Source organism: Lolium perenne, chromosome 5 (assembly GCF_019359855.2).
Source record: "Lolium perenne isolate Kyuss_39 chromosome 5, Kyuss_2.0, whole genome shotgun sequence".
Lineage (NCBI taxonomy): Eukaryota > Viridiplantae > Streptophyta > Magnoliopsida > Poales > Poaceae > Lolium > Lolium perenne.
Genome location: NC_067248.2, coordinates 87,242,402 through 87,314,490, shown reverse-complemented (window position 1 = coordinate 87,314,490; position 72,089 = coordinate 87,242,402). Strand labels below are relative to the sequence as shown.

Genomic DNA, 72,089 nt, shown 5'->3' with positions numbered 1-72,089 from the left:
GGTCGTTTTCTACCTCAGCAGAAGGATGTTGGACGCGGAGACGAGGTACCCTGAGGTCGAGAAACTGTGCCTCTGTCTGGTCTTCACCTGCACCAAGCTGCACCATATCCTTTTGACGGCAGAGATCTTCGTCATATGCAAGTCCGACGTTGTCAAGCACATGTTGTCGGCCCCCGTGTTGAAAGGACGATTGGGTAAATGGATGCTCGCGTTGTCAGAGTTCGACCTTCGGTATCAGCCTGCGAAAGCAGTTAAAGGACAAGCATTAGCCGATCTCATAGTTGAGCGAATCAGTACCAATATAGCAGCACTATCCATACGTGCATGGGCTATGTTCTTCGATGGATCGGCTTGCGACGGTGGTTGCGGCATCGGCATTCTGCTCGTATCGCCTAGGGGGACGGAGTACTCCTTCTCCATCAGGTTGTCGACCCCCTGCACCAACAACGTAGCGGAGTATGAAGCGATACGAAAGGGGATGGAGTTGCTACTAGAGGCTGGAGCGGAAGCAGTAGAACTTTTTGGAGACTCCAAGTTGGTGATCAACCAGCTCACGGATGAATATAAGTGCGAGAGTGAATCGCTTTTCCCATATTGGATGGAATGCCGTGAGCTAATGTCACAGTTTCGATACATCAACTTCAATTGGGTTCCAAGATCCCAGAATACCGAGGCCAACAATCTCGCGCAAATGGCGTCAGGCTACATAGATACACCTGAAGGGTCAGAAGTTCAGGTCCAATTCCAGGAACAAGATGATTGGAGAGCCGAAATCTTCAAATACTTAAAAGATTCGGCTCGGGGGGCACCTAAGCGGATAAGATACAAAGCCATGAAGTATGTCCTCATAGGAGACGACATGTTCTACAGGACGTTGGAAGGGTTACTACTCAAGTGCCTGGGTCCAACTGAGTCTAATCGGCTCTTACATGAAGTGCATGAAGGCGCATGTGGAACTCATCAGTCGGCTCACAAGATGAAGTGGCTAATTAGGCGCTCAGGGTTCTATTGGCCCACCATGCTTGAAGATTGCTTCAATTACTACAAGGGGTGCCAGGCATGCCAGATGTTTGGGAAGATTCAGATGGTACCAGCATCAGCGATGAACCCGATCGTCAAACCCTGGCCATTCCGAGGGTGGGGCATGGACATGATCGGAAAAATCCATCCGGCTTCGAGTAAGAAACACGAATGGATTTTGGCCATCACAGATTACTTCACCAAGTGGGTGGAGGCCGTCCCTATGAAAAAGGTAAAATCAGAAGACGTGGTCAAGTTCGTGAAAGAACACGTGATTCATAGGTTCGGGATTCCCCAAACCATCACGACCGATGGAGGTTCGGTCTTTGTATCTAAAGAGTTCAGGGGATTCTGCGATGACATGGGGATTAAGCTAATCCGATCATCTCCGTACTATGCTCAGGCGAACGGGCAAGCTGAGGCGTCCAATCAGAGTTTAATCAAGCTGATTAAGAGGAAGATTGAAGAAAACCCAAGGGATTGGCATGAGAAGTTATCAGAGGCATTATGGGCCTACCGCATGTCATGCCATGGAGCTATAAAAACTTCGCCGTACCAGCTTGTTTATGGGCAAGAAGCCGTATTACCTTGGGAGATTACGGCTGGATCAAGGCGTGTCACGTTTCAGGACGACCTGACGGCAGACGAATATGCAACTTTGATGAGTGACACCATTGAGGACGCAACAGAGCTTAGGCTTTGGTCGTTGGAAAAGATCAAGGAAAACAAGGCCCGGGTAGCTCGGGCCTACAATAAGAAGGTTAGGCCAAAGGAGTTTCAGGTTGGTGACCTGGTATGGGAAGCTGTGTTACCGTTAGGAACCAGGGACAAGGCATATGGCAAGTGGTCTCCTAATTGGCACGGTCCGTACAAAGTCGTTCAGGCCTTGAAAGGTAATGCATACATGTTGGAAGAGTTGGACGGGCAGAAGTTCCCAGTGGCCGTAAATGGTCAGCACCTCAAGAAGTATTTCCCAAGCATGTGGGATGATGGGCACTAAGGTAGGGAGGCCGATGAGAATCGGCCAGCAAAAGGGGATGGTGCAATCATCATGGGTACCAAAGGATGGGGGCCGATGCAATCGGCCGTAAAAAAAAAAAGCCGATGTCGCCGCCATCGACTCTAGAACAATTATACGAGACCCACGAAGCTCAGATGTGCGCCAAGATGGCTTCATGAGTTCCTTGGAGCACGTCCTTGCTGATGTCCTCGCCTTGACTAAGGCTCGGGGGGCAGCTAATCTAGTGGATGCCCTATATTCTCAGGAGCCGATTGGAGTTGCTGCAAGGAAGGGAAGGAGACTGGTTGCTCAGATTAGCCGATGGACAATCATCGGCTGTGGAATTGCAAAATACCATGGTTAAGGAAAAATAATAGTCCGATTCGTTTGCTATCGGTCTTGGTGTGGCGAGCGGGAAGATGGAGATTGAATTAATGGAAGAAAGATCGAACGAACAATTCTTATTAATTCAAAGAAACGGCTTTACAAGAAGAGCCGAGGGCTCCCAAAAGAGGGATCTGGTGCCTAGTGCACTGCTAATCCTACTCCACTAGTCGTCGCCGTCTTCATCGTCGCCGTCGATGTCGGCGCTGCTCCCAGGAAGCTCCTCGCCATCGCTGTCCCAGCTGTCGGCTGGAGCTTCCTCCTCCTCCTCGTCATCATCATCATCCTCGCTATCCGCCCAGGTGCGGAGGCGCTTCGTTGGAGGATATCCCGCGGAGGAGGAATCATCTTCCTCCTCCTCATCCTCCTCTTCCTCGTCATCATCGTCGTCTTCGCTGTCCGCCCACATGCGGGAGCGCTTCTTCGGCGGGAACTTGGTGGAGGGGGAGGCCTCAGTCCTTTCCACTCTTTTTTCTTTCTTCTCCTTGTCGGAGGAGATGGGATTCGCCCCAGAGCAGGGATCGTCTTCTTCCTTGTTCTTCGGCGCCGATTGGAGGGAGAAGCTGGAAGCGGAGGAGGAAGAGGAAGACATTGCTACAGAAGGAGAGGGTTTTTTGGTGTCGACCGCTAGAGCAGAGGAAGGGGATGAAGAGGACTGGTCAGTTGGCATGGTTAAATAATGAGGAGCCTAGTGGAGATTCAATGCCATTGCAGTTTCCGAGGAAGTGATGCTAAAGCTGTCAAACTTCACGAAGAAGTGGGGAAGACAAGGTGTCATGATGACGGATCGATGCCGCAACGCTTCTCTCTGCCACGACGTGACCCGACGAAAGGAAGCATAATGATTTTGGAAATGTCATTTCCAAAACCAGGGGGGCATGTGTTATCACCAGAATCTGACCAAGCTAGAGGTGGGCCGTGATCGAGGTGGATGTGAAAGATTATACATGGAGGAAATACGTGAATCGGCCTTTTTTACCGAGTTGGGCTAAACTGCCCGTGTATCTTAACATATTAGATCGCATCTCAGTTTAGAAGTTAGAATCTATCTCGTGCACGATTTAGTGCACGCCCACATTAGAAAGTCCCCTGGACTATAAATATGTACCTAGGGTTTATGGAATAAACAACAACCAACGTTCAACACAAACCAATCTCGGCGCATCGCCAACTCCTTCGTCTCAAGGGTTCCTCCGGTAAGCACCATGCTGCCTAGATCGCATCTCGCGATCTAGGCAGCACGAGCCTGCCTAGTTGTTCATGCGTTGCTCGTGCTGAAGCCTTTTTGATGGCGAGCAACGTAGTTATCATAGATGTGTTAGGGTTAGCATTGTTCCTAGTATCATATGCTTTCGTAGTGCAACCCTTGCGCATCTAGCCGTCCCTGTACCTCATCATGGGTGCAGGGGCGGCACCCCGCTTGATCGTTATTTAGTAGATCTGATCCGTTACGATCGCTCCTTGATTCATCAAGGATTAGTTTAATATCTGCAATAGTTAGGCCTTACAAAGGGTTGGAGGATCCAGCGGCATGTAGGGTGTAGTTTGCTGCCCCTAGACAGGACGTTCCGAGGATCAACCTAGTGTTGGTTTTTAGGCCTTGTCTAGGGCTGGCTTACGATCACCGTGCGTGAGCGCGAGGCCCAATCGTGAGTAGGATGATCCGATTATGCGGTGAAAACCCCAGATCGTCGTGGATCTCATATGCTTTATCTTGATCAAGCAGGACCACCATATATTCGGCCACCTTGGACGAATCATGGGTGGATCGGCTCCATGAGCCGATTCACAGGACAACCTGAGAGCCGATCGAGGCTCGTATTTAACGTGTACGTGTGTGCCCTGCAGGAAACTAAGCGAGGCATCATCCACACCTTCCTGACCAGGTATAGGTCAGGTGGCACGCCCTTGCAATTTGCATCGGCGCGCGACCAGGAGGCTTTGCGGGCCGTCGCTCTGAGGGACTGGGGCCAGCCGCAGCCCTAGTTGTTCCCGGCTCTACGGTGTTGACCAGTCACTGCCCGCCGGTGGGTTTCTGACGTCAACACCTATATAAAGCCCCTGCATCGAAAACCCTTACGGAGGAAGCCACGGTACGCGAAACCTTCCAGAGCCGCCGCCATCGCGAAGCCAAGATCTGGGGGACAGGAGTCTCTGTTCCGGCACCCTGCCGGGGCGGGGAAGTGCCCCCGGAAGGCTTCTCCATCGACACCGCTGCCATCTCCACCGCCATCTTCATCACCGCTGCTGCTCCCATGAGGAGGGAGTAGTTCTCCATCGAGGCTCGGGGCTGTACCGGTAGCTATGTGGTTCATCTCTCTCCTATGTAGTTCAATACAATAATCTCATGAGCTGCCTTACATGATTGAGATTCATATGATGATGCTTGTAATCTAGATGTCATTATGCTAGTCAAGTGGGTTTTACTTATGTGATCTCCGGAGACTCCTTGTCCCACGTGTGTAAAGGTGACAGTGTGTGCACCGTGTGGGTCTCTTAGGCTATATTTCACGAAGTACTTATTCACTGTTGAAGAGCGTAGTGAAGTGCTTATTTATATCTCTTTATGATTGCAATGTGCATCGTATCACAATTTATCTATGTGCTACTCTAGCAAAGTTATTAAAGTAGTTTTATTCCTCCTGCATGTGTGCAAAGGTGACAGTGTGTGCACCGTGTTAGTACTTGGTTTATGCTATGATCATGATCTCTTGTAGATTGCGAAGTTAACTATTGCTATGATAATATTGATGTGATCTATTCCTCCTACATATGCATGAAGGTGACAATGTGCATGCTATGCTAGTACTTGGTTTAGTCTTTTGATCTATCTTACACTAAAGGTTACTAAAATATGAGCATTATTGTGGAGCTTGTTAACTCCGGCATTGAGGGTTCGTGTAATCCTACGCAATGTGTTCATCATCCAACAAAAGTGTAGAGTATGCATTTATCTATTCTGTTATGTGATCAATGTTGAGAGTGTCCACTAGTGAAAGTGTAATCCCTAGGCCTTGTTCCTAAATACTGCTGAGTTACTACTGCTTGTTTACTGTTTTACTGTGTTACTACTGCTGCAATACTACCACCATCAACTACACGCCAAAGAAGCTATTTTACGGCACCGTTGCTACTTGCTCATATATATTCATACCACCTGTATTTCACTATCTCTTCGCCGAACTAGTGCACCTATTAGGTGTGTTGGGGACACAAGAGACTTCTTGCTTTGTGGTTGCAGGGTTGCATGAGAGGGATATCTTTGACCTCTTCCTCCCTGAGTTCGATAAACCTTGGGTGATCCACTTAAGGGAAAACTTGCTGCTGTTCTACAAACCTCTGCACTTGGAGGCCCAACACTGTCTACAGGAAAGGAGGGGGAACGTAGACATCATAGTGCTACTCGCCATCAACAACGCTTCAGCACGAGCAACACAAGGTAACGAATAAACGTGTACTGCCTAGATCGCAAGATGCGATCTTGCGATCTAGGCAGCATGATGCTTACCTGGAAGAAACCCTCGAAAGAAGGGGTGGCGATGCGCCTGATTTGTGTTTGTTGTGAACGTGATTGTCCTCCTTTCTCGATAACCCTAGATACATATTTATAGTCCAAGGGACTTTCTAATTCGGGCGTGCACCCAATCGTGCACGGGTTAAACTCTATCTTTTAATTCTAAACTAAGATGCAATCTACTATAATTACAGATACACGGGCAATCTAGCCCAAACTCCTCGCGCAAGGCCGCTTCAGAGATGCTCCACGCGTATAACCTTCAAGCCCATCTCAACTACGGCCCATCTCCTGATTTGTCCAAAATCTGGTGATAACACATGCCCCCCTGGTTTTGGCAATGATAATTTCAAAACCACTCTGTTTTTCCTTCGAAGGGTCATGTCGTGGCAGAGCAGAACCGTCGCAGTATTCTTCATCATGACGCCTTGCCTTCTCAACTTCTCTGCACGATTTGACAGTTTTGGCACCACATCCTTGGAAACTGCTCGCGCATTAAATCTCCACTATATCTCCTTTTATTTAACCGCATCGAACAGTTCACCTCTTCATCCCCCTGCTCCGAACTAGCCGTCGGCCAAAAAACCCTCTCCCTCTGTAGCCATGTCTTCCTCTTCCTCCTCCGCTTCATCGGCTCTCTCCTCCCAATCCTCTTCCTCGAGTGAACTGGAGCCGGAGGTCAATCTGATGGCCATCTATGAGGCTCTCGCGCCCGAGCATTGGGACGCGAGGGAATGGGATTTCGCCATCGAGTCGGAGGACGACGAGCCCCGCACCATCGGGGAAGAAGACCTCCGGTTCCTTGTTGACGGGGAACTGGAATCGGCGAGCGAGGACGACCTCCTCTCATGGGAGGCGGATCTCTCCTCCGACGAGGAGGAAGAAGAGGCGGAGGAGTCGGAGGAGGAAAACTCCTCCTCCTCCGGGTACCCGCCGGCCAAGCGCCTCCGAGGCTGGGCCTGGTCAGACGACGACGACGACGACGATGACGAGGAGGATGAAGACGCTACTGGCGGCTTCATCAGCGGCGATGAAGAGCCCGCCGATAGCAGCGCCGACGGCAGCCACGACGGCGATGACGAGGGCAGTGACGGCCCTTAGATTAGGGGGTAGTATAGGGCTAGTAGCAGTGCATTAGGCACTTAGATGGCCCCCTTTTGAGAGCAATTAGCTCTTCATTGTAAAATCCCCCTTTGAATCAATAAAAATGTCCTTCCGATTTAACTTTTAATCATCCGATTTCATATCTTCTCCATCTTCCGATTGTCAAAGGTGGTCAACGCCCCAAGAGCCGATAGCATCGTATCGGCTTTTTAGTATCAGACGCCCCTAAAGTCAATCTGATAACCAAATAGACAGGTTCAAGCAGACAATCCTCAGATTCAGACAATAACTTGATACCTGACCCTGATGTTTTGTACCTCTAAAGTCGATGACTGCGCATCGGGCTGTTTTTATTCTAAAGTCGACGTCTGTGCATCGGCTGTTTCCCAAAAAATTTGAAATTTTTACTGGCCGATTTCGTGTATCGGCCTCCATATCTTACTGCTCATCATCCCACATGCTTGGGAAGTACTTCTTGAGATGCTGGCCATTGACGGCAACTGGGAACTTCACAGCATCCAACTGCTCGAGCATGTATGCATTACCCTTTAAAACTTGGTCGACTTTGTACGGGCCATGCCAATTTGGAGACCATTTGCCATACATTTTATCCTTAGTCCCCAACGGCAATACAGCTTCCCATACCAGATCACCAACCTGGAACTCCTTTGGCTTCACTTTCTTATTATATGCGCGAGCCACCTTGGCCTTATTCTCCTTAATTTTCTCAAGTGACCAAAGTCTAAGTTCCGTTGCATCCTCAATACTGTCACTCATCAGGGCTGCATACTCTTCAGTAGTTAGATCATTCCGAAATGTAACCCTTCTCGACCCAGCCTTGATTTCTCAGGGTAACACAGCTTCTTGTCCATAGACCAGATGGTATGGCGAGGTTTTTATTGCTCCATGACACGACATGCGATAAGCCCACAAAGCTTCTGACAATACCTCGTGCCAACGTCTAGGATGCTCGTCGATCTTCCTCTTAATCAGCTTGATCAGACTTTTGTTGGACGCTTCAGCCTGTCCATTTGCTTGAGCATAGTATGGGGACGATCGGATCAGCTTGATTCCCATATCCTCGCAGAATTTTCTAAACTCCTTAGAAATGAAGACCGAACCTCCATCGGTCATGATAGTCTGGGGAATTCCGAATCTGTGGATAACATGCTCCCTCACGAAATCAACAACATCTGACGCTGCCACTGCCTTCATAGGGACGGCCTCTACCCATTTAGTAAAATAATCTGTGATGGCCAGAACCCATACATGACCTTTGCTCGAAGGAGGATGTATCTTGCCGATCATATCCATGCCCCACCCTCAGAACGGCCACGGCTTGATGATGGGATTCATTGCTGATGCAGGCACCATCTGAATGCTCCCAAACTTCTGACATGCTTGACACCCTTTATAGTACTGGAAACAATCTTCAAGCATGGTGGGCCAATAAAATCCCGATCGTCTGATCAACCACTTCATCTTATGAGCCGATTGGTGAGTTCCACAGGCACCCTCATGTACCTCATGCAAGAGCCGATTGGACTCGGATGGTCCCAAACACTTGAGACGTAACCCTTCCAAAGTCCTGTAGAACATATCATCACCAATCAGGACGTACTTCATGGCCCTGTATCTTATCCGTTTAGGTGCCCCCCGAGCCGGATCTTTCAAGTAATTGAAGATATCGGCTCTCCAATCATCGGGTTCCATGAGCTGCACCTGAAAATCAGCTCCCTCGTCCACGTCTTTGTATCCTGACGCCGTCTGAGCGAGGTCGTTCACCTCGGTATTTTGCGACCTTGGGATCCAATGGAAGTTTATAAACCTGAACTGGGCCATCAGCTCACGGCATTGCATCCATAATGGGAAGAGCGACTCGCTCTCACACTTGTATTCCTCCGTGAGTTGAGAAATCACCAATTTGGAATCCCCAAAGATCTCCACTGCCTCTGCCCCAGCGTCCAATAGCAGCTCCATTCCCTTGCATATCGCTTCATACTCAGCCACATTGTTAGTGCAAGGCGTAGATAGCCGGATGGAGAAGGAGTATGTTGCCCCCCGAGGCGATACGTGTAGCATGCCGATGCCACAACCATCTTCACAGACCGATCCATCGAAGAACATGGTCCATGCACGCACATATAGTGCTGCTACATCCGTGTTTATTCGTTCAGCAATAAGATCGGCCAATGCTTGTCCCTTGACTGTTTTCGCAGGCTGATACCGGATATCAAATTCCGACAGAGCAAACATCTATTTGCCGAGTCGGCCTTTCAATACAGGAGCCGACAGCATGTGCTTGATGACATCCGATTTGCATATGACGATGACTTCTGCTGACAGCAAGATGTGCTGGATCTTGGTGCAGGTGAAAAACAGACAGAGGCACAACTTCTCGATCTCAGGGTACCTCGTTTCTGCATCCAGCATCCTTCTGCTGAGGTAGAAAACCACTTTTTCCAAGCCATCATAGACCTGTACCACCACTGACACGATGGAGGTGTCAACTACTGACAGGTAAATGTAGAATGGCCTGTCTTGCTGCGGTGGAACCAACACAGGTGGCTTCGTCAAGTACTCCTTAATATCGTCAAATGCTTGCTGTTGCTCTGCCCCCCAGCGAAACTCCTCATCAGACTTGATTTTAACCAGTCCCATGAACGGCTCAATTCGTCCTGACAAGTTGGAGATGAACCTTCTGACGAAATTAATTTTGCCGATGAGACACTGGAGCTCCTTCTTCGTGGTGGGTGGCTTCATCGTTCGCACTGCCTCTTGACTTTCCAGGCCGATTTCGATTCCGCGTTCATGAACCAAGAATCCCAGGAACTGACCGGCCGTCACACCAAAGGCACACTTCTTTGGATTCATTCTTAGTCCGAACTTCCTAGTTCGGTCCAGGACGTGTCGCAAATCTTCCAAGTGTCCGTCCACCGAAACAGACTTGACCACCACATCATCGATGTAATCTCCACCAATTTGCCGATTAAATCGTGAAAGATGTAATTCATGGCTCTTTGGTATGTTGCGCCAGCATTCTTCAGCCCAAATGTCATGACTACATATTCAAACAAGCCCACTGAGCCTGGTACTCTGAACGCAGTCTTGTTTACATCTTCTGGAGCCATAAAGATTTGGTTGTAGCCGACATTGCCATCCATGAAGCTTAAAACTTTATGACCAGCAGCTGCATTGATCAGAGTCTCTGCTACTGGCATTGGATATTCATCCTTTGGAGTGGCACTGTTGAGATTCCGAAAATCTATGGCGACACGCCATCGGCCATCCTTTTTCTCCACAGGTACGACATTGGAAATCCATTCAGCGTACCTGCATGGCCTGATGAACCCGGCGTCGAACATCTTCTGGATCTCTTTCTTGACTTCCACCAAGATTTCGGCCTTCATCTGTCGTGCTCGCTGCTGGAACGGCCGAAATCCTTTCTTCAGAGGGAGCCGATGCTCAATAATGCTCCTGTCTAACCCAGGCATCTCTATATAATCCCATGCGAAACAATCTGGGTACTCTTTCAACAGGGCTATCAACTGGCTCCTCAGCTGTGGATCCAACTTTTTGCTGATAAATGTTGGTCGTGGCTTATCCCCAGGACCAATGTCAATCTCTTCTAGTTCATCAGCTGATGTAAACCCATACCTCAGCTTCCCATCGCCTGCTAAATCAATGCTGAACACAGGCAGAAGGCATGTTGAGGCTAATTCTGGCCGGTTGCTAGAATCGGCCTCCTTTTTCATTGCAATGCTTACTGAGGGTTCACAACTTCTTGGTTCTCTGCTATAGCTACGTGACATGTTTGATGTGAGATTCTTGCTTTTTATTTTTTGGGGCCGATCGCGTGTGGATCGGCCTCCTCTTCATCTTTGCCACGGGAGTGACTGCTCTCTGGCTTGTCCTTGCCATGGCGATCTACAAGTCCTGCCATGTTGACATCAAACGAGAAACCTGGCTCGCGTCTTATGCAATGACTGAAATCCACCATGTTGACGTCAGGAAACGGATGCGTGTCAACTCTCATGGCAAACTGACCGAAGAGTAATCGGCCTTGTTCTATCGCCATTTGAATCTGTCCGCGCAAGACTTTGCAGTCATTGGTGGCATGAGTGAACGTGTGATGCCATTTGCAGTATGGCCTGCCGTTCATCTCTTGTAACGTGGGGATTTTGTGGCCTTCGGGTAACTTCAGCTGTTTTTCCTTCAGCAGCAAATCAAAAATCTGCTCCGTTTTGTTTAAATCAAAGTCAAACCCTTTTGCAGGCCCTGGTTGTTTCACCCATTTGCAGGACACGGGTTTTGACCCCCCGAGTCCATTCAGCTACAGTGACTTCCTGATCTTCTGCAGAATCTTCATCTTCTTCCATCTCGATCAGGGCGACGCGCTTGAACTTGTCCTGGTACAATTCTGGGTGGCGCTGTTCATACGATGTCAATTTCTGAACCATATGCGCCAGTGAATTGTAGTCTGCTTGGAAGGTCACGTCTTTGAGCGGTGCTGACAGGCCTGCTATCGCCAGCTCGACTGCTTCCTTCTCGGATAAACGAACCGAATAACATCGGTTCCTGACGGTCCTGAAGCGCTGGATGTATTCAGACACCGTCTCTCCTCGCCTTTGCCGAACCTGGGTCAGATCGGCAATGCCAGCTTCAGTAGCTTCTGAATGATACTGTATGTGAAATTGTTCCTCCAGCTGCTTCCACGTTCGAACCGAATCTGGTGGCAACGAGGTGTACCACCCAAAGGTCGGACCCGTGAGAGACTGTGAAAAGAACCTCACACGTAGCTCGTCTGAAGCTGAGACCATGCCCAACTGTGCCAAATATCGGCTCACGTGTTCAATTGAGCTGGACCCTTCTGATCCACTGAATTTTGTGAAGTCAGGGAGCCGATACTTAGGCGGTAGTGGAATTACGTCATACTCGTTGGGATACGGCTTGGAATAGCCGATCATTCTCTTCTTTGGCAGGATGCCGAACTGGTCTCTCAAGATTGCAGCAATCTCGTCCGCCGTAGGAGCTGCAGAGGTTGAGCGTTCATGACTTGTTCCGGTGGCATATTTAGCTAGCCACGCCTGTTTCTCAACATCTGCTCCAGAACTGCCTCCTGCCCCAGCCACTACTCCTGTCCCAGCAACCCCTCCTGCTGTGTTGTTGCAGTCCGGCATGTACGTGCACACATATCCATGTGGAATCTCCTTGGGCGGCTCATACAGGAATTGGTAATCGCCAGGATCACCTCCAACCTTGTAGACGACGTACGTCGGTGAACCTTGTTGCTGTGGAGCTGCAAACGTGTGTGGCAGTGGTGGCCTAGTGTAGAACGGTATCTCTCCTTGGTGAGTTCCTAGAGCAGGTCCCGACGGAGAATACTGATGCTTCATGATTTCTTGCACCACATGAAGCGCAACACGCTCCAGAGTGTTCACCAGGCTCTCAGAATGCCGATGTAGAGAATGAGCAACGGCATAGTTAATTTCCTGTCGCAGGGCTCGGGTACGTTCCTCCGAAGGAAGAGATAGATCTAGTCCCTCTAACGCGCCTTCGGGTTGGAACCCTTTGAACTTAATCCCGTGCGAACGGGTCTTCTCGAAAGAGCCGATGAGATCGGCTTCGAAGATGGCCTTGAGATCATCATATTTCTTCTTGTGCTCAGCAGGCAGATCTTCATACTTGATCGGTTCGTCCGCCATCTTGGATGCAGATGTTGACGTGGTTGTCGTAGAAGATGGTCCCACCGGGCGTGCCAGAATGTGTTGCCTGCCAAAACCCACCGGCAAGCAGTGGTTAAGCAACACGAAGAGCCGGGAGGCTTCCAAGACTGCTGGGGGCCCTGGTCCCTCGACGTTGTCCCGCAAATATTCCGGCACACGTCCTAGCGGTTGCAAGGGCGTGCCACCTGACCTATACCTGGTCAGGAAGGTGTTGGATTGCTTCGATTAGTTCCCTGCATGGTGGACACGTAAACATTAAATACGAGCCCGATCGGCTCTCAGGTTGCCCTGTGGATCGGCTCAAAGAGCCGATCGCCCCATGGTTTACGTCGGGTTAACGATGACATGGGGCTCATGCTTGATCAATATAAAGTTAAACCAACCTATGACAGTTTAGGGTTTTCACCGCATGATCGGAACATCCTACGCGTAGTTGAGCCTAATAGACACGAAAGATAATGGAAAACTAACCCTAAAAGAGGCCTAAAAACCAACATTAAGTTAATTCCCGGAACATCCCTCTTAGGACTAACAAACCATACCTTACGTACTACCGGATCGTTCAACCCGTTTGCAAGGCCTAACCATACAGATATTAAACCAATCCTTGAAGAATCAAGGAGCAACTATAACAGATTGGATCTACTAAATAACAACCAAGCAAGGTGCTGCCCTTACACCTAGGTAGGTATAAGGGCAGCTAGATATCGAGGGACGGCATGGCTAAGCAAATATGCACGAGAAAAGCATCCATGCAAGCCCCAAAACATCTATGATAAGTAGTTCTACTCGCCATCAACAACGCTTCAGCACGAGCAACACAAGGTAACGAATAAACGTGTACTGCCTAGATCGCAAGATGCGATCTAGGCAGCATGATGCTTACCCGGAAGAAACCCTCGAAAGAAGGGGTGGCGATGTGCCTGATTTGTGTTTGTTGTGAACGTGATTGTCCTCCTTTCTCGATAACCCTAGATACATATTTATAGTCCAAGGGACTTTCTAATTCGGGTGTGCACCCAACCGTGCACGGCTTAAACTCTATCTTTTAATTCTAAACTAAGATGCAATCTACTATAATTACAGATACACGGGCAATCTAGCCCAAACTCCTCGCGCAAGGCCGCTTCAGAGATGCTCCACGCGTATAACCTTCAAGCCCATCTCAACTACGGCCCATCTCCTGATTTGACCAAAATCTGGTGATAACACCATGTAACCGGCGGGCAGCGACATGGGATCTTGCTTGTCTGCTTAGAAATAATGGCGGCGGTCAGTCCTTGGATCCCTATCACACCATGATGATGAACTGCCTGACGTCTGTCTTCATTGATATTCCAAATGGACGACATGCCTGAATTTTACCGGAGTGGATGAGTTTCGGTCGTGCGCAATCATGTTTTTTCTGACCGTTTGGTTTCAGAGGGATCGTTGCGAAGCTCTGCGGCCTATTGCCGTCATGGGACATGTCTTAGTTCCACGGTGAAGTTAGACGCGAATAATGGCATGAGGAGGACTAGCAACGGAGGTTTGTTTACCTGGTGGTGACGAGATTCTGGCTTGGTGATTTGTGACTTGGAGCAGCGACATTGGCAAGTGGGGGCGACATCACAAGATGAATTCAGTGTTTAAACTTGCAGGGTGAAAACCCAAGGTTTGGCCTTAATTGGCTGTGCCTGATAATGACCTTGTTGAAGGCCTTGTTTTATGAGTGCGAACTTTTTTCGGGGTGAAAACCTATGATCGTTGATCAGGACGATGGTGGCGCTTGTGCAATATTCCCTTCTTGGAGAGAGACGATGGATTTTCTGGTATTGTCTTGGTGATGTTTGGTCCGCTGTTAAGGAATATGTCATTCTAGTGGGACTTTTTCCTTTATGCAATTTTTCTTTTTTTTGCCCTATGTGCATCCGTATTGCTTATAGGGCATTGAGTTGCTGGCAGAGGGCAAGGTATAATTGGTATCTTCACGATATTAATATATTTCCTTTATCAAATATACGTGGTATTTTTTAAGTATAAATATACATGGTACTGATTGTGTCAAAAAAAAAAAAAATCACTATCCCTGGTCGTCTTGTCTTCCTTTGTCTCTCTATCTCTCACTAGCCAAGACAGCAGCAGCAAGCCAGCAGAGAAGCCGATTCCCCAAATCGCCTCCCAAATGCAATTCCTCGCCTGAAGAAACCCTACCCCACACCGCCGCCGCCTTCGCCGCCATGTCCCTGCCTCCGGTGGACCCGCCGGAGTGGCTGCGAACTCTGCCCGTGGCGCCGGAGTACCGCCCCTCCCCCGCCGAGTTCGCTGACCCAATCGCCTACATCCTCAAGATCGAGCCCGAGGCCTCTCGCTACGGCATCTGCAAGATCGTCCCCCCGCTCCCGGCGCCGCCCCGCGAGGCCACCGTTCAGCGTCTCAAGGCCTCGTTCGCCTCTAATGCGGCCGCCTCCGCCGTCGGCGACGCTGTCCCTACCTTCCCGACGCGGCTTCAGCAGGTGGGACTCTCCACGAAGAACCGCCGCGGCGCGAACCGCCGCGTCTGGGAGAGCGGCGAGCGCTACACCCTGGAGGCCTTCCGCTCCAAGGCGCGGGATTTCGAGCTCCCGAGGCACGCGACGCCCCCGAAGCACGCGACGCCCCTCCAGCTCGAGGCGCTCTTCTGGGGCGCTTGTGCCGCTAGGCCGTTCAATGTCGAGTACGGCAATGACATGCCAGGGTCTGGCTTTGTCAAGCCGGAGGAGCTGGAACTGGAGACCGGCAATGCGGCGCCAGCGCCAAGGGACGTCGGTGAGACCGACTGGAACATGAGGGTAGCTCCGCGCGCGCGAGGCTCTTTGCTGCGGGCAATGGCCCGAGACGTAGCGGGCGTCACAACGCCGATGCTGTACGTGGCGATGCTCTACAGCTGGTTCGCATGGCATGTGGAAGACCACGAACTGCACAGCCTCAACTACCTCCACTTCGGTAAGTCCAAGACTTGGTATGGAGTGCCCCGTGACGCCATCCTCGCCTTCGAGGACGCTGTTCGCGTACACGGGTACGCGGACGACCTCAACGCAATAAGTGAGTCATCTGCTTTCACTCTGCTTATACTGAACTTTTGTTCCTTGCTTGCCACTGCTTGAGTTCACTTTGACTTGCTTGGAAGGTCGGATGTGTTCCATTCTTGACTTGCAGACTCAAAACGTTGTCTTGCATTGTGAATTTCTGCCGCAATGGGGGGTTAATACTGACATGTCGGTTAGTATATATTATATACTTATGAGCAATGTGTAATGACAAGATGATTCAGTGCCCTTTTGTATGAAATTTATGACCTCGAGATAATGAGCAGCGAATATGTATCAGTTAGTGGGACCTTTAGGTTACTGGAGGTTTTTATCTGGATACTATACACTGAACTTGGCAAGTAGAGGCTTCAGTTTCAAATCGGACCATGGCAATCTCAATGGTTATAGGAGGCTACACTGCCACATCCTGGTAGGCTTGGAAGGGTCACAGCAGTGTAGAGTTTGTGGTTTGTGGGTAGGTAATGAGACAAGGGAGTGGCTTAACGAGGGTAAGCTGATGTTGAGGCATTTCGGTTAGGTCAGACTAAAGTAAATGTGCGCTTATCAGACAAACTGTGCATGCATAGGATGTGGTTGTTAATCAAATCATCCTTAATAGAGAGAAAGGGAGATCGAAGAGGGATGGAGGGGGAGAGAATCCTGACTTTAGTTTGGTTGGGGCCATTTAGGTCCAAAAGTTCCTATTTTACTTATAAGGACTGTTGGCACAACACCATATTTTATGTCATTATGACGGATGAAATTTAGTGGCACGATTATAAATCTACCATGTTAAAATCCAAATCACAACTTTAACTCATGGCCGTCATTTGAGATTGTTTTAAAATTAATATTTATGCCTTACTGGAAAACAAACCGCTTGAGCTGTAACCGAGTTTCAAAGGAAGTAGTCACATTTCATTTGACTTCTTGTCTAAGTTCCTGATTGACCTTAGTTTGCAACTGCATGTTTAATTCTCGGCTTAAATATGATCACAATGTCACATGATCATTACTAACAAACTGCAATTTGGACCTTGATCGGCACATTTATACAGGTTTAGGGACCTGATTGTACAATTTATAAATTCAGGGAGCCAAATAACATTCCCACATAAGTTCAGTGACTTATGGTGCATTTGACTCTTCATAATTACAATGCCAGTTTGCCTGGTTTAAATTATCTCAAATCAATATTAACCACATATTTCCAGATGGCTTTGTCTATAGATCTTTTAGTGCCTAATCTTAGTATTGAATATTCATGAAAAATGATTCTCTTTTTAATCCATATATTAGAAATTGTTAATGGGCTACTTATGTTACCACATGCAGTGGCCTTTCAAACTTTAAATCAGAAGACGACTCTCTTGTCTCCTGAAATGCTTCTTTCTGCTGGAGTTCCTTGCTGCAGGTACTGGCGCATGGTTTAACATTCTTGTTTGTGATATTCACTCTTGGCTATTATTTTGAGTACTGGGTATATTTATTGATAGATACTTCTCCAAAGCAGATTGGTTCAAAACCCTGGAGAATTTGTTATCACGTTTCCTGGAGCTTATCATTCTGGTTTTAGCCACGGTAGGCCATCTATCATGTCTATATACATAAGAGTACATTTGCTGGCAAGTAATCGTCCTTGCAAAACTTATCTGTTTGTTCCTGCATGTGTATAATGATTTACTTATTCCACTCATTATTGTTAAGCAGAGGTTGCAGTTTTCAGTTATTTAAGAAACATTCCCTCCGTTCCAAAATAACTGTCGCAATATTCTCGAAATACGGATGTATCTACACATTGAAATGCGTCATCTAGACAAAGTTCCCACACTTACTTTGGTACAGAGGTAGTAGAATTTCGGGAAGCTACTTTCAATTGGGGGTTCTACAATTTTATTTTATTTGGTCATAACTAAGACAGTGGAGTAATAATGTTATTGCTGATCTTGATGACAACCATTGGTTACACCCGTTATTCTACACCTGTGATAAAATGTTTCAATGTATAGTTCCTTTAGAGGAATTAACTGTGAGCTCCCACGCGCTTGAAATATCTTGGTCAGTGTGACCTAATTACTTGATAACTGAATATGATGGTTCAACCGGTTGGGGTTTGCGACTTCATTTGCAGATGTGGATAACATGTATTCATTGTTCTGGCTACCAGATCCCTAGAGTGTTTTAAGTTTGGCATTTTCGTTTTGTGAATCAAGAGCTTTTATTCATGATTAATAGCAGAGTTATAATCATGTTGTAGGCAGTTTAGAAGGAAGCTTAGCATCCTATTTATCCAAGCACACCTATGCCTATGTACAAAGTTGAAATGATAACTAGTAAAACCTGTGCTAAGCTCTTTCAGTTGGTATATAAATGTACAAAGTTTGGTATTTTATTGTGCCGTCTGAACATTTACCAGGTACCAATTTTGTAAAGGGTTTCAACTCCTATGCTTTTAAACAATTAATTTATTCAACTATTTGTTTCCACAGGATTTAATTGCGGGGAAGCAACAAATATTGCCACGCCTCTCTGGTTGCAAGTGGCCAAAGAAGCTGCAATCCGGAGGGCTTCAACTAATTGTGGTCCAATGATATCTCATTATCAGTTGCTTTACGAGCTAGCATTGTCATTACGTCAAAGGTGCGCTTTAACGAATATGATGTCGTTCTTTTTTCATAGAACATTTCGTTTATGCAATACTAAACAGATACAATTTTTGTATATCATTATTTTAAGTTACACCGAGATGATAACTAGATAATGTTTCTGGAATCCAAATGATTCCTAATGGATGCATTGGAGTTTCATCTCATTAAACTAGCCTCTCTAGTTATGATGTAGCCATCTCCTCAAAATGGATAGCAAGTGTATTTTTTTTTTTGATAATTTCATAGAGTTAATATTAATGTGGTTGGATATATTCCGAAACACTATCTGTTTGTTATAGGGAACCAAACGATTTTCATACTGTTCCAAGAAGCTCTCGGTTAAGGGCTAAGAAGAAGAAGGATGAAGGAGAGATAATGGTGAAAGAAGAATTTGTTGGTAGTGTAATTGAAAACAACAATTTGCTTAGTATCCTTCTGGATAAGAGTTCTTGTATAATTGTTCCGGAGATTGTGATTCCTCCTACATCCTTTACTACGATGATGGAACCAGATTTCAGTGTTAAACAAAGTTTGACAGGTGGTCACTGTAGTATTATCCGGCAGGCAGTGGAAAATATGTCTGTTGACGTGGCACTAGACAAACGTATAATGGTAGAGAACATGAGTGGGTCTCAGTCTATTACTGAAGCATCTTTCTCTGCATGCAACAGAAGGAAGGTTTATGAAACAAAATACGGCGAACTTGATACTGCTGCCTTTAGTTCATCAACATCCAAGGTGCAGAATGGAATAATTCATAAAGATATATCACCTTGGGGAGGTGGGCTCTTAAATCAAGGGCGGTTGCCATGTGTTCAGTGTGGCATATTAAGCTTCGCTTGTGTAGCCATCATTCAACCTAGAGAAGCGGCAGTTCAGTTTGTCATGTCTGGGGAGGACATTCCATTGAGTGCAAAACTTGGAGAAGTTAGTAAATCAGATGACACCTCGAATTGGATAACTGAAAATTGTGAGATGGTTCCTCAGCAAGGTTAGCGAGAATTGATCTTATATCCCCAATCACTTTTACCCATATGATTATCTTGTCGCCCATTGTGTCATTTATTGGTGTTGTACAGGTTATGGCATTGTTTTTTTATCGTAAATGCGTAAATGTCATCCTAATCCTCTTTCTGGTTTTGGTCAAATTGGAGCTAACAGAAATAATCTTGGATAAGTACATTCGAAATGGTAGTATAGATATTTGTACTATGAAAGGTGACCGATCTGCTAATATTTTTGAAAGGCTCAAGGACAATACATGTCGCAATTGTATCTTATCTTAGAAGTTGTTTATTTTCACCAAGTGATAAAAAAGCATCAGTGCAGCTTTTTACCATGGATTCCTGATTTCCTGCATCACAAAACCAACTAATAGATAAAACTGTTATTATGAACTTTGTTTTCATTTTGCGTATCTGGAAGAAATGCCATAAATACTATGTCTTTTTTTTACAGGACAAGCTTCTGGAATACGTGGGGTAAGTTTAGCCCAAGTTTCTGATCGGTGTAGACAACTATACAGCAGAAACAACAATGGGTGCACCTCTGCTCTTGGGCTTCTAGCTTCTGCATACGAATCATCATATTCTGATGAGGAAAAATCTGATAATGTATCCACTGATAGCGAGAAAAATGATTCAGCAAACCAAGGCACTGATATTCGGTTCTTGGAAACATCAGTTAGCTTCTCGAGTACGGTTCAATGTCAAAGGGAAAATTTGCACCTGTATGAAGAGGGTTGTGAAGCCAGAGCCACAGCATCTATGAAAAGTATAGAGCATAACAGTAGGACAATAACTCGATCCACTTGGGACACAGGTATCAACCATTTTACAAAGCTTGGAGAGCAAGGAACTCCCTATGATCAGTGTTCTGTGTATGTTGATTTGGGTAATGATCTAACCATATCAGGTGTAGCAGCCTCTCTGGATACTCATGTAAACACAGTTAAGCCTTCAGTTGAACCAGATATGTTGACCAAGCTCAAGTACAACAAAGATTCTTGCAGAATGCATGTCTTTTGTCTAGAACATGCTTTGGAAACATGGACAAAACTTCAAAAAATCGGTGGTGCTAACGTTATGCTTTTGTGTCATCCGGGTATTTACACTGTTCCCTAATTTCCACAAAGTATTCTAACCTTAAAATGTTGAACAGCTTTAGAGTTCAAGGTTGAGAAGTGAACTTCTGCGGTAGTTATAGTTGAGAAGTGGATTTATTTTATCTTCAAATCTTGGGCTTAAACAATATTACTCCTTCCGGGTTGAATACAATGCCACTATCAAAAATACAATTTGCAGCTATACAAGGCCAATATCTCTTCCCAAGAAAAATTGATTAGATTTCTACCTTGTACGATGGTGTTCATTAATGTGAATGTTGCATGCAGCCATAGAGAAAAAGGCACCACATGCAACATTCTTAATTACCCCACACGATTGGTTCTCCACACAATTAAATCTGCTATTTATTAGCTAACTTGGTCTTCTTGGTATCTAGAAACTGAGACAGTGGGCTTGTATTAAAAATGGAGGGAGTAGTGCACACTACAATTTTCCCCTCTTTGATTGTTTTGTATAGCTACCTTATTGCTGATTCTGGTAAACCTTTACGATTATCATTGAAATGGTGGTAAAATAAGTTTAGTCATGAAATGTGGAGAGATTGCAAACCTAAGAACTATGCTATTTGATTTCCTATTGAAATTCCCAACTATGCTATTTCATGCAATTTGCTTTGTTAAATCTGAATTAGTATGTCAGTATGCAGATAGAGATAATGTATAGTTCATTTATTAAGTGATACAATAAAGGTGAGAGTATGCACTCCCAGTAGTTTGGTGTAGTCATATGAATCCATAATCCTAGGAGTGTATACTCCTGCTCCTGATACACCAATTAAATCAACTTTAGTAGTAACTACAAGATACTCAAAAGAAATTTGGATGAATTTTCTTTTTCAGTCCATAGTTTAAACTTGACTGCTGTATACTCTTTGGTGTATGGAGAAGGGTACAATATATATATTCTCAACAACACACGGGAGATGAACACTTCAATATCGCTTTGCAAATGAGATAACAAGGTTTAGATCCTTTCTTTTAACAAGGACTCCATGAAGCTGAGAGCGCTTCAAAAGCTTTAGTGCTCCCATAGTCATATATTCTTGTTTTTTTAGTAAATATGGGCTGTGTGTATCATGATTCATTTTTGTGTGATCTTTGCACATAATGTTATTGTAGTGGACGTCAATCATGCATTCCATGTAAAATTAAGTTCTTGATTGATTATTTACATTGTACTTGCAGAATATCCTAGAGCAGAGTCAGCCGCAAAATTCATAGCAAAAGAACTTGGTTTGAAGCATGATTGGAAAGATATAAATTTTGAAGAAGCGGCCGAAGATGACATCAGAAGAATTCAGTTGGCTTTGCAGGATGAAGATGCTGAACCTGCAAGCAGTGACTGGGCAGTTAAAATGGGCATCAGTATATATTACAGTGCAAAACAGAGCAAATCCCCACTTTACAGCAAGCAGATACCATACAATTCCATAATTTACGAAGCATTTGGCCAAGAAAACCCAGACAACGTGATAGAATACGGACGACAAAGATCAGGCGCGGCAAAGAAAAGGGTGGCTGGATCATGGTGTGGGAAAGTCTGGATGTCAAACCAAGTACATCCATTTTTAGCTTGTGGGCGTGAAGAACGGAATCATGCCATGGTTTGGAGCAAACCGATGTTTGGTGCTAAGTCCCATGACAAAATACAAGAGGAACGATCGACTAAATGTAATGCAGTGATCAACAGTAGCCCATCAAAAAGACCCAGAAGAAAGGGAGGGGACTCTATTGAAAAATCTGGAGCCCAGAAGAAGAGATGCTCTGCCAGTGATGAAACCACATTGCATCGCAGTAGTCGTTGTATGAACTCTGGAACCATCAGTGATCAGCCTGGAAACTTCAATGACCATGATACTAAGCATAAAGGGGTTGAAATCGTGGAAGCACCAAGCACTCAGCGATATCAACAACATACCTTGCAAAGCATGATCACAGAGTTAAGTACTAACAAGCAAAATGATGATAAAAGAAACAACAATTTTCATGAACTTTACGATGAAGATAATGATGTGGACTGCTGGCTTAACATAGATGCTGGAGATAATGCTGCAATAGGAAACTTGGAAGAGGTTCAAGACCAAGGACTTCATGCTGTGAAAGCTAAATCTCCAGGATCATTGCAAGGTAGTAAGAGAAAATCCAGCAAGGGCAAGGGGAGACATGATTCTTTGAATGGATATAAGAAAGTGCAAAAGATGAACAAGAAATCAATTTGTTGGAAGCAAAAAACTATTGAGATAAATAGACAGTTTCAAGAAGATTACAATGAAGATAACACCCTGGACAATCTGCTTAATGTAGAGCGCATAGGGGAAGCCGCCATAGACAACTGGGATGAAGTTTTAGAAGAAAAAAGTGATGATGTGGTGGTGGAATCTAGAGGCAAAAGGCGTGGTAAGGATGATAAAAGAAGCAGCAACTCTAATGCACTACACGCTGAGGATAATGATGTGGAGTGCTGGCATGACATACATAGTGGAGATAATGCTACAGTAGGGAACTTGGACAACAGTCCACAACAAAGACTTGAGGCCGTGAAAGTGAAATCTGGATGTAAATTGGAATGCTGCAAGGGAAAATCCAGTGAGGGCAAAGCAAATTATTATTTTTTGAATGGAGACAAGAAATTGCAAATGGTGAACATAAAGTCAAGCTCTAGGAAGCAAAAGAATGATGGCATAACTGGAAAGTTTGACAAAGGTCACGGCGAAGATAAAGCTGCGCAGTATTTGCTTAACGAAGAATATGAAGACACACAAGATAGCTGGTACGAAGTTCCAGATGAACAAATGGATGAAGTAAAAGTGAATTCTCGAGGCGAAATTCCAGATGAACAAATGGATGAAGTAAAAGTGAATTCTCGAGGCAAAATGCAAACTGGTAAAAGGAAAATCAAACGCCAAGCAGGTGATAATGCAGCAGCATTTCCGTGTGATATAGAAGGGTGTGACATGAGCTTCAGCACAGAGCAGGACTTGTTGTTGCACAAGCGTGATATCTGTCCTGTTAAAGGATGCAAGAAAAAATTCTTCTGCCATAAATACTTGCTTCAGCACCGCAAAGTGCATATGGATGAAAGGCCACTCCAATGTGCATGGAAGGGCTGCAACAAAACATTCAAGTGGCCATGGGCGAGGACAGAGCACATGAGGGTACATACCGGGGTAAGACCGTACGAGTGCAAGATACCTGGCTGCGGTCAGACATTCCGGTTTGTGTCAGATTTCAGTCGCCACAAGAGAAAGACTGGCCATTTCAGTGACAAGAGAAATAAGGAGATCACATAACTTCTACCCCCTGTGCATGATCCGAAGGGGATGCTGATTGTATAATTACATCAGATTTCATTTAGTGTCGATTAACCTGTGTTAGGAGTCTAATTCATTTCATTGTTTACTGACTCTGAATAACGAGTCAATTTTTCGATTGCTTTAGGTCCAACTGGCCTCTAGTTTACTAGGTTTATTGTACTCCAGTAGACCGTGAAAAACTTGGAGGTTCCTTCTGTCAGCATGGTCGAATTGACATACTGATGTGGGCTAAGAGCATCTCTAGCCGCGTCCCTCAAAGCCCAAAGCGCACCCCCCAAAGGTATTTGGCAGTGTCGGACAAATTTTCGTTCTCAGCCGCACGCGGCGCGTCCCAAAGCCTCTTTCCGTCCAGCATGGTCCAATACGGTCTCCGGCGCCCCAAGCCTGTCCCGATTTATAGGGGACGCTCTGGGCACGTTTGACATAACGAAAAGCAAGGCGAGGAGACGCGGAACCGACGCTTTCCTCAAACGAAAAGCAAGGCGAGGAGACGCGGAACCGACGCGTCAGCGGCACATTCAAGTTTAACCTAATCGTTGCCTACCTCGCGACGAAAGTTATTAGCGCGCATCGACGATGCAGTTTCCGTAGAGGCGTAGCGATGCGTCTCGTCGCGCCTAGCTCTCCGTGCCGCCGTTAATGAGCGCCACCGCTCCCCGCCTCCCTCCGGCCTATAAAAAAGGGCGCTCTCGCATCGTCTCTCACACATAAACCCTAGCGCCTCTCTCCCCAACCCTAGCCGCCACCATCTCTAGAGTCGAGGGCCATGGCTGGTAGAGGCAGAGGACGAGGTCGTGACCGTGGTCGTGGTCGCGGCTGCGCTGGAGCACCAAGAGCTGCACGGTCGCCGTCGCCTGCGACGTCGTCGTCTTCATCGTCGTATCCGCAGGAAGAGCACCAAGTGTTGTTCGAGTTCATCGTCGTCCTCAATGGCGACCCACTCGACATCCAGAGGCTGACGGACAAGTTCGCCGAGTTCGTTGCCGGCAACGAGCCGGCCGCGCTGCATCTGCGGGAGGATGGTTGCGACTGCTGCCGGTGGCCGGTGGACGTCCTCTTCGACGGGCGCGGCAAGGTGTACCTCCACACCGGTTCGTGCGCCACGATGACCTCCAAGCTGGCTGCGTGCTCACATTCTCCTACCTAGGCGACGTGGATATGAGCGTGAAGGTGTTCGACGACACAACCTACCGTCGACACTACCACAACGACGACGAAGAGGAGGACGATTGAACACGCCGAGTGTTCTTTCTTCGTAACGAAAATGGTAATGGAGGTTTCTCTATGTTCTCCTTGCAAAGGACCAACATGGCTATCATTACGAGCTGGATTGATTTTCCAGTTTAGGTGACTGAGAGTGCCTGCGAGTGTTCTTTTTTAGCAGCGAACATACGAAATCTGCGTTTCCAACACTAGTTAGGTTTCCTCATTTTGCAATGTTTTATTATGTATTAGTTTGTGAAAACCATGTTTCAAACTATGTATTAGTTTGTGTAAAACCATGTTCCCAATTATGTATTAGTTTGTGTCACATCCCGAAATTTTCTAAATTTTGAAATGTAAAATAAAAATAAATTAAATGCTTGATTGTTTGAACTTGATTGAAAATTCACAAAGAATTAAAACATTTTAAAGTTATTTACAAGTTAATTCAAAAATAGTGTTTTCAAAGACTTGTGGTTTTAAAATATTTTCAAAATCAAACATATCCTTGATTTCAAAGTTTTCAAATTCTTAATGGATTTGTATTTGAGAAAACAAAACCCTAGAAAACTCTATTTGCAAAATAATGACTAAGTAGCAATATAGACCAAATGCATATAATGATTATTTTATTTTCACAAGTGGATATTAAAAAGGTTTTTGCAAAAATATAGTACTTTTCATAAACTTCATTTTCAAAAGATTTTCTAATCAATACTCTATTTTATTCGGAGTTTTTGAAATTTATAAAATATTTTATTTTTGAGAAAATCTTAAACCCCCCAAAAAAGGCAATATAGCCACATAGACATGTATGTCAAATTTTGGTTTTATAAAGTTTATGTTTTTGTTCCAAATTTAGTCTCATATTGAAGCATTTTTCATGACGAATCCAACGTTATCTTATTTGCATTTTTTTGATTATTTTTGATCCTCCAAAAATGTATTTTAAATATCTGAAAAAAAGAGGAGCGGCCAGGCCGAACGGCCCACTCGACCCAATCGGCCAGCTCGCCTCGGCCCAGCAGCCATCGCCGCCCGCGCGGCAGCCAACACTCCACCGCCGCACCCCGTAGCTACCACCGCCGCCGCCAGAGACTGCCGCAGCCGCTGTTCCCACCGCATACCGAGCCGCCCCGCCACCCCATCGACGCCGGCCAGGTGAGTCTGCCCTCCCCTTTTTATTTTTCTTTTCTTTTTATTTCTTGCACCTTCCGATTTAGATCTAGCGGCCTAGGTTAGATCTTAACCCGAACCAGTACGGGCCAATCAGATCGCGCCGCGTGGCGATCCAGTCAGCGCGCTGGTCAGTTTTGGTCAAACACGTTTTTAAATTCGATTTTGAATCTCAGATTTGTAGCAGAACTTGTAAATTCAATATAAAATCAACCACTGGGCCAAATTTTACGAATTTTATATTCTCGGAAAGCTTACAATCTGTAGTACACGTTTATGCAATAATATTGTATATGTACTGTGTTAGATTTCGCATGTAAATTCAAATAGAGGAATTGACTAGTTTACACTATAAAAATTGTATAAATTAATCTACCGGGCCAAATCTTATGATTTTGTACTTTCTGGAATCCTCAGATCGTGTAATACAATATGGTATAGGAGTTGTACAACTTTGATACGTGCACAAACTTGCTTTAGTAAAATCTATTCAAATTAGTAATTCAATCATAATTCAAATTCTATAAATGATTTTCGAGTAATTCCAATTGCTCTGTCTTTGTATTACTGTAACCTATCCAGGGAAGTCGAACTTATATTTTACCAAGCATATTTCATGCTGTAGCTAATTAATAAGGTTGTATATGTCAAGTAGATACTCGATTAATGGTTTTTCTATATCAAATTAAATGTCCAGAATACTTTATCAACATTGCACATATCAGAGAACACATAATGCAACACTTACACACTACCTCTCTTGTGAAGTTAAATTGTTGCATAGCATGCATGCATACATGTCTATGATTGTAATATCGAATGTTTGTTTATTTTTGTTGTGCTTGTTTGATTAGATTGTGGAGGAGATCAAGGGGGTGCTTGTGATTGCTGTGATTGTGCGGGTTGCTTTGATCAAGTCAAGTGACGCTCAACTCCTACCTACTTTTATTATGCATTAGTGTTTTTCAAACTAGTATGCATGGTAGGATTTTGTTTTCAAAACTTATGTTATGCCTATCAAATCCTAGTAGTGTGTAGCCACCCTTGAACCATTGCTAGTATTCTTAGTTTGCCTAGCAATAACAAAATGCCACTGCTGTTTTGATTATGCTGGATTGTGAGTGTGGGAATTAAAATTAACAACCCTAAATGAAACACCTGGGTGGATTGGTTGATTGGTGGGCGACTACTCAGGGCCACTTGGTGGTTGTCTTCGCCTGAGGGTGCGCATATGTTTAGTGGCTACTCAGGGCCACATTGTGGTTGTCTTCGCCTGAGGGTGCACTTGTGGATGGCCACTCAGGATTAAAGAGATTAATATGTCGTCCATGTTTTAGATAGCTTCCAGTGCAACCTTATGGTATTATGGGCTCTGCCGGGATTAAGTATGTTGTGAGGTCCAACTTGTTGCTAGACATGATGATGTGGCTTGCAACCAAACGGGAACGGGTCTAGCTAGTTATGGTTGAAACCTCCTTCTGAAAGATCTTGTCTCATTCTTCTCTTGGGAAGGGTGGGTCGTAAGGTGAAAGTGCACAACCTCTCGAGAGTTAAACCTAAGATCTTAGCCGTGTCCCCGGTTATGGACAATTTGAGCTTTCTAGGCAGGAAATGTACGGAAGAATCTCATCATTGTTTTCTGAATGAGTTAAAAGTTTGAGTAGCAACTGTCAGATGGTACCTGGGAGATGTAACCATGGTACTGTTTATGACAATATTACAGGTTTTACAAAAGTTTTGTTTTCAAATAAAATGTAGGATAAAATTGGCTTTATGCAAACTAGCTTAAACTCCACTAGCCAAATATCATGTAGCTAGTCATGTCTAAAATTGCCACCAAATAAGTGTCATTTGCCAGTACATCATTGTACTGACCTCCATTCGTGGGGATGCATATTCAAACGTGCAGGTTCGTCTGAGGAGGATTACTAGGTAGGATCTCGAGTCTACATTCCAACATGTCTGCCTGTGGCGCATGAAGATGATGGAGGCTCATTGAAGTTTATTTCCGTTGTGTTTACTTTGAACAATTATATTTGAGCTAGTCCAAGTGACTATGCAAATTGTAATACTTTATTTATCTCCTGTGGATCTACGTTGTAGTAAATTTGATGCTATTGCTATGATTACTTCATTTGAAATGTGTGTGCTATCAGTGATCCCGGGAATAGCACTATACACAGGTATCCTACTTTTGTAAAAAGGTAGGGTGCTACAGAATGATATCAGAGCATAGTGTTGCCTGTAGGATCAGTGTAATATCCCAGGTATTGGGGTTACAAAAATAGAGGAAACAGATGTGTGCATTGCATTCATGCATAGAAAATCTGGGGAATTTTCGCGCTTTAAAGTAAAACAGTCACAATAACTGAAGTTTCACTTGACCTTGGTGGAATTGAAGTAGTTCATCAAGTCAAGCGCTATAAACCTCAATGTGACTCTGTTTAAAACCTTGTTTTGGGTAGAGATGATTTGATCTAAGGGGTTAGATCAAATAGAATTAAAACCAACACAAGAACATATGAATCAAGGGTCAACTACTTGATCTTATTAAAGATTATAACCTGGTATTCCTTGCCATAATATATGAACATCCATTTAATAGGAAATCAAGTAACAATAATTGGAGAAACTATTCCTAACTTATCTTTTCCATGTCTTAAACTAATCCTTGATCCTACCATGAATCTCATGGTATTCATTTTACTTCATTCCTGGAAACAAGACATGGAGATCAACTCTAGAAATATATACATCAAAACTAGAGAGGTAAGATTTCTATATTATTTACTAGAAAAGAAATGACAAACTTTGAGCTAAACCTTGGATATAAATATCCAAATGATCAAAACCTTATCTTCAAGAGGAACCCTAGAGTATTATTCAAGACATCCCTTAGAGAGAGAAACCATATGTGTTAAACATAGATATTGTTGGTCACATCAACCTCTATGGAGCCTAACCTTAGATTAGTATTAAAGATCTTCCCAAATGAGAGAGACCAATCATACTAAATCTAGCTTTACCTATTTAAGAATCAGGGACAACCTTTGAACTAAAGTTTTAGGAACAACCATTTCATCTTGGAGTGGTGAGAGACCCTAATATCACATGGAATAATACCATATCCATGAATTGATAAGGTGAGGAAGAGACTAACCCAATTATGCTAGACAAGTGGAACTTGAGCCTAGATACCTAAGGAGATATTAGGAGGACACCCTAAACCCTTGAATAAACTATTCCTATGAGAGAGAGCTCAAGCTAAGGTGTTACACTCAAGAAAGTTAAGCCCAACACTTGAATGTGAGGGAGAGAACTATCCATATACAAGATGATTGTATCATCATTGATTAAGTAGAACCCTAACATAATATCTCAGGCATTTTCCTGGGATGTAAACTTAAGAGGCAACCATAGTAGTCCCATTCAAGAAGATAAATTAGAAGTGCTATACTTAGTTGATCAAGACAATACTTAATCTTGGGAGTGAGAAACCTAATACAATACTTAATCTTGGGAGTGAGAAACCTAATTCTTGAGAGATTACTTAGGAAGCCAAACCTTGATCATTATAAATAGAGTGATGATCATAAACCCTAAGAACTTGAGGTAGAGATATTAAGAACAAGTTGATCATGCCTAATCCATGATCATGCTCTTGAGGTATGTGAAAATAAGTTAAATCCTACTAGGATTAGTAGATGTTATCCACCACATGAAATCATAGGGAGGTAACCAGTAAGCAACCCTAGGCTTATATCCCAACCTTAACCTGTGAATCATTTGGTGATCATAAGTAGAATCCTACCATATCTATAGTTCATAAATTAAAGAACCTAAGAAAACCTTAGAGTAAAACTCCATACTTAATATGGTGAGAAACCATCCATCCCTATGACCAAAGTTAACTATAAAAAGAACTATAACAACTTTAGTTACTTTAATGATAAATTGAGGATAGCAATAGAAGTGAATTGGGATAAGACAAAACTAATTCTCAAGTCCTTAGTAATTAAAAGAGAACATAAACAATTAAGCAAGTAACCATATTATTTTGGTTAGGGGAGGTTAAACCCTAGCAAATGCAATATGATGACATCCCAACTCTACAAATTAGGAGTATATCTCAACCCTAGTTTATGTATCACTATGGTGATCATAATATGAACCTAGGCCATAATTGAAATTCAACCCAATTGACATTAGGTGAATATCATTAGAACCCTAGTATGGCATAGTAATAAAATCTTATACTTCAATTGTTAAACCTGAGGAAAACCTTGTGATACATCTTATAATTAAAACCATAAGTGTGATTATCAACCACTTACCTATATAATTAAGACCCAACCTTGAGGAGAGTAATATTTACTCTAGATATTTCAAAGGATTAAGATACCATAACACTAATGTTAGTTTTAATATGGGTTATCATCAAACCTAAAAAACCTTAATAAAGTGTTGCTCACATGAAATAATATGCAAGAGACCAATTCCTCAAATAGAAACCAAGCCCTAGGAACAATCTCTGAAATACTTTGGATTGAAAGCATCAACCATAATCATTCAAAATAAAATTGATACACAAGATAAGAGAAGTTAAAAAAATAGTGCATAAAATCATGCTTAACTAAGATTCACAATAAAGCTCACTTATGTCAAATGGTTATTCCAGAATAACTCTGAAATACAATGGCCCTTTATTGAGTCATAAAATGTTCAAAGTATATATTACCTGCAGGGTATAAAATAATTTGAATTGGATTTAAAACAGAATAAAAAATAGAAAAGGAAAACAGGAAATAAAAACAGGAAAGAAAATAAGAGCAGAGGAGGGCTTACCTGGCAGATCCGAGCAGCCCAGCAGTAGCCTGCCCAGCAGTCCATCAGGCACCAGCCCAGCACAACCCAGCTTGGCCCGGGGTAACCCTTCGGCCAAAATATCACGAGGAGTCATCCTCATCCCCTTCCTCCCGCATGCCGGCCAGCACGACGCCGTGCCCTTCCTCCTCTCTCTCGCTGTCGTCGTCCCAGGGCTCCAATGCGTGACGAGGCATGCCACCGAGCCCTATAAGTACCCTGGACAACGAATTAGCTCCGTTTCCCCTCTTTCCTCTCCAAGTTCATCCATGCCGAAACCCTGGCTCCGCCAGTCTCCATTACCGCCGGCGATAGAGGCCTCCCCGAGCCAAGCAAAGCATACCACCGTGACCGCCGTCCTCGACTTGCTACAACCACGGGAGGAATTGAGCCGCCGTGACCTAAATCGGCGCCGGCGACATCACCTCTCCGACGGCCGGAGCCATCGATTCCGGCGAACCAGGCCAGCTCCGACCTCGCCGTCAAGCCCGGCGTGCTCCTGGTGAGCCCCCGAATCTCGTAGCATGCCTAGCCTGCCCGATTGCATCCCGTAGCTCCGCCGTAACCATCACCTGCGAGCTCCGCCGTTTGGTCTCGCCGTCGAACTTGTTCCGGCGACCAATTCGGGGCGGTGTTGGTACCCGCATGTTCGCCTCGACGCGCTGAGTCTCGTAGTATAGGTAGCTTGGCCGCGCAAGCGCTGTATCGCCGGCGACCACCGTCACTGGCCGCCGGTGACACACATGGTGGCCACATCACCGCCACCGAGGCAGCCAGCGTGGCCATTGGCCAACGAGTCAGTCCCTGGGGGTAGCACTAGCCCGGGTGCATTGAGTAGTTTTAGCCATTTTCCTTTATTTCAAATTATGTAAATTGCTGAAACTTCACATGAATTTATAAAATCCAATTTAATTCAGAAAAATACAAATAAGATATTAAAATTCTTAGAAAAGAAAACTCTATCCAATAAAAATATAAAATGAAATTTTTATTTTTAATAAAACTTAATTATTTAAAACTTATTATTTAAGCCTTTAATTTTAATTCTAAATTCAATTAAAATTCAATAATTAGTAAAAATTTCCAAAATTAAATAAAAACCAGTAAGAAAATAAAGAAAACATTAAAAAGTAATTTTCTTTAATTGTTATTTTGTTAAATCCTTATTAGAGGGATTTAAACCCTAATTAATAATTACCTAATTGTTAATTCTTGAAAATTAATAAAATACCAAATCCAATATTATTATTTCAAAGTTATTAATAACTTCAAATTTATTAATGAAGTTATTATCTTATGAACTAAATAGTAATTATGCAACCCAGTTCCATAAGGAAGAAATCTAGGAACTCATCATTTCATGTGTAAACCTAAAACCCTAATTCAACTAGAAACCCTAGTTCCATTATTTCATATGAACCCTAAATGGTTTCCAAACCTAAACCCTAGGTTAGAACATGTGCTCATGATACTTTAATTTCATTCATAGCTTCATAGCAGCAACTAAATAATTGCCATGACCACATAAAATGTAGTAACCATCATCACTAAATTAGTATCCCCTGTGTTCATCTTCATCAGGCCTAGATAATCAAGTAGGGTTAACCAAGTGTAAACCCTCGATCCTATTACCAAAACAATCATCCTTAATTACCCATACTTAACATCACACCATTGTGATGAACCCTAACAGCAACCATACCTACTAGTTTTCACTACATAACCATGTTCCAATAAACCCTATTATTTATGGATACTTATGAACCATCTCATTTAGAAACCAACCATTCCTACTTAGTGGATCCAATAGCAAACCCTAGTCAACCACAACTCTAATTGAGATACTTCTTATTACTTGAGAAGTATGTTCTTCAAAAGTTATTCTTTTGAAGTAAATAAAGAATCATCATCAAACCTGCTTACAAGGACCTATAAACCCTAGCTAGCTATCACCAACAAGATGAACCAATCTTGATAGCAACATTGTATGAATAATTGCTTAGGATGCCCAGGCTTAACTCAACCTTACAAGCCCTTGGTGTTGATGAATCCAACTAGGTTGTGATCCATCTAATATTTACTCCAGCAACTACATGAAACCATAGTCAACCATAGAACCCCCAACCTAATTATCATACTTGTTCGTTATTAAAGAATATGTTCTTCAAAAGTTATTCTTTTGAAATATATAATAAGTAATCATCAACCTTGCACTATAGGACTTAAAATTGACAACTGCTGTTTACTTATTATACAACTACTATTCCTGGGTGTATATAATTGTTACTATGCATTTTACCACCTGCTTATGTTTCTAAAACAACACAACCCTGAATAAGAACCTTGTTTGTGAATCACTCTAAAAGTGCAACACACCCTGAACTAATTATACCAAATCACTGAACCTAAAACATTGGGGTTAGGTCACGCTTAGAGCGATTGCATCTCATACTTATGCATTATTGCATCCTTGCCAATCTTTTAAACATCGTCCTTACCGGACGATGATGCTATTTCATAATTTGGAGTTATTGCGTATCGAAGACCTTGCCTGCATAATCTTGCAGTCAAGAAAGGCAAGTTCATCGCTTGCTCATGTCATTTGAGTATTTTTACCAAATTACCTGCAAAGTACTATGTTTATCACTATTGCATAAAAAGCAAAACCACTATTTTCATAACTATGAATATAACTAAGTGGTGGGCAATGGAACCATGGATTGTGTTGATATGGTGGAGGTTCCATTGCAAGGGTTTATATCCATCTAGGATTAAACAACAAATGTCGTCCAGTGATTCTTGTGCCGTAAAACCCGTGTTCACCATAAGATCTGGAGTGGGACGGAGTAGTCAAAAGTGTTTCCACCTCTCGTTCATCAACGGATGCGCATTACCGGATGCACTTGATCTCGAGAGACAAGATGCAGGGTGGGAAACCCGTAGAAGTTCCCACGGTAATGTGGTCTATGATGGGTTGCAACTGCCGGCGTAGGGATGTATGGTAGAGCCCTGCATTGTCGTCGTGGTCGGGGCCCATCCTTAATTGGTGTAAGTGAACCGGCGTGGACCCAAGGTCGGAGATTGCAACAACGGGTGGGTGTTCGAGGTAGCGGAGGAACATGATTGACTAGGACCTTATACCGGGCCTCACACCAAAGGAAGTGTGGACGGGTTGCCCGCCCGGTTGGCACCAAGGTTAAGATCTCTTATGGGTAAAGCAACACACCTCTGCAGAGTGTAACGAACTGTGACTGATCCACCCTGTTCCGGGATATGGAACTGCGAACGCGGCCGGAAAGGAACTCCATGAAGTTCTAGTCAACCGGTGAAGGCTGACGGACATAGCTCTTCAGAATAAAAGCAACCTTTTGAAGAATGTTTACAAAAACTTGCATTGCCTATGACTTTCTGGTCTATGGCTGTAGCTAGTGCATTAAACACCTCTTTCCTAAAATGAACTTGTTGAGTACGCTCGTACTCATTCCACTCTTAAATCCCCTGCTTAGGTATGGAGGCATCAAAGGAGGATCTACAGTGCAACTCGAAGGCCGAGGAGTCAACAACTACTTCAAGAGACAGGACCATGTCAGGAAAGTCAGATACCACATTCAACAAGGAGAAAACCTAGATTAGCAATAGAAGGGAACTAGCTTTCTAAACTTAGCTCCTATATAGCTAGAATCTATTCATAGCCTCTATAGCTAGTTAAATACTCTACAAATAGAGTTCGTGATAGGATTAGACTACGAGTCGTTCTTCTGGAGTTTATTTGCAGTTTTACCTCATTGTAAAGTAGGAGGCTGTGATGATCTTATGTAACATAGTCTGTGTGTAATTCTATAGACATGCCTTGGACCCGCATATGTTTCTGTTGTACCACTCTGAGCGATATAATACTAGTGGAACGGTGTTTCATTGGTGTTATATCAAACTTGCATACTACACCATGCAGTGGTATGCCGGGTCACCACAATCAGACCCTAGGTTTGACTTAGAAATAGGAAGACCCTAAGATGAAATTTTTATCTAATCCTATTTCGATTAAAAATATGTTTGGATTTTGAACCTCTTGTATTCTCTTATACTCCATCTTCAAAATTGTTTTCCTCTCACTTTAGATGACCCCCTTATCAAACTATCAACAAGGACCGATAATGACCATGTGCCTGAAGTGAGGAACTGATGCTTCATGTGATATTCTTCGACTCTGCAAGAAGTGTTTCATGGAAGACCAATGAAGAACTTGAAGGAAGACTTCGATGCAGACTACACAACACATGAAGATACACCGACAGAGTAGAATAGAAACTTGAAACATCCAACGTAGAAATAGATTAGACCACCACTAGTTCTCTTTTAGCGAACCAACGATAAAGTAACAAAGTATTGATCTTACCAAATTGAGGTATGACCATGCTGGTTTGTTTGTGTTTGAACCCATGATGCTTGATGCTTGTTAGATGTTGTTTGTAAGATGTTTTACCTTGATATGATGTGTTTGGGTAGGAATCTTCTTTAGAATCTTTCTATCTATTCTCATCTATACCCAACCCAGGAAATGTTTTCTCGGCAACTCGCCATGAAGACAACTTTAGTAAACCAACCTTCATGTTCTATCAAGATGAAGAACCGAAGAGTGCGAGATACGCAAAACCCTAGTTAGGGATCGATAGAAATGTTTTTCAAAATAGTTCAATAATGGGGATTGAAACATTGATTCAATTCTCCATGGAAATGTTTTTTTTTCAAACTTGTGAGGTTGACCAAGTGTTAGAATACGAGATTCAATAAATCAAATACGGAGTAATGATCTGGTTGCAGGATGGATTGATCACCCTTCCTACTACTCTTATCATTCGCTTTCGTAATATTGACTTTGCGAATCTAGAGAGACATACCTACAAAAGAGATGTCAACGCATAAGCCTAAACCCTAGGGTGGATAAATATTATACCCTTATAGTAGGCAAGTGCTGCCAACCGTAGGATTACGATGGGATTGAACATTCAACTACTGGATGAAGATAGTGGAAGACCGTCGAAGACACCAAGAAGCAAAAGATGAAGGATGTCATGAAGTTTACACATCTTGGTCTCCTCATAGACCCGAAGAGTGACCCATCGGTGTTAAAAGTAATTCAACAACCAACCATTTGGATTAGAAGACCTACTATGAAGGAAACCTATTCGACTCACCTTGGAGAGACATGTTGTTCACTATATGTGAATGAACAACTACCTAGCCCAGAAGCCATAGATGTTTCCAAAAGATGACCTGAGGTCAAGTCATGTCCAAGAAGAGCTTAGCCTAAACCCAGACCTAAAACTACCTAACAAAAGTCTCTTTTGAAGGGTGGTAGAAGCCATACCCTTGGATTATGGATTTACACCAGATGCCGCATAAGATGGTATTTGGATAAGGTATCATAAGGAGTTCCCCATGACCAAGTGTACTCAAGTAAATGATAATACCCATGGGATGAGTACCCTCATATGAATGGATACCGTTGATGGCATGACCGCATATCGTTTAGTGTCAAGTTTTCAAAGCCCAAGGTTAACTTCCGAAATCTCCTCGGAGAGGTTCGAAAAAGATGCAATAGTGAGTATGAACCTATTAGAAGACCTGAACCAAAACATTTTCTTTCTAGCCTTTCTCAAATCTCGAGGACGAGATTTCTTTTAAGGGTGGTAGTCTGTCACATCCCGAAATTTTCTAAATTTTGGAATGTAAAATAAAAATAAATTAAATGCTTGATTGTTTGAACTTGATTGAAAATCCACAAAGAATTAAAACATTTTAAAGTTATTTACAAGTTAATTCAAAAATAGTGTTTTTAAAGACTTGTGGTTTTAAAATATTTTCAAAATCAAACATATCCTTGATTTCAAAGTTTTCAAATTCTTAATGGATTTGTATTTGAGAAAACAAAACCCTAGAAAACTCTATTTGCAAAATAATGACTAAGTAGCAATATAGACCAAATGCATATAATGATTATTTTATTTTCACAAGTGGATATTAAAAAGGTTTTTGCAAAAATATAGTACTTTTCATAAACTTTAGTTTCAAAAGATTTTCTAATCAATACTCTATTTTGTTCGGAGTTTTTGGAATTTATAAAATATTTTATTTTTGAGAAAATCTTAAACCCCCAAAAAAGGCAATATAGCCACATAGACATGTATGTCAAATTTTGGTTTTATAAAGTTTATGTTTTTGTTCCAAATTTAGTCTCATATTGAAGCATTTTTCATGACGAATCCAACGGTATCTTATTTGCATTTTTCTGATTATTTTTGATCCTCCAAAAAAGTATTTTAAATATCTGAAAAAAAAGAAAAAAAAGAGGAGCGGCCAGGCCGAACGGCCCACTTGGCCGAATCGGCCCAGCTCGCCCCGGCCCAGCAGCCAGCGCCGCCCGCGCGGCAGCCAGCACTCCGCCGCCGCACCCCGTAGCCACCTCCGCCGCCGCCAGAGACTGCCGCAGCCGCCGCTCCCACTGCATACCGAGCCGCCCCGCCACCCCATCGAAGCCGGCCAGGTGAGTCCGCCCTCCCCTTTTTCTTTTTTTTCTTTTTATTTCTTGCACCGTCCGATTCAGATCTAGCGGCCTAGGTTAGATCTTAACCCGAACCGGTACGGGCCAATCAGATCGCGCCGCGTGGCGATCCAGTCAGCGCGCTGGTCAGTTTTGGTCAAACACGTTTTTAAATTCGATTTTGAATCTCAGATTTGTAGCAGAACTTGTAAATTCAATATAAAATCAACCACTAGGCCAGATTTTACGAATTTTATATTCTCGGAAAGCTTACAATCTGTAGTACACGTTTATGCAATAATATGGTATAGGTACTGTGTTAGATTTCGCATGTAAATTCAAATAGAGGAATTGACTAGTTTACACTATAAAAATTGTATAAATTAATCTACCGGGCCAAATCTTATAATTTTGTACTTTCTGGAATCCTCAGATCGTGTACTACAATATGGTATAGGAGTTGTACAACTTTGATACGTGCACAAACTTGCTTTAGTAAAATCTATTTAAATTAGTAATTCAATCATAATTCAAATTCTATAAATGATTTTCGAGTAATTCCAATTGCTCTGTCTTTGTATTACTGTAACCTATCCAGGGAAGTCAAACTTATATTTTACCAAGCATATTTCGTGCTGTAGATAATTAATAAGGTTGTATATGTCAAGTAGATACTCGATTAATGGTTTTTCTAAATCAAATTAAATGTCCAGAATACTTTATTAACATTGCACATATCAGAGAACACATAATGCAACACTTACACACTACCTCTCTTGTGAAGTTAAATTGTTGCATAGCATGCATGCATACATGTCTATGATTGTAATATCGAATGTTTGTTTATTTTTCTTGTGGTTGTTTGATTAGATTGTGGAGGAGATCAAGGTGGTGCTTGTGATTGCTGTGATTGTGCGGGTTGCTTTGATCAAGGCAAGTGACGCTCAACTCCTACCTACTTTTATTATGTATTAGTGTTTTTCAAACTAGTATGCATGGTAGGATTTTGTTTTCAAAAATTATGCTATGCCTATCAAATCCTAGTAGTGTGTAGCCACCCTTGAACCATTGCTAGTATTCTTAGTTTGCCTAGCAATAACAAAATGCCACTGCTGTTTTGATTATGCTGGATTGTGAGTGTGGGAATTAAAATTAACAACCCTAAATGAAACACCTGGGTGGATTGGTTGATTGGTGGGCGACTACTCAGGGCCACTTGGTGGTTGTCTTTGCCTGAGGGTGCGCATATGTTGAGTGGCTACTCAGAGCCACATTGTGGTTGTCTTCGCCTGAGGGTGCACTTGTGGATGGCCACTCAGGATTAAAGAGATTAATATGTCATCCATGTTTTAGATAGCTTCTAGTGCAACCTTATGGTATTATGGGCTCTGCCGGGATTAAGTATGTTGTGAGGTCCAACTTGTTGCTAGACATGATGATGTGGCTTGCAACCAAACGGGAACGGGTCTAGCTAGTTATGGTTGAAACCTCCTTCTGAAAGATCTTGTCTCATTCTTCTCTTGGGAAGGGTGGGTCGTAAGGTGAAAGTGCACAACCTCTCGAGAGTTAAACCTAAGATCTTAGCTGTGTCCCCGGTTATGGACAATTTGAGCTTTCTAGGCAGGGAATGTACGGAAGAATCTCATCATTGTTTTCTGAATGAGTTAAAAGTTTGAGTAGCAACTGTCAGATGGTACCTGGGAGATGTAACCATGGTACTGTTTATGACAATATTACAGGTTTTACAAAATTTTTGTTTTCAAATAAAATGTAGGATAAAATTGGCTTTATGCAAACTAGCTTAAACTCCACTAGCCAAATATCATGTAGCTAGTCATGTCTAAAATTGCCACCAAATAAGTGTCATTTGCCAGTACATCATTGTACTGACCTCCATTCGTGGGGCTGCATATTCAAACGTGCAGGTTCGTCTGAGGAGGATTACTAGGTAGGATCTCGAGTCTACATTCCAACATGTCTGCCTGTGGTGCATGAAGATGATGGAGGCTCATTGAAGTTTATTTCCGTTGTGTTTACTTTGAACAATTATATTTGAGCTAGTCCAAGTGACTATGCAAATTGTAATACTTTATTTATCTCCTGTGGATCTACGTTGTAGTAAATTTGATGCTATTGCTATGATTACTTCATTTGAAATGTGTGTGCTATCAGTGATCCCGGGAATAGCACTATACACAGGTATCCTACTTTTGTAAAAAGGTAGGGTGCTACAGTTTGTGTACTGTTCCTCCTCTCTATTGAAATGAAAATGCAAAAAAAGTATGTTAATGTAAAAATAAGTTTGAGGGTCGCGTTTGGGGGACGCGGCTGAGGAACGACGTCCCCCAAACTCGGCACAAAGAAAACACGTCTCCCAAACACTCGATCCGGCGTCGTTTGGGGAACGCGGCCGGAGATGGTCAAAAGCCACGGAAGTTGCCCGATATTGGATTATTAATAGGAAGCGAGGGGAACGTGAAGAAAAAGAAATAACACGATGAACATGCACATGAAACCTGATACAAATTCGGTTTGCAGAACTTCCTCCTATCGGACCCATGTTTTTTTTGAAATGGGGATTTGCCCCGGCTTCTGCATCATGCTGATGCACACGGCCATTTATTAGAAAAAGGTTCCAAAAAGTATGGTTTACAACTCTGTTGACGTCAGAAACCCACCGGCGGGCAGTGACTGGTCAACACCGTAGAGCCGGGAACAACTAGGGCTGCGGCTGGCCCCAGTCCCTCAGAGCGACGGCCCGCAAAGCCTCCTGGTCGCGCGCCGATGCAAATTGCAAGGGCGTGCCACCTGACCTATACCTGGTCAGGAAGGTGTGGATGATGCCTCGCTTAGTTTCCTGCAGGGCACACACGTACACATTAAATACGAGCCTCGATCGGCTCTCAGGTTATCCCGTGAATCGGCTCATGGAGCCGATCCACCCATGATTCGTCCAAGGTGGCCGAATATATGGTGGTCCTGCTTGATCAAGATAAAGCATATGAGATCCACGACGATTTGGGGTTTTCACTGCATAATCGGATCATCCTACTCACGATTGGGCCTCGCGCCCACGCACGGTGATCGTAAGCCAACCCTAGACAAGGCCTAAAAACCAACACTAGGTTGATCCTCGGAACATCCTGTCTAGGGGCAGCAAACTACACCCTACGTGCCGCTGGATCCTCCAACCCTTTGTAAGGCCTAACTATTGCAGATATTAAACTAATCCTTGATGAATCAAGGAGCAATCGTAACGGATCAGATCTACTAAATAACGATCAAGCGGGGTGCCGCCCCTGCACCCATGATGAGGTACAAGGACGGCTAGATGCGCAAGGGTTGCACTACGACAGCATATGATGCTAAGAACAATGCTAACCCTAACACATCTATGATAACTACGTTGCTCGCCATCAAAAAGGCTTCAGTACGAGCAACGCATGAACAACGTAGGCAGGCTCGTGCTGCCTAGATCGCAAGATGCGATCTAGGCAGCATGGTGCTTACCGGAGAAACCCTTGAGACGAAGGGGTTGGCGATGCGCCGAGATTGGTTTGTGTTGAACGTTGGTTGTTGTTTATTTCATAAACCCTAGATACATATTTATAGTCCAGGGGACTTTCTAATGTGGGCGTGCACCAAACCGTGCACGGGTAAAACTCTAACTTCTAAACTAAGATGCGATCTAATATGTTACAGATACATGGGCAGTTTAGCCCAACTTGGTATAAAAGGCCGATTTACGTATTTCTTCCATGTACAATCTTCACGTCCATCTTGATCGCGGCCCACCTCTGACTCGGTCAAATTCTGGTGATAACACATGCCCCCCTGGTTTTGGAAATGACATTTCCAAAATCATTATGCTTTTCCTTCGTCGGGTCATGTCGTGGCAGAGCAGAACCGTTGCAGTATCCTTCATCATGATGCCCTGCCTTCTCAACTTCTCCGCGTGACCTGGCAGTTTTTTTTTTAGGCACCACTTCCTCGGAAACTGCTGTGGCATTGAATTTCCACTATATCCCCTTTTATTTAACCACTCCGCACAGTTTATTCCTGCATCTCCTTCACATTAGCACTCCAAAAGCCCTCCTGCGCCACCATGTCCTCTTCTTCCTCCGCCTCATCGGGCTTTCCCATCGAGTCCTCCTCTTCCCGCGAGCCGACGCCGGAGTGGAACCCAACGGAGGTCCATGCGGCCAACACTCGCCGCGCCATCGAGGCCGGGAATGAGCCCAGCCATGATTTCTCCACCTGGTCAGAGGATGACAAGTCCCTGACTGATGGGGAGAGCGATCTCCGCTTCCTTGTCGACAAGGAAGCGGTGGAAGAAAGCGAGGATGATCGCTTTCGCTGGGATGGGGCCACCTCCGAGGAGGTGAAGGAGGAGGAAGAGAAGGACGACGACGACGACAGCTTCCCCGACGAGCCGCCGGCCAAGCGCCATTGCCCCTGGCCGGGGAATCTGAGTGACTTCGACAGCGACGACGACGACGACGATGAGGAAGATGAGGACAATGAAGGTCCTGCCGGCGGCCGCTGGAGCAGCGACGACGAGCCGGCCGGGAGTAGCGCTGACAGCGGCGATGACGGCGACGACGAGGGCAGCAATGGCCCGTAGATAGGGCCCTTAGCATAGGATCCGTAGAATTAGGCGGGGCAATGTACCCCCTTAGTACTCCCTTTTGAGGGCAATCAGCTCTTCTATGTAAGAAATCTCTCAATAAAGAACTTTCCCCAATCTGATTTTGCCGATTCCTTTTAGCTTATCTTAGCCGATTCCCTCTCTTTTGCCAATGCATAACGAGCCGATAGCAACGCATCGGTCCTTCGACCTTTACCCTTCCATCCTTCAACTGATGATTCTCTTTCCGGTAGATACTGTGGGATCTCCAGGAGAGCCCTTAAAATTCCCCTTACCGTTTTCAGCGATCCCTTTCAGCGAGCGCTCATCATATTGCGAAGAAGGTTGCGACGAAAGATCAGCCGATGGTACCCCAATCGGCTCCTCCATAGAACATCTACCAGGCCTGTCGCCCCCCGAGTCTTTAGCCAAGGCAAAAACAGAAACGAGGACGCGCAAATTAGCTGAATGAGCCTAGGCTTGATCATGCAGAGCCAGCCGATTTGCACATAAATCGGCTTCCCAGAGCAGAGAGCCTTCAAGGTGAGCTGCCCCCCGAGTTTCTTCAGTCCGCTCTTAGCGCCCTGCTGGTCATATCGGCTCCTTTCCTTTAGCGGATCTAATGCGATCCATCCTTGACCTGATCATGCAGATTGACCCTCTGATCGTAACAGCTATTCCTCTTGAGTCGATGGCTGCGCGTCGGCTACTTCTCAATTCTAAAGTCGATGCCCTTGCATCGGCTGTAAAAAATTTGAAATTTTTTAGGCCGATTTGTGTATCGGCCCCCATACTTGATAGTATTATCTTATATCCTCATGTTTTATCTACCTAGGTGCCCCCCCGAGCCGATTCTGTCAAGAGAATTGATGGTATCGGCTCTTCAGGTAGTCCCTGTTGGGTCAAACATTGATCCCAGGCAAAATAGATGGTGAGGATGATTTTGGCCGATTGCTGGAATCGGCCTCCACGTTGCTTGCTCGGTGAAGGTTTTGTACTATCCCTTCATAAATTTTTGGAGGGCCGATCGCAAGGATCAGCCTTGCCACGTTTGCTTATTGACGTAGTCTTGCTACTCGCCCAGGCCGGTTGATAAAACCAGCCCAATCTCCGATTTTATCACGTTGGTGCGCTTGCTGTTGTCCCCCTCGGGTGCATCGTGTAATCGTGGAGCTCTACACTTCGCCGGACGAACAAGCACCATGTTTGTGCCAGCCGATGTTTCATCATCGGCTTTCCTTTGCTTGGGGCGCCACTCTTTTCTTTGCGGCAGTCCCTCCTCATCCAGGGTCCTCTGGACTTTCGCAGCCAGATCAGGTCGTGCCTTCCTCAGCGTATGCAAGTATAACCTTTCGGCTTCCTCCAGACCGCGCAATCGCTGAACCCTGCGCTTTTGTGAATGGCTGAGACCATCAGGGCACCACCTTGGACGGTGGTACCTGTCTTCTTCGTCTTCCCCCTCGTCTTCCGAATCCTCGAGATCTTCCAACCGAGGGGTCTCAGCACGTCTGTTTTGTGGTGGGAGAGGCCCTAAGCGCTCGAACACAGACACGTTGGCTGCCTCCTTCTTTTTCTGGTAGCATTCTGGGCAGTTGCCGATTGTTGGTAATCGGCTCATTCCTGAATCCCAGCAATGTCTGAAGAAGGGGCAGTCCCAATGCCTGCCCGTATCGTCTTGCTCCCTGGCGTGGCGCTCCTGTCGCTCCTCATCGTGATTATGCCGACGATGCCTTCTGTCGTTTCCGGCCAGACGATCTCTTTCATCATCGTCGCCGTGTCGCCGGCGTTGGTCATACCGACTCACATACTTGTTGAGGAGGTGATCAGAGAGGGGTCGTTGATATCTTATGTTCTTCACTTCTCCCTCTGTGACGTAGCGCTTGCCATCTTGACGGAGCCGATCGCATGGAGCGGCCTCCTCTGTGTCTTTGCTATGAGAGTAGCAGTCCTCATCCCCGCCCTTCTCAGAGGGGTGTCCAAGCTCTACCATGCTGATGTTGGCTGAGAAATCTGGCTGGCACCCTCCGAGGTGGGTGAACTCCACCATGTTGACGGCGGGGAAGGGGTGTGTGTCGACCTTCATGGCGTACTGGTTAAAAATTAGTCGCCCATTTTCTATCGCCATTTGGATCTGCTGACGCCACACCCTGCAGTCGTTAGTGGTGTGGGTGAACGTGTTATGCCACTTGCAGTATGGCTTTCCGTTCAGCTCTTGCACTGTAGGGACTTTGTGGCCTTCGGGTATCTTTATGTGCTTCTCCGCGAGTAAGAGATCGAAAATCTGTCCGGTTTTCGTCACGTCGAAGTCGAACCCTCTTGGAGGCCCTGGTGGCTTCACCCATTTGCAGGTTACTGGGCCTGCAGCTCGAGTCCACTCAGCCACCGCGACCTCTTGTTCTCCCGTAGCACCTTCATCTTCGCATGTGTCAACCATGGTAACCACGCGCTTGAATTTGTCCTGGTAGACATCTGGGTGGCGCTGTTCATACGCTGACAGCTTCTGCACCATGTGTGCTAATGAAGGGTAGTCCGCTTGGGAGGCCACGTCCTTGATCGATGATGATAGACCCACCACCGCCAACTCGACTGCTTCTTTTTCGCTTACGTGAACCGAATAGCATCGGTTCCTAACGGTCCTGAAGCGCTGGATGTATTCCGCCACTTTTTCCCCGCGCTTCTGTCGTACTTGTGCCAAATCGGCAATGCCAGCCTCGGAAGCTTCTGAGTGATATTGCTCATGGAACCGTTCTTCCAACTGCTTCCAAGTCTGGACTGAGTTCGGTGGCAGTGATGTGTACCAACCGAAAGCCGATCCTGTGAGGGACTGTGAGAAGTACCTCACACGCAGCTCGTCTGACGCTGAGATCATGCCCAGCTGTGCCAAATATCGGCTCACATGCTCGATGGAGCTGGAACCATCTGATCCGCTGAACTTTGTGAAGTCCGGGAGCCGATACTTGGGTGGCAGCGGGATCAATTCGTACTCGTTGGGGTACGGCTTGGTATAGCCGACCGTCTTCCTTTTCGGCATCATGCCGAACTGATCTTTCAGAATCGTACAAATCTGATCCGCGGTGATGGCTGAAGGTGCCGAACCTTGAAGATTCGTCGGAGTGGCGTACTTAACCAGCCATGCTTGTTTTTCCGGTTCTGAGCCAACTGCAGGAGCTGGGCTCTGGAGTTTTGTCGGGGTGGCGTATTTAGCTAGCCACGTCTGCTTCTCGGGGTCTGCCTCCGACGTTCCTCCAGTTGTTCCAGAAGTCCCCGCTGCTGTAACCTGGTTCGAGAGTGCCCAGGTGTTGCAGTCTGGCACGTATGCACATGCGTATCCGTGCGGGATCTCCTTGGGCGCGTCATGTAGGAATTGGTAGTCGCTGGGGTCACCACCAATCTTGTAGACGACGTATGCCGATGAGTTCGGCGCTTCGGGCGCTGCCAACGCGAACGGCAGCGGTGGACGGGACTGGAGTGGCACCTCTCCTTGGTGAGTCCCTAGAGCTGGTCCTGACGGAGAGTACTGGCGGCTCATGATCTCCTAGATCACGCGCAGAGCGACGCGCTCCAACGTATTCACCAGGCTCTCAGAATGGCGGTGCAGAGAATGAGCCACCATGAAGTTGATCTCCTGACGCACCGACCTGGTGCGTTCTTCTGACGGGGTGGATAGGTCCACTCCATCAAGCGCGCCTTCAGGTGAGAACCCCTTCCATCTGATGCCATGGGAACGGGTCCTGTGGAAAGAGCCGATGAGGTCGGCTTCGAGGAAGGCTTTGACCTCGTCATACTTCTTCTTGAGCTCGCCATTGAGCTCCTCGTAAGTGACCGGAGTTTCTTCCGCCATCTCCGATGTAGACGGCGATGTGGTTGATGTTGAGGATTGTCCCACCGGGCGTGCCAGAATGTGTTGACGTCAGAAACCCACCGGCGGGCAGTGACTGGTCAACACCGTAGAGCCGGGAACAACTAGGGCTGCGGCTGGCCCCAGTCCCTCAGAGCGACGGCCCGCAAAGCCTCCTGGTCGCGCGCCGATGCAAATTGCAAGGGCGTGCCACCTGACCTATACCTGGTCAGGAAGGTGTGGATGATGCCTCGCTTAGTTTCCTGCAGGGCACACACGTACACATTAAATACGAGCCTCGATCGGCTCTCAGGTTATCCCGTGAATCGGCTCATGGAGCCGATCCACCCATGATTCGTCCAAGGTGGCCGAATATATGGTGGTCCTGCTTGATCAAGATAAAGCATATGAGATCCACGACGATTTGGGGTTTTCACCGCATAATCGGATCATCCTACTCACGATTGGGCCTCGCGCCCACGCACGGTGATCGTAAGCCAACCCTAGACAAGGCCTAAAAACCAACACTAGGTTGATCCTCGGAACATCCTGTCTAGGGGCAGCAAACTACACCCTACGTGCCGCTGGATCCTCCAACCCTTTGTAAGGCCTAACTATTGCAGATATTAAACTAATCCTTGATGAATCAAGGAGCAATCGTAACGGATCAGATCTACTAAATAACGATCAAGCGGGGTGCCGCCCCTGCACCCATGATGAGGTACAAGGACGGCTAGATGCGCAAGGGTTGCACTACGACAGCATATGATGCTAAGAACAATGCTAACCCTAACACATCTATGATAACTACGTTGCTCGCCATCAAAAAGGCTTCAGTACGAGCAACGCATGAACAACGTAGGCAGGCTCGTGCTGCCTAGATCGCAAGATGCGATCTAGGCAGCATGGTGCTTACCGGAGAAACCCTTGAGACGAAGGGGTTGGCGATGCGCCGAGATTGGTTTGTGTTGAACGTTGGTTGTTGTTTATTTCATAAACCCTAGATACATATTTATAGTCCAGGGGACTTTCTAATGTGGGCGTGCACCAAACCGTGCACGGGTAAAACTCTAACTTCTAAACTAAGATGCGATCTAATATGTTACAGATACATGGGCAGTTTAGCCCAACTTGGTATAAAAGGCCGATTTACGTATTTCTTCCATGTACAATCTTCACGTCCATCTTGATCGCGGCCCACCTCTGACTCGGTCAAATTCTGGTGATAACAAACTCACGCATCACCGAGGATTGATACAAAATCAACCATCGAAAACAACACATACTATGACTACATCTCAACATAGCCTACTAGTATGTCGCCAACCAGCTTGGCACAAGATATCCTGAGCGACCATCAGGAGCCGTGTGCATCCACAAGCCATGATGTCCCGCTGCCCCTCCGGATAGAGTAGGGCCCAAAGCTGGACCCAATGGGAGACCATATGAATAACCTGCAAGAAATGAAAAGAGACTTTTTTGTTAAAAATTATATCATTTCTGACCCTCCAAATAGACCAACATAAAGCAGGAACCCCAATCCGGATAAAAGCCTTAGATTGTCTATCTACTCCATTTAACCAATTACCAAACATATTAGTAATATTGGTGGGAGCTATCGGACCCATGTGACACCGGGTACTACCTGTGTACTGCCGCCGTGTCTAGGGGAGTCGAAGTGATGAGGTCTTAAGCCTCGATTTGTGGCCCGATCTCACGAATTGACAAAAATAAGAGGAGGAGAGAGATGAACATGAAGAACACGTCAAAGAACACGGTGAGCGCACGCAACACAACCCGATACAATCCGATTTGCTCTCAACGGTCCAAACCACCGTCTCGATAGAATCACTCAAGGTAAAGACACGAGGTAGAACCCCTGAGCAAGAGATCGGTATGCAATCGATAGAATCACTCGTATGAGAGATCGAAGTAGAATCACACAAGTGAGAGATCGATCACATAAAGAGGATGTTAGAGTATACGTACGGTTTAGGTAATCTAGGATAGAGATAGATCTCATGTCTTGTCTTGCACTCCAAGATGATCCCTGTACGCCTATATATACTCACCCATGAGGTTCAATAATACATCCAACATATTTCGCATCTCTCTCTCCCTCTCTATCCTTCTACATGGTATCAGAGCGGCGCCGATCTTGACCTAGCCGCCGCCCGCGCTTCCGTCCGCGCCGCCCCCGGGGAGGTCAATCTCCATGGCCTACTCCGGGGGCCGCGCATCCCGTATGAGGGTTCGTTCGCCGATCTGTTGATCCGCTGCCCTCGAGTCTTTTTTTTTCCAATCTGTAGATTGGTTTGTTTTTGCTCCGCCGGTCGCTCGACCGGCGTTTTCTTTTTGGTTTTACCGATCATAGATCGGATTGAGTCACCCACCGCCGCCGTCATCAAGCGCCTCTACTCCAACCTCGGCGTCGACTCTGCACCGGCTCTCCTCCATCATCCGGCCTACGCCGGCCACCGCAGTCGACTCGCTGGCTGGCTGTAGCGCCTGCCTTGGTAGGCTGCCGCGGCCGGCTCGCCTGCGTCGTCTCCGCCTCGGCCGATCGGGCCCAGCAGCCGGTTTGACCGGGACTGTGGCCGGCTGTTCCGGCACAGCAGCGGTTTGACCGGGACTGTGGCCGGCTGTTCCGGTCCAGCAGCCGGTTTGATCGGGACTGTGGCCGGCTGGTCCGGTCCAGCAGCCGGTCTGACCGGTTTTCGCCAGGACGGCCGGTGGTAGGGCCGGTCCGACCGGGCCGGTCGTAGAGCCGTTTGACCGGGCCTGGCACCGCCTCCATCTACCGTGGGGCACGGCTGCACGCGATGCATATGGGACGCCGTTTGCGTCGCAGCCCGCCGCCTTCGCCTGCACGGTCTCCATCGTCGGTTCGTCTTCGCCGTCATCGCCCAGGACATCAACGACAACGTCGCCAACGACTCCGATCTGCGGCGCGTAGTCCACGCCATGGCACGTGTAGCGCCGCCATCGGTCTGATCAACCGACTTCGCACACGTCTCCGCCAAGCACGTCCCCAAGCACACGCATACCACCGATTGAGCATCGGGTTGCCGCTGCGTCGCCCCTTCGGGTCGCAGCGCCGCTGCCTTTGGTCCACGCTGCTAGCCATCGACGCGCCTTCTGAGGCGCGTACGTCGCTAGTGGCGTCCCGCCGCTGCACCGACTCGCGCCCTGCAGCTACGCCGGCCCCTCAGGCCATGGCGTCGCCGCACACGGTCACCTTCGTCGTCCCCCGCGCATCGACGTCCGAGGCCACCACAGCGCCTCCCCTTCGGCGCAGGTTGCCTCCGTCCGCGCATGGTATTCTTCACGCTGTTGGGTCTTCCTCGCCTACTTCGTGTACTGCTGCCGCACCTCCACCTCAGGTCGCCGCTGGGCTCGCCAACCACTCCAGGTCGCGTTGGGCTCGCCGACCACCGCATCGCCCGTCTAGGCGTCCAGCATGACTGATGCGGGGTGGCCTTTGGACACCTACGCCTCAAGACCAACAAGTGAAGCCCCGACTATCATTGACGCTACACCATGGCCAAGGAGTCCCCCAAGTGGACCAACAACACAAAACCCCGCCATATATGTCAAGGTGAACTCCTTCCTCTCTATGGTCGATCTCAACACCAACTTGAATGGTATGCTACCTCATGCCTATCGTCTTGATGTCTATAGGCGCCGACGTCGACAAGGACCAAGAGAGAAGGAACCCCCATGGTGCATGGAAGAAGGAAGAAGACGAAGGGAAGAAGAGGAGAAGGAAGAGGAAGAAGAGGAGGGAGGAACAGGCCGGCCAGCCCAGAGGCCGGTCAGACCGGCCACACCGGACAAAGCCGGCGCAGAGGCCGGTCAGACCGGGCCACAGACCGGGCGCGCCCAGTCGACAACCGGGCGTCGTACCGGAAGCCAACCGGACGGAGATCTGCGACATTTCCGATTGGCGACCGGTCGACCGGCCCCACGACCGGACCCGCCGGTCCCAGGCCCGGTCCGACCGGCCCCAGGACCGGATCCGTCGGGTTTGGCCCACCAACTTGTGCCTTTTCGACCCATGTTGCCTTGTATGCCTATATAAGACCCCAGCTCGCCCCCATAGCTGGTTAGACAAGATTTAGGCTTAAACATGACTTTGAGCTTTGTCTCCCTAGGGTTTCATCCCCTTTGTATCAAGGCAACCCATGTTGGATGATTCGATCTATGTGAGTGAGATTCTAGTGTAGCCCACTCTCTCTCTCCCTCACCGGTCTCCGTCCCCAACACCGATCTCTCACTCCGGGATTCTACCTCGAGTCTCTCCCGTGGTGATTCTATTGGCGTGGTCCATCGAGCCACGAGGGTAAGTATCGATTGTATCGGGTTGGTGTGCGTTGTGTTCTTCGCGTTCTTCGTGTTCTTCCGCCTCTCCCTCTCTTTCCCCCTTTGATTCTTGGGTCATTCGCGAGATCGGACCACACACGGGGTCTTAGACCTTAACATATGGTATCAGAAGCTTTTGGTTTCCGCGAATTTGACCCCCCACCCATCCAATTTCGTCTCTAAAAAAAAATTTTCCCCAAAAATCCCCCCCCAAAAAATAGCCCTAATTTGCCTTTGGATGGATCTGCGATTTGGTTGCGTTTTGAGTGGTTTTGGTCCATGGATTTGGTGTTGAGGTGCTTGATCTACTATTTCCCCCACTTTCTAGCCTCCAATTCCATCGTTTCTTTCGATTTGGGTCGATTTGGTTTTGGTTTGGGGAAGAACAGGAGAGAGAAAGCTCCAAATCGTGAAACCCGGTTTCGGACCCGGTCAACCGGGCCACAGACCGGACGAGCCAGCACAGAACCCGGTCGACCGGGCGGCAACCGGACAGGCCGGTCCAGGATCCGGTCCAACCGGGCCCCAGACCGGGCGCATCCTCGCGCCCTCCTTCGACCTCGACGTCCGGCGATCTCCACCACCACCACCACCACCACCACTATCGCAGGTATAACTTGCAGCTTCCACCTTGTAACCCCTCTTCCTTTTGCGATCTATCCCATCGAGCATTGCTTGTCTAGTATTGCGAGACATTGCACGTGGCCCCGCATTGTGAGGTGTGTGTGTCGCGTTGAGTAAGGCATCCAAGCAAACACTCGTGTGGCAAGATAGCAAAAGCGAGCTAACACTAACATAGTGCGAGAAAAAGCCGCCAAAACACAAAAAGAGTGCAAGTGCACCATAGAGCAAAAGTGTGCGAGTGCCATCATACATACATATACACAAAGAGTGTAAGTGCCACCAAATACAAAAAGAGGAAAAAGCTTTTAAGCAAAAGAGAGAAAAGAGAAGAGAGGCCGCGTGTGAATCTTGTTGTCTCATCGTTTGCAACCAAAGCTTTGCCTCTCCTTGTGTTAGTGTGACACCGAGCAACCTTGCTTTCGGGCTTCATACACTTTTCCGCTCATTTTTTGGTTGCACTAACCCCGCTTATCCCGTGTGTGAGTTCCATATCTTTTCCGTGTTTATAGTGATCATCGCTTTGACATTTGAGTTTTTGGATCTTACCCACCCTTAACAACAAACTTGATTTTGGATTTCATCTTTTGGCTTTCCACCACACTCACCTAACACCATATTTGCTAGCTTTTGCGTGTGTCTTTGTGTGAGTGCCCGATACAATTGTTCTAACTCTCGGCTTGTCGGATCACCCCAATCTTGTCATACCACGGTAAGATTGCGAGGTAGTGTTCTTCCACTAACATACACCATATAGATACCGTCTTGCTAACATGTATAGCGACGAAGAAGATACGGAGGAGTACACGGAGCACTTCGAGGAGGATACCTCTTCAAGCACCGCGGATGTGGAGGAACATGTGGAGCTCTACACCGACTATGGCTCCGCAAGCATCGCCAACATGACCGACATCGAGGAGCTCTACACCGACTATGGCTCCGCGAGCATCGCCAACATGGACGACATCGACGAGCTCTACATCGACACTTGCTCAACAAGCATGGACGACATGGTGGAGCACCACGACGAGGACGACATCGACCCACCATGCATACCGCCGATGCTCCCACATACCCCTACTTGGCCAATGGAGCTCCATATGAAGATCGAGGACCTCCACGATGGCATCATCATGTGGATCATCAAGAGCGTCCCCAACATATTCGGCATCGACACACTTCTCCGAGCTCCACAAGGCGCTATCATGAGAGTGCCTATGCACAAGATCATCGACATCACGGACATCATATGGAGCATCAAGAGCGCCCCCAACATGAGCCATCACCTAGGCAAGGCAAGGACCGTCATCGACTCACACCATCTCATGATCGTCGTCGACCACCACCACCTCATGGTCTACATCGACATCCTCCCACACATGATCTTCGACGACACCACTCAAGACATGGTGATGAGACAAGAAGACGAGAGCCTCGACATGAAGACCTTCCTCATAAGGCGACTTCTACCGCTTGCGCCACCACCACAATGGCCCCTACCTCGTCATATGCCTATGGACTCCGATGCTACAAGTGCAAGCAACAAGGCCACCTTCCACGGGAATGTCCCAATCTCCTATGTGAGGTGTGCAAGGCCAAGGGTCATGTGGCATGGCAATGCACAACGCCAAGCGCCAAGAAGCTCTACTTCGACGAGCTCAACGCACAAGTCTCCAAGATGCCACCACTTGAGGACGACTTAGGAGGCGATGGAGTTGAGCATGGTGAGCATGGGATTCTCCCTTCACCCACGGAGGCGCATGGAGTTGAAATGGTTGAGCATGGGAAGTTCCCTTCAACCACGGAGGCGCATGGAGATGAGCAAGTCGAACCTACTCCTACATGCTTGATTGATGAGTTGGTACCAATCCCATGTGAGCATGAGAGCCACTTAGCCCACTTGAGTGCGAGTGATTGTGAGTTGAGTGACTTACACCCCATATGTGAGTTTGAGTGCTTCCATTTGGAGGACATGAGTGTTACACAAAGTGAGTTGAGAGAGGTAGATGATAGGTCCATGGAGGACATCGCATATGCTAACACATTAACCTCTCCCTCGTTTGTGTCTTCTTATGTTGCACTAGGTTCCACAGAGGACGAGTTCCCGCTCATGGAGAAGATGTACATGGTGCATGAAGACGATGATATCTCACCATGCTTGCTCCAAGATGGACATGTCGACCACATGGATCCTCCTACTTCCACAACACCTACTTCACATGAGTCGGCCTTCAAAGGTAACAACATAGGTGTTGATGATGCCATGATCCCACTAGTGGACATGATGACTTATGAGCGCATGCATGATCTTGATGATACATTTGCTACGTCACTTGATTCTTTCATATTCCCATGTGATGCTTTGCTTCCTAACATTGTTGATCATGTGGAATTGATTGATTGCGATACCATGAACATGCCATGCTATGAGAGTTTCCTATTTGCTCCGCTTGCTTGCAATGATGTTGAAAATGATGACATTCACTTCCGCATGCTTTGCCCCACATGTTTGCACTATTCCATGTTCCTTGCATCCAAGATTGTGAACAATTGCTCTTTCTTATGCTTGGTATGCAAGAATGCTTATTTCATTGTCCATGAGATGCCCCCATAGCCTTCTCCATTTTTGATGATCCTAAGTTACCACATGCCATGAATGGACCTTCTTGCCATATGCACAATCGCCATGCATTTCATACTATTTTGCTTGACACTAATGGTGATGTGCACAAGACATGGAACATCATGATGGATGATGTATTCATCTACCATGCACACATGCTTTTTGTCTTGTTTCTTCCATGTGTAGGTACACGGACGACCACTTCCACCGCCACGGAGCATGACTTGACGAGACGAGCTCTAGAGAGCTACCCCAACAAGGACGAGCTACATGATCCGACCCATGGGATTCACACCAAAGGGTATGTTCCCCAAAGCCTTCGCCCTCGTGTGTTTCCGAGTTTTCTTGTCGAGCCTTCGGTTTGGTCCAATTCCTCGTCACCTCTTTTGCTTCTTATGCAACATATCTTGACCACAATGGTTGTTGTATGTCTTGATAAGATCATCATACACTCCGAGAATCTCAAGGACCATGTCATACATTTGAGAGACACCTTATGCACCTTGTGCCACAAGTTACACAAAAAGTTGCTCTCCTTTGGATTTCTAATTTCATCTATGGCAATTGCAATGGATTCTTTGAAACTTGAGGATACCCATATTCGGCTCACGCCAACCATACTTTCCCAAGCTAGAAGTCTCCATAGCTTTGCCATTGCACATAACAATTTTGCCCCAAATTTTGCCGCCGATACTTGCCTTTTGATTGTTCCATTTGTGTGGGACAATACAACACATCACATTTTTGACACTTTACAAACCAAACTCTTACATGCCCAAACTTTTGGCCCACCAAATTTTGGATACATCGACACTCTTTCGATTACCATTTTTGCCACATGCCTCTTGGAGAAACGACTTGATGCTTCGTTTTTTATTGAGAACCTCTTGTTCGCCGATCACCAAGTTGGCATCCACAAGCTTTCCTTTTGCAAGTTGTTTTTCCCCTTGTTCTTCTTCGACCGAGACTTGGCCCCTCCACCACTACATGGGAGACCCGTTATGGACTACAACAAAGACGCCTGCACTACGACGAGCATCCCTAAGGACACAAGGGCACCTATACAAGTCCTTCCCGTCTACCTCATTGGTGAGGAGGAGCAAGAGTCGAGGACGACTCTTCCCCAAGGGGGGGGGAGATGATGCGGGGTGGCCTTTGGACACCTACTCCTCAAGACCAACAAGTGAAGCCCCGACTATCATTGACGCTACACCATGGCCAAGGAGTCCCCGAAGTGGACCAACAACACAAAACCCCACCATATATGTCAAGGTGAACTCCTTCCTCTCTATGGTCGATCTCAACACCAACTTGAATGGTATGCTACCTCATGCCTATCGTCTTGATGTCTATAGGTGCCGACGTCGTCAAGGACCAAGAGAGAAGGAACCCCCATGGTGCATGGAAGAAGGAAGAAGACGAAGGGAAGAAGAGGAGAAGGAAGAGGAAGAAGAGGAGGGAGGAACAGGCCGGCCAGCCCAGAGGCCGGTCAGACCGGGCCACAGACCGGACAGGCCGGCGCAGAGGCCGGTCAGACCGGGCCACAGACCGGGCGCGCCCAGTCGACAACCGGGCGTCGTACCGGAAGCCAACCAGACGGAGATCTGCGACATTTCCGGTTGGCGACCGGTCGACCGGCCCCACGACCGGACCCGCCGGTCCCAGGCCCGGTCCGACCGGCCCCAGGACCGGATCCGTCGGGTTTGGCCCACCAACTTGTGCCTTTTCGACCCATGTTGCCTTGTATGCCTATATAAGACCCCAGCTCGCCCCCATAGCTGGTTAGACAAGATTTAGGCTTAAACATGACTTTGAGCTTTGTCTCCCTAGGGTTTCATCCCCTTTGTATCAAGGCAACCCATGTTGGATGATTGGATCTATGTGAGTGAGATTCTAGTGTAGCCCACTCTCTCTCCCTCACCAGTCTCCGTCCCCAACACCGATCTCTCACTCCGGGATTCTACCTCGAGTCTCTCCCGTGGTGATTCTATTGGCGTGGTCCATCGAGCCACGAGGGTAAGTATCGATTGTATCGGGTTGGTGTGCGTTGTGTTCTTCGCGTTCTTCGTGTTCTTCCGCCTCTCCCTCTCTTTCCCCCTTTGATTCTTGGGTCATTTGCGAGATCGGGCCACACACGGGGTCTTAGACCTTAACAATGACCACCCCTGGTCACCGCTTGGTTAGCCGCCTTCTACGTCTTCGTACACTACAACTTTGCCGCCAACGTCCTCGCCTCTTCCCCGACTATGTCACCTGCTTCTCTACTCCGACACCCGTCGTCGAGACTCGCCTCTTCCCCGACTACACCACCTGCTCTTCTACTCCGACACCCGTCGTCGAGACCTCCTCTACTAGTCTACTCCGACATGGCGTGCACTTTGTAATGTTCCCTACCCCCGCACGCCCGGTACTGACAACACCGGTACGTGCCTTCGTCCCCGACGCGTCCCCGGGCCTGGCAAGCTCGGACCGGTGCCTCGTGTTCATCGGCTTCGACGACGTCTTCATCGACATCGCCTCTACGACTGCCTCGACCACATCACCGTCGAGTTCTTCTATGCGTACTCGGTTCTGGCAAAACCAGAGTATGCCTTCGTTCCCGACGTGCGCCTGGTTCTGGCAAAACTATGGTTGCACTTCGTCCTCGACGGCTCAGACTGCATCGATTTCGGCATCGACCATCTCCACGACTGCCTCGGCGCGTCTCCGTCACTCTCCTCGCACACCACCTCGCCTGCGGCTACATCGACATCGGTACCTGGCCACGACATCGAGCACGGCATCCCCTCGGGCAGCTGCCCCGACCAAGGTTGCAGCACCCACGCTCTCGGCTACCTCGACATCGGCACAAAGGGCTACCACCTCGCCTGCGCCTCACCAGCTTCTTCTACAGTCCAAGCATCCGCGACGCGACACCGTCCACGACGCTCCCGCTACGACTGCGGGGGAGTGTCAGCCTTCTGGGGTCCACTTCGGTTTATCTCCAGTCTGACCGTCCACGTCGTTCATGTTGTTCACGACGCTCCCGCTACGACTGCGGGGGAGTGTTAGAGTATACGTACGGTTTAGGTAATCTAGGATAGAGATAGATCTCGTGTCTTGTCTTGCACTCCAAGATGATCCATGTACGCCTATATATACTCACCCATGAGGCTCAATAATACATCCAACATATTTCGCATATCTCTCTCCCTCTCTATCCTTCTACAGAGGACCTTGATACAACTCATAGATTTGTGTCTAAGAGAGGAGGGGGTTTCCCTAATCCAAAGGGATGGTGGAGGCATAAGCCTAATTCTTCCTCAAGCTATGACTTAGGCATAAGCCCAACATCCCACTTAAACATGTACGCTTCTCCTCTGTGATGTAATCTTTTAGGTCATGAGCGGAAAAGAAGCCACCAGCCGCCACCATGTACACAGATCATCTATCTATTATATAATTAAAACACAAGACAAATAGCGGCTCAGATTTAGCACATAAAAGAGAACGGCTCAGATTTAAAATATCCACACGTAAAAAACTACGGCTGCCATTGTATTTGTTTCAGATCAGTTAGGATTCTCCAAAAGCACCCACGGCTCCCATTAAAACAAGCATAACGTGTTTTCCCACACCGTTGCTTTTTTCCTTCTTCGCGCATCGTCGCCGCCGCATCGTGAAGTTATATCTAGATCGATCGAGAGCATACCTAGATCAATCTAGCGTTCTCTCACGTACGTATGTTGCCGCGGCCGTCGTATTCCGATCCCTCGACGTGCAGTTCCCTCAGGCATACTACTGCTATGCCGTCGTATTCCGATCGCCCCCAAGTTTCCTCCATGTCCACTCAGCTCCTGTGCATAAACGTGAAGGTTAGTTTGTTTTCAATCTCATGCATACAGCTAGCATACACCATGCAGGGCAGCCATAATGGATGAATCGATCAATCCAACTAAGACATGGATCGCGGTTGCACACCCTGCCGATCAGCCCATCGCCATGTAAATAAATGTCAGATTTAATTTTCTTTGAGTGCTGCCTCTACTTTTATACAATATACGACATATATGGTCTACGAATTTCCTTTCTCTCTCCACAATCCCGACTGAAAAGATGCATGACGCTGTACAGGATAGAGCGATCGATCAAATTTAGTCGTATATCGTGCAAACACATCCGGACAGCCCCGAAGCAAGGTAATTACACGCGAGCTTCAGTTTACTTTTGAGTGCTCAACCTATTTATTTCTTTACAATAGATCGTACAACATATGTTGTGTATATTTCTCAGCTCACTACAGGCAGTATAGAACAAAAGTGGTGCACATATATATCTATTGATATGCAAGATAATATGACGCTGATCGGCTGAAGTTTCGGTAAAGCAAAGAACAAAGGTTGGTAACCATACTAATTAATTTGCCTCAAAGATCTATTTCTATCAATAAATGGTTTGTTCAATTGATGCAGAGGCCGGGGCCCTGCTCCCATATCTAAAAAAACTGGTTTGGTTCGATCCAAGGCGTGGGATGGACTCGATTGCCAAGTAGATTACTGTATCATCTGGCTTCAGCATGATGTAAGCAGGATGTACGTGGTTCCACGGCGCCATGTATTAAGTTATACTGGATGGAAGAAGCTAGGGCACATAATGGCCCTGATGATCAATATGAATGAAGATGCTTACATTACTTACATGTCCGCTATACAGCCATACTCCAATGATTATGTTGCAAACCACGTGACTTTTCTCGCATGCATGTATATTTTTCTGTATGATTTTTTTTATTCGGCTGGATTAATGATCCTAAATTTTCCTTTTTATAAAAATAGCTATTGATTTAGATGAAACACTTTGTTTATTAAAACCTGTTAATATATAGTTGCACGCAAGAATCAAGTTTATGATAATCTTTTGGGTGAAATAAAGGAAGTGATTATGTCACCAGCCGGTTGTATTTATAGCCTATACGGGGGGAAATTGTATGCTCTTGCAATGCATATAATTCAAATAATTGACAAAAGTTTGATACATATTGTAGAAATAAAATAATATAATTTGTAACAATATTTATACTTCTGGAAAACATGAGGCACGTAATTTCTTTTCAGTCAATAATATTTTTGTAAACCCCCCTCCCCCATATACTGCAAGTAAATTATAATGTATTATCATCTTTTATTTTAATCAAAAAAACTTACATAAAGTAGGGGTAAAAGTTACACACTACAAATGTTTCGTGACAAATTCTATGAGCAATAGGACATATGAAATCTAGCCGCACAAATGTGCGGGTCACCCTGCTAGTTCCTAGTAATCGGGATGTCAAAGAAATTAATCGATTTAAAAGATTAACATAGGTGATTAGAGGTAATCAACACGATCAAGCCCCTAGTAGCGATGAATCGGCCTATTAATCGCTGATTCGGCCTAGTTTTTGAACAATGATGCAAAGTCTCCAAAATTTGAGAGAATTATGGGGGCAATCTCATTCACAAGCATATTAACACTTTTGCAAACCAAGCATTGGAAAGAGCAAGTATTCAACACTTTGGTTGCATTAATGGGAGAATACATGTAGCACAAAACATGTCCAACATTTTATCATAGCATGGCATGGTCAAATTGTCACAAGCAAGTAATTCCACATGTTCAAGCAAAGCATCACATGAGAATAAGAACGAAGCATATGACATAGCAATTGTATCATGGGGACATATCAAGTGCAAATGGCACAAGTTCCAAAAATATGCAAATTTTCGTTGCCAACCACTGGATCATGTACCAATGGACAGATTGAACTCTTCAACTGCACCACAATCACTGAAAGCTCGTTTCCCATAAAACCCCCTACAAGTCTGCAACTTCCTTGGACTTTGAAAAAACGAAGGAACCAGAACAACAAGAACTGTTCTGCGTACATAAATTCTCCACACAATCCTGATCCCATCCCCATGAAACCAGAAGAAAGAGCGGATCCATAAGGCATAGACTCCCTATACTTGTAGTCAGATCTGACGGACCTAGCGGCGGTGTTGCTGCATCGGTGGAGGCACCAGTAGGCATCTTCTTCCTAGGGCTCACTAGCCAGATGGTCTGACCTCTTCGTCAAAGATGAACTCCGGTTCCTTTAGGCCATCAACGGGGAAGGAGGTCATCGAGTTTTGGAAGTTCCGGGAAGGCCTGGGGGAGAGATTTTCCGATCTGGAGAATCTGAGAAACTAAGAGAGAATGGGATTTCAAGGGGAGTTCTGCAAAATATGGTAGAGGTGGGACGTGGCTGGTAGATCCATCTGTTGGTACATGATCCAACGATTCATGTCACCATTTCATATTTGCAAAACAAGCCTCATTTTCACCTGATACGTTCCCGTTGTATCATCATCATGCATGCATTAAAGAGTCATCATGTCCACTAGTGGGATCATGGCATCATCAACACCCATATAGTTACCTTTGTAGTCCCTTTCATATGATGTAGGTGTTGTGAAAGTTGTAGGATCCATGTGGTCGACTTTCTCATGTTCTTGCAAGCATGGTGTGATATCATCATCTTTATGCACCATGTACATCTTCTCCGTGATCGACGATTCATCTTCCATGGAACCTAGTGCAACATGAGAAGACACAATAGAGGGAGAGGTTAAGTTGTTAGAAAGTAAAATGGCCTCCATGGACCTATCAACTACCTCTGTCAACTCACTCGGTGTATCACTCATGTCCTCCAAATGGAAGCACTCAATCTCACATATGGGGTGGGAGTCACTCAACTCACTATCACTCTCACTCAAGTGGGCTAAGTGGCTCTCATGGTCACATGAGATTGGTACCATCTCATCATTCAAGCATATAGGAGTAGGCTTGATTTTATCATCTCCATGCGCCTCCTTGGTTGAAGGGAAATTCTCATGCTCAACCATCTCAACTCCATTGCCTCCCAAATGTACCTCATGTGGTGGTGCCATAGTGTGGTTGAGAGATAGGCTCGAATCAACCTCACCCTTGAATTTGCCTTGTCGATCTTCATCTTGAAGTGTAGGCGCCATGGGCCTCTTGGTGGCTTGGGCATCTAGCTCGTCGAAGTAGAACTTCTTGGCGTGCATTGCCACGTCATGTGACCCTTGGCCTTGCACACATCACATAGGAGATTGGCACATTCCCGTGGATGGTGGCCTTGTTGCTTTCACTTGTAGCATCAGAGTCCATAGGCATACGACGATGTAGGGGCCATTGTGGTGGTGGCACAATAAGTGGAAGTCAGCTTATGAGGAAGGTCCGCTTGATGTGCACTTGTCACCCTTGGAGTGGTAGACACCCTATGATGGTGTTTGTCGCCTTCATGTCGAGGATCTCGTTTTCTTGCATCATCACCATGTCTTGAGGGGTGTTGTCGAAGATCCTTGGGAGATGTTGGTCGATGGCGATCATGAGGTGACTTGTGTCGGTGATGATTATGTGGTGACGTATGTCGATGGAATCCATGAGGTGGTGATGGTCGACGATGATCATGATGTGGTGTGTGTCGATGACGATCCTCGACATGCCTAGATGATGGCTCGTGTGCCTTGTCATGTTGCTTGTGGCGCCTTGTTGAGCTCGGAGAAGAGTGTTTATGATGATCATGTTGGGGACGCTGTTGATGATCCATATGATGATCTCTATGTAGATGATCATGTGCATAATGTAGGGATTCGTAGCATAGAAAACAAAAATTTCCTACCACAAGAACGAATAACAAGCCAAGATCTATTATAGTAGATGGTAGCAACGAGTTGAGATCATCATACCCTCGAAGATCGCTAAGCGTTAACGAGATAAATCTCGTGGATGATGTAGTTGGTCACTTGCCACTTTCAAAAGCACGTAGAAGATCTTGACGTTGCCACAATCAGGCAGCACCTTCGCACTCGGTCACACGTACGGTGTCGATGAAGACATCCTTCTCCCCGTTCCAGCGGGCAGCGGATGTAGTAGATCCTCCTCGGAATCCCGGCAGATTGACGGCATGGTGACGGTGGTGGTGGAGAACTCCAGTAGGGCTTCACCGTAAGCCGTGTGGTAGAGAGGTGGAGGAGGGAGTTGCTAGGGTTTAGAGAGAGGGGCTGGGGGCTGGCTCTTGGTGCCCTTGGTGGTGCGGCCTTGTGGTATCGAACCCCTCCCCTCCTCTCCCCTTTAAATAGGTGGAAAACCTAGGGCTCACCCAAAAACCACATTGGAGTCCAACTTCAAAACTTACCAATTTTGGGAAACCTAGTCAAGGAGGGATTTCTCCATTTCCTTGCATTGTGGCTGGCCAAGGTGGTGAGTCCACCATGGACTCCACCTTCCCACCTTGTGGGCCGGCTAGGGCTGGTGGAGTCCCTCCGGGATTGTAACACCCCAACTTTTGCAACCTTGTGTAAGTGTCCAAAGTGCAAAAATCAGGGGAAACAAAAACTTTTTCTAAAGACTAATCAAGATGAATTACCTTGATCTACTTGTAGATGAATTTCCTTGATGTGCTTGTTAATATTAGTTGCTTTGGTATGCTTGTAGATGAGTTGCCTTGATCTGTTGGTTCAGATAAATTGTCTTGAGTTACAGCATAACCCTTCAAGGGGTAAAACCATCTAGCAACTCACTAACTAAAACCCTTCCATTTGTGGAACCATGAATGCACCTACCTTGAGATCCTCCTGGTTATGCACTTAGCTCACCCTATCCTTTATTCAAGTTTGGAAAATCATCTACTCCCTAATCCTTTTGTATCATGAACCCTAGACGCCAACCTCGGAGCAACTCCAATTTTGACTAAGTCCTAAAACTGTTATCACAATGACTTTTGGAGACTCTAGCTATATCTATCCTTTGCCATCTGAGACAATGCACCTAGCCCTGGTCCTACCCTGTCATGTTCACTTCCTAACCCTACCAATGCCCTTGACCAGATCAATCATCTACCCACCTATCCTTGTTTGTTTTGAAGCCAAGTCAATAATCTTTTTTTGGCACTGTTAAAAATCTTCGAACTTTGGCAGTTGTTTCTTAAGCACCCACAACTATTATAGGTGGACTCAAGGCATGGATCTCATCTATGAAACTCCCTCTAACACTCCAACGTCTCTCGTGTCCCATGCTATCCTTGCAACCCATACTTTCCACTTGATCTTATACCATATCCAATGTTTTAGCTCAAGATCCCTTCTCCCACTTTATTCCCTTGTTTTTCTTTAATCCAAGTTTAATCTTCAAAAAACCAAGAGTGGAAATGTAGCTACACTATGTTGTCACCATCTACTCTTAGAATAACTCACTCCACAAATTTATTTTTTACTCAAATCAAGTTCTTTCTCCTTCTTTTCCCAAAATTCCCAAAACCCTACTTATCTTTCTTCTCTACTTTTAACCACAAGACTATTTCAAGTTTTTATCACACCGTTTCTAATTTTATCTATTTAAAATTGGATATGTGACTAATATGTCCTATCCTGTTTCTCTTTCATTTTGAAATGTAATTTCTACAAACATATTTTATTTCCTATTTACCTAAATGCATGTTATTAGTGTATAGGCCATTTCGTGCACTTATACTTCTCAATAATTTTGGGAATATTCTACCAAGCTACCCTTGCTAGTAGAACCCCATGAACCCAACACCCTACTTTGCTATTTTCCAAAATTTCAAAATCTTTTTCAAATGATTTCCTTTCAAATCGGCCATATGCATAGGATTTTATCCAAACTTCTACCAAATGAAATTCTTGGTCAAATGCAATGCTTTGGCAACTCATGTACATCAAAGGCACCTCTCTAAGCCATCTATCAAAATCACCAATATCATTAAACCCCCTTTGTCTTTTGATAAATTGCTTGCTTGTACATCCAAAGGATTGATTTCCATCTCCCTATCTCTAGTTCATTTCTAATCTCCACCAAACTTACCTAGCTAGCCCTAATCTCCATAAAAATCACCAATATCTTGGTAAGCATGCTTGGTCAATTGGGCATACTCATTTGTCCACTTTCGTTTGTCAAGGAGAGAGAGCCGGCCATGCCATGCAATGTCATGCATGTGCCATTTCCCTCCCTCTTTTTCTATTCTAATCACCTCAACCCTATATCTTTGACCTCCCCAGCAGCTGCACCCCTCCCTGGCCGATCCCTGCACAGTGTGTGTGCTTGGCACGTTTGAGAAAAATAGGGAGAGATGAGAGGAGGCCGGCCATGCCATGCCATATGTGTCCAGATCGCATGAGCATCTCTCTCTTAGCACCCCAAGACAAGGCAATGAAGGACTAAGCCCTGCACCACTATAGACCCTCTCTGTCCCCTAGCTCCTCTCTTGTCTCGATGGGACTCTTTGTCTCTCTTTTCCTTGGGAACCGGCGGGAGAGCATGCACACACCTCCTTCTCTATTTTCTCTGCGACCAATGTCAACCAGTGGCTGACCTAGCCTCCCCCACCACTCTTTTTTCTTCCTGGCACTCTCTTTCTCTCTCCCTCGCGCTGACACGTCCTCGCCACCCTGATGGACGCCGTGCACGCTGCTGCAAGACATGCCCGTGTACCACTTCCCACACGCCCTCTATGTGCCACCCGAGTGTGCAACGCGGACTAGGAGAACACCATAACACACTCGGGCATGCTCACGAGCGTGGCCTCGCCCCACAACCCACTCGGCCGTGCTCGTCACGACCCTGGTCAGCACAACTGTATCATGCCATCATGTTCCCTTACAGCTCAGCCTCCGCAGCCGCACCCATCGATTCTAATACGAGAGGTATTGTGCCTTGTCTCCATAAACTGGCATAGGACCCTACCTAGACCTCTCCTTTGTCGCCTCTCTTTTGTCGATCACCTGTGCTCGACCTTGATATCCGCCTCGCCGTGACCTGTCCAGGACACGCCTCTACCCTCCTTCGCTTGTAGGACACCTGCCTCAGCATGCCTCACTTGACAGCACCGCCTCCGTACCCAATCCCTTGCTACCGCCTCGATCTCTCTTATGCATGGACCCGGTTCACCATGGGATCGTCCCGGTCGTTTTAAAGCCGCAACCCCTCTCGTGCCTCTCCATTTCGCCACCACCCTCGCTCACCACTCCACCAACCTCGCCCGAGCAGACAAAGGCTCAGCCCCTCCTGGCTGCTCGAGTTCGAGCTCAATGTCCATGGTGGTGCGGGGAAGTTTTCCATCGAACAATGCCGCTGTTGCCTTTTCTCCCTGATTCACTGAGCTAGCCTAGTCGTGGCCCTCCTCACGCATCCTCTCTTTTCTTCCAGGAAACGGCCGGGAAGTCACCAGCGACAAGTTGCAGCTCCATCGCTAGGCCGAGGCCGCACCATGCCCGTCCTTCTGCAGGTCGTCATGCCTGAGGCCGCCGTTGCCCTTTTTTGTCCCCCTGCCGCTCTATAGCCTGCTTCCTCGTGCACACCTAATCCCGCCCCTCTTTCCTTTCCAGGAACCACGGCAAGGTCACCGGCGTCAGACATCTACCCGTGCGGTCGTTGACATCGCCGTCGAACTAACGGACGACCGGACCTCCGTCAGCGCATTCGAGGTGCCGGGTAGAGCATCCATCCATCCGCATCTTCGTCTGCATCGTTGCCGTCATCTCCCAGCCATTCCTGGTGAGCTCCCTTGCCTTCTCCCTCGCTCGGACGCGGTGGCACAGCCGTCTTCGCATCGTTGCCGACGGATCCCTCGTGGACCATTGATTCGGGATCATGCGGTTGCATGTAGCCCGCCTGGTGCATGGCTGCAGGCCCCGCTCGGGCCAGTTGAAACCGCCTCTCCCGCGTGTCCCTGGCAGCAGCTAAGCTGGCCCGCCACGGATCCTCCCGGATCTGGTCGGTTCGGCCCACTTCCCTCCCTTTTCCTTTTTTGCAAATAATCCTTGCCGATAGATCTGTTTAGGTTTTAAATAACTAAAAATTCACCTTGGATCCAAATGGAGTGATTTAAATTGTTATATGTTGCCAAACAAAATACTAACCACCTCCAGTAGCATCCATGTGATTTAGTGCTTTATATATTTAGTAGTATTTATGTTTCTGAAATGTTACTGTTTTGTTAGACTTCTAATTGAGGGAGTTATATATACCCTTTTGCAGTGAGGTCAATTTTGCTAGAAAGTACAAGTAAGTATCTTCATTTTGGCATAGGTGGTGCATACATGAGGTTCCTAGATTTTGTGTTCCTTAGAAAGTTAGGGTCTTGCGTGATTTTCAATTTTAAAATAAAATTGTTTTTGAATCTAAACCAACTCCTAGTGTTTAGTATCATATAAGAATTTCCATGTGCCATAGGGCATATTTTTGTGAACTATAGATTATCTCTAGGATTTTTGAAACCAAAACAGGGTACATTTTTAGCATAAAAATTGTGTAAATTATTTTATAACTCATAAAAATGCCAAACCAATTTTGATAGGTCACATTTGTCAATGCCTATCTAGTGTTTGTGATTGCTTGTTGATTTCTAATTTTTTTGTTTGAGTGCTTGTGATTGCTTATACTCGTTTTGGCCTTTCGTCCTTAAAAACACTTTTTGTGTGGTAACCCTATCTAGGAAACCCTCCCTAAGATGTTTTTTTCTTGCATCCGGTTAAAATTCTGGTAGAAATGCTAACTGCCAGTTTGAAAAGCTAAGGGAGAACCTTAACTCTAACTTGGGTAACAACTAGATCCAACCCTGTTGTCCCAAAATACCCAACTTAAGTACAACCTTCAACTCAAGACACCCTTCGACGCCAAGGAAGCGGAAGCCAATGCCTTCAAGATGGACTGCAACCCAGCGGGAAGATGAAGTCATACAAATTTTGTCTAACCCTAGAGCTTGATCGCACTAACTTTGAAGATATCTTCTTAAAAACCAAACCTTGGTGCACTATCCAACGATCCGAGTGAGCGAAAGCATCAAAGCCAAGCTACCCTTCATGATCTATCTAGTCCTGATCAAGTGAAGCGCCAAGATTAGATGGAGATTACGCCAATTCCTTATCTGAGCGGCAAACATTGTATATGTGCATTTTGGAGCCGTGGACTGCACTTCGCCCCTGAAGATACTTCAACTTAAGACGGGAGATTGATGACTTCCTGAAAAGTGCCCGACAGGACCCCATGGCTGAAGCTTGGAGTTTTCCAAACACCTGATGAACAATTTTTAAGGGTGGAAGACTTCGTCTTCCACTAAAATTTAGGCTAACCAAAAAAAAGATTCGATCTTTCTGAAGCACCGTTGGGATGCTCTAACTTTCCAAGAATCGAGGGAGTTTATTTTTAATGATTTTTATTAATTCATTATTCCTTGGATTTAATTATGGCTCCAATTTATTTGTCTCAAAAATTCTATCTCATATTTTATTATGATAGAGAATAAAATTTTAAGTGGTTTGCATATTTTTCTCTATTTTTTAGAGTTATCTTTTATTTATATAATTTTGCCAAAGTTTCTATTTAAATGGAATTTGTGAAATGCCCAAATTGCCCTTGGGCCCACCTGCCCGGTGAAGCCTAGTGGATTGGGCTAAACCCACCAGCCTGGTCCAACCCGCTCGGTCGCACCACTCATCCCCCTCGCCTCCTCGACAAACCCTAGCTCTCGCGACACCGTGGTCGCCACCGCCGTCGCCGCTTTGTTCCGGCCGTCTCCGGCCATCCCCGGCGACGAGATCGGTCGCATCTGGCTCGCCTCTCGATGGCGCACCTGTTGGTCCGTGTCGATCTGCGTTTGGCGGTCGCCTCCGTTCTTCCCCAACCCTACTGCAACTAGGGTTGCACGGGTTCGCGACGATTCGCCGCTCGCCGACATCCTTAGCATTGCGGTGCTGCCGTGAGCCTCGACGTGATGGTCCTGGGCGTTGTGGTGCTTGTCGTGGCCTGGCTTGGCCTGGCACCGCCGTGCCCCTGGCGTGTGCCGCCATGGGCGCCATGGCCACGCTCTCCGGCTGCTCCTCCAGTAAGTGCTCCTCCCCTCTCTCTTTTACATGTTCTACTTCCTCTCCTTCCTCTGGATGCCTTGGCATCCATGGCCTTGTGCTGCTGCTGCTTGTGTGCTGGCTGCTGCTGATGTGTGCTGCTGCTGCTCCTGTGTGCCCTAGCTAGCCATGCTATTGCTTCTGTGGCCATGCCTGTGCTGTTACTCTGCTTATGCTGCTGCTCTCTCCATGCTCTAGCCTATGCTGCTCCACCCTACTTGATGTGCATGCATGTATATTTTGTCTGCAGCTAATCCTATGCCTATGCTTATGCACTTTCTTATGCCGTGGCACTCATGCACTTGCTCATGAGCATGCTGTGATGCTCATGGATTGCCATGTTGCTCCAGCTGCTGCTGCTATCACTGGATGGTCATGTATATTCAATATTCCTGCCCCTGGCTTGATTACTGTGAGTAATCCTTGCTCTTGCAAGGGCCAGTGCTATGTGTGTGCTGCTTATTGAGCTCTATCTCATGGTAAAGCTCTGCTAGGCTTGGCTGTTGTCTAGATGCATCCTTTCCTTGATGATGTGCTTCTGGATACAATTATAAAATTGTTTATATAATTTTCTGTGATGCAATTGTTGCTTAACTGTGGCTATTTCATTAACTGGTCCATGTATTGATGCTAGGCTTGACTCTAGCAAGCCCTGGCATGCTCTAGCAAGCTCTGATGATCATGTGATCATCAGTTGCTTGTTGGTTGCCATGTATTCTACTATATGTGCCCGTTTGAGGTTTATCATGTGCCTTTGTAACACCATACCTTGTGTTGGTGCATGCTTTTGCTTGATAAAGCATCTGCTGCTGCTTCCAGTGATCCTTTGGATCATTTGCAAGTCTATGCCACTGGTTGCTTGTGTATTTCATTTATCTGCTTAGTTTGACTTGATTAAATGGATAAATAAAATGAACTATTATACAGTGATAATTCTTTTAATTGATTGACTTGAGCTAGAGGGATGCCAACCATTTTTTGGGGACCCTAGCTCACTTTGAACCCATATGGGTAATGATATACTATTTGGCTTGATGGTTTTATGTTTGAGGTGGCCCTAGCAGTAGTTACTTGTTGTTCTAAGGTAGCTCCCCTCTCAGGGGCTTGATGTGGCTTGGTGAATGCTTGCTGGTTGATCCTCTTTTGGATTTCCAGTAGCTTTTGATGTTGAAAACTAAATAGACAAACTTTTGTCTATATGTCTGATGGTTAAGTAACCATTTAGTGCTAGGTGAGGTGGGCTAGCTGGTTGTGAATCAAATCCTTGCTTGATACTTTAGTTGGCTGTAGTGGTGATACACTGGGCTTGACTAATCCTTCACTAGGATTTATTTCTTCTAGCTAAATCCCTATTTTGCCAGCATCAAGTGGTTTACACCAAATGATGATACAAACTGGGTAATCACACCCCCTAGCTTGTGTGTGTGTGATGCACATGCTTATTTATGAGCAAGACAAATGCTTGCTCATGGATTCTTGGTTATACCTCACTCCAGCTCCTAGAAATGGTCTTGGTGTAGAGGTTTTGCTTATGTATGGTTTCTTAAGCTTGCCCTGCTCCTCCTGGCTTGTTGGTGATGGTTTACTCCATCAATCCTTGCTCAACAGCCTTCAGTTCTTGGTGGAACTGATACTGGATGGTTTTGCTGGCTATGTGTTCTTCCTGTTCTTGGTGGTCTTACCCTTGTGAAGTTCCTGTCGATGGCTTCTAGGGTTTTGGCTTGAAAAAGGTTATATATGACCCTCTCCTTGCTATCTTGGTCGATAGCAAGGCCTGACACCATTTTGGTGACTCCCTTGGCTGTGTGTGCCGGTGTGCATGCACACAGCCTTGTGAGCTGCTTGGGTGGTTCCATGGTGGAACTTGGGATTTTGGTGGATCAGCTCGGCTGGTCTTGATATTATCCTCTCAATTCCATTATTTGCTAACCTGCCAAGTGTCTTTGCCACTTGGCCTAATGTGTATTTTTGTTTGTTGTTTCTCTATGCAGGGATCAAATGATGATCAAGGATCTCTCCATCATATGATGATCAAGAAGATCAAGTTGATATTTAGTGTAGTTTAGCAAGTTCTTATACTTTGTAATTTTCCTTTTTCTTTTTCCTTTTTTTTAATTCATGAAATGTGTTATGTAATATAAATTCCATTTGAATATTGTAATTGACAATGTAATTGTGTGTGATGATCAATAAAGCTCAAGTTTCCCTAATGAGCTATTTGTGATGATTTTCATATTCATTTATTATTTGTATTATCAATTACAATATTCTTATTTGAATTATTAATTGTTTGACTTATGAATTGTATTTGAATGAGTGAGGTTTGAGTTTGAGTTTCAACTCAAACTTGTTTCAATTCAATCATGCAACTTAAATTATAATGATGCCATGTTCCCCCTCTCTTCTCAAAACCCTAGTTTCAAAAGAGATCATGTCCAAGTTTGTCGCACTCTCGAAACCCTAACCTAGCTGGTGTCGAGAGAGAAACTTGTTCCTTCTTAGGTTATATGCATTTAAGCGTGAAATTTCCCCTAGTTTTGCGATGCAATGCACATCCCTTTCTAAAATCTACCCCTCGATCGTCTCGAATCCTAGGATATTACACCTTAACATGGAATCGTTGCATTCCCTTGAGTGGTGTGACTCGGAGATAAGCAAAATCTCCGGTGTTGAAAATTACTTCTCGGCGCTTAGTGTTGGCGTAGCTCTTCTGGTGGGATTGTGCAGCTTTCAAACGGTCACGGATAAGTTGGACTTGTTCTTCTGCTTCTCGAAGAACGTATGGTCCAAACACTTTGCTTTCTCTGGTTTCGGACCAGTTGAGAGGGGTGCGGCATTTTCTTCCATAGAGGGCTTCGAACGGTGCCATCTGATGACTAGTTTGATAGATATTGTTATACAAGAATTCTGCGAAGGGTAAACAATCCTCCCACTTGGTTCCATAGGCTAGAACACAAGCGCGGAGCATATCTTCAAGGATCTGATTGACACGTTCTGTTTGTCCTCCGGTTTGTGGATGGTATGCAGTGCTAAAGGAGAGCTTTGTTCCCAAAACTTCATGTAGGCTCTTCCAAAACCTTGATGTGAATTGGCTGCCATGGTCAGATACTATCCTCTTGGGAACTCCGTGTAGACTAAGAATCCGAGAGATGTAAAGTTCAGCCAAGTGACGGCCATTAAAGGCAGTCTTGACTGGAAGGAAGTGTGCGACCTTGGTAAGACAGTCAACGATCACCCAAATAGAATCGTGCCTACGGAGAATCCTGCCACTTCCTTTTTGCTCATACGACGTTTGATACCTTCAATGCTTTCATGACCCTTCTGGGCCTTGATGTCTACGGGAGCTTCTATTCTTGTAGACAGTGTTGGGCCTCCAAGAGCAGAGGTTTGTAGAACAGTCGCAAGTTTCCCTTAAGTGGATTACCCAAGGTTTATCGAACTCAGGGAGGAAGAGGTCAAAGATATCCCTCTCAAGCAACCCTGCAATAACAAAGCAAGAAGTCTCTTGTGTCCCCAACTCACCAAATACACTTGTCAGGTGTATAGGTGTACTAGTTCGGCAAAGAGATAGTGAAATACAAGTAATATGGATGTATATGAGTGGCAATAGCAATCTGAATAAAATATGGCAGCGAGTAAACATGCAACAAAACAGTAAACAAACGGAGATTCGATGCTTGGAAGTAAGGCCTAGGGATCCTGCTTTCACTAGTGGACACTCTCAACAATGATCACATAATAGGACTACTCTACACTCTTTTGTTGGATGATGAACGCATTGCGTAGGATTACACGAACCCTCAATGCCGGAGTTAACAAGCTCCACAATGCAATGTTCATATTTAAATAACCTTAGAGTGCAAGATAGATCAACATAATTACACCAAGAACTAACATATCATGCACACTATCACCATCATGCATATGTAGGAGGAATAATACACATCAATACCATCATAGCAATAGTTAACTTCGCAATCTATAAGAGATCATGATCATAGCCTATGCCAAGTACTCACACGGTGCACACACTATCACCATTACACACGTGGAGGAGGAATAGAGTACTTTAATAACATTACTAGAGTAGCACATAGATGATATTCAACTAGATCACATAAAGAGAGAGATGAACCACATAGCTACAGCGGAGCCCTCAGCCCCGGGGGTGAATTACTCCCTCCTCATCATGGAGGCAGCGATGGCGGTGAAGATGGCGGTGGAGACGATGGAGAAGCCTTCCGGGGGCACTTCCCCGTCCGGCAGGGTGCCGGAACAGAGACTCCTGTCCCCCAGATCTTGGCTTCGCGATGGTGGCGGCTCTGGAAGGTTTCGCGTACCGTGGCTTTCCCCGTAAGGGTTTTCGAAGCAGGGGCTTTATATAGGCGAAGAGGCGGCGCAGGAGGGTCA

General features: G+C 45.9%; 1 protein-coding gene across 4 annotated transcripts; it reads left to right on the top strand.

Annotated features, from left to right (window-relative positions):
• The first annotated feature begins 14,837 nt into the window (after positions 1–14,837).
• On the top strand, positions 14,838–24,101 carry LOC127300739 (lysine-specific demethylase JMJ705). 4 transcript variants are annotated; one of them, XM_051330896.2, is made up of 7 exons: positions 14,838–15,811; positions 17,134–17,212; positions 17,312–17,379; positions 18,288–18,438; positions 19,118–19,437; positions 19,905–20,549; positions 21,757–24,101. In XM_051330896.2, the coding sequence occupies exons 1-7, from the start codon at positions 14,968–14,970 to the stop codon at positions 23,859–23,861; spliced, it is 4,212 nt and encodes a 1,403-aa protein (XP_051186856.2). In that variant the 5' UTR covers positions 14,838–14,967; the 3' UTR covers positions 23,862–24,101. The 4 variants fall into 4 exon arrangements, with proteins under 4 accessions (XP_051186856.2, XP_071676025.1, XP_071676024.1 ...); XM_071819924.1 differs by having other exon boundaries at positions 18,746–19,437; positions 19,905–20,267; XM_071819923.1 differs by having other exon boundaries at positions 18,746–19,437; positions 19,905–20,339.
• Positions 24,102–72,089: the final 47,988 nt, after the last annotated feature.

What these genes read in the sequence shown, in the direction of transcription:
- LOC127300739 (XM_051330895.2), top strand. Translation starts at nt 14,968, where the DNA reads ATGTCCCTGCCTCCGGTGGACCCGCCGGAGTGGCTGCGAACTCTGCCC. An exon ending in TGAGATGGTTCCTCAGCAAG is followed by an intron (nt 19,438 to 19,904) that starts GTTAGCGAGAAT and finishes TTTTTTTTACAG; the next exon opens with GACAAGCTTCTGGAATACGT. An exon ending in TATGCTTTTGTGTCATCCGG is followed by an intron (nt 20,550 to 21,756) that starts GTATTTACACTG and finishes TTGTACTTGCAG; the next exon opens with AATATCCTAGAGCAGAGTCA.